This window comes from Aquila chrysaetos, chromosome 22, assembly GCF_900496995.4.
Source record: "Aquila chrysaetos chrysaetos chromosome 22, bAquChr1.4, whole genome shotgun sequence".
NCBI lineage: Eukaryota > Metazoa > Chordata > Aves > Accipitriformes > Accipitridae > Aquila > Aquila chrysaetos.
The window spans coordinates 18335861-18407949 of NC_044025.1; the positions used below are offsets into that span (position 1 = coordinate 18335861).

The 72089-nt window shown below is 39.9% G+C and overlaps 1 protein-coding gene across 14 annotated transcripts; it reads left to right on the forward strand.

The window, feature by feature from the left end:
- The first annotated feature begins 11026 nt into the window (after positions 1-11026).
- LOC115334028 (core histone macro-H2A.1) lies at positions 11027-58697 on the forward strand. 14 transcript variants are annotated; one of them, XM_029997741.2, is made up of 10 exons: positions 11037-11164; positions 11540-11794; positions 19552-19752; positions 33369-33475; positions 34995-35192; positions 37790-37900; positions 44347-44446; positions 49924-50013; positions 53205-53379; positions 57958-58697. In XM_029997741.2, exons 3-10 carry the CDS (start codon positions 19581-19583, stop codon positions 58121-58123), a joined length of 1119 nt encoding a protein of 372 aa, XP_029853601.1. In that variant the 5' UTR covers positions 11037-11164; positions 11540-11794; positions 19552-19580; the 3' UTR covers positions 58124-58697. The 14 variants fall into 14 exon arrangements, 9 of the variants coding, with proteins under 9 accessions (XP_040975210.1, XP_040975209.1, XP_029853602.1 ...); XM_029997742.2 differs by lacking the exon at positions 11540-11794 and having other exon boundaries at positions 11035-11164; positions 37793-37900; XM_029997744.2 differs by lacking the exons at positions 11540-11794; positions 44347-44446 and adding an exon at positions 45947-46037 and having other exon boundaries at positions 11035-11164; positions 37793-37900.
- Positions 58698-72089: the final 13392 nt, after the last annotated feature.

Genomic DNA, 72089 nt, shown 5'->3' on the forward strand with positions numbered 1-72089 from the left:
CCAAACACTCCTCACCCCTGGCAAATGTAAAATCCCCAAACTTAGCTTGACCCTCACTGAAAAACATTACAGTAGAGCCAGTTTTGCAATACTCTGAGAGTAAATTCTCTCCCAGCAGCTGCTATGCTGGCAGCAAAGGACAAGATCACACAGAATATACTCATGCAAACCCAAGTAAAACTGGAGTTCATGGCAGAATTGATTGACGGAGGTTCAGATGCAACTCGAAAGGTAAAATCATGTGTTACCTCATCATCCCTTCTTTTATCTTACATAGCAAATCACCATCCTTGACTTTGAATTCCTTCCCTCTTCTCTTTTTTTTAATGCCTGTTCATTTCTTTTGATGTCTGAAATAAAAATCAGTGTGCTGGTAATATTGCAGTTAATATGTGGGAATCCAAATGTTGCATTACTAGTGGGATCCCATCTGATTTCAGGTGCAACCCATTGACCTCATACCGCATACATTAGCAGCTAGATTTTATTTAGAAGCTGAAGAAAATAATATGAGGAAAGTTTATTTAATTAAAAAAAAAGAAATAGCCTGATCTTGGCAGAATTTCCCACTTATAGTTTAGGGAGGTTTATAGCTTGCCAGTAGTTGCAGCCTTCATCCTTTGCACATTTTTCTTCCTTTATGTCTGCAACTCCTTTCCATACTGGCAGGTATAATAATGTTGGGACTGTAAGAACCGAAGTACACAAGTATGCTGACATCAGGCATGAAGCATTGCACCAGGAGACTGGAAAGGCAGTTTATAGCATATCGTTTCAGGAGTGGAACACCATATATTTTCTTTGCTTTTTGTAGCTTTCTTTAAGAAGTCTTCGTGGAGTGAGCTGCTGATTCAGCATTACCTCCTGGCAAGCTATGAGAGAGTGATGATGTGAAACTGAAACACTAGACCTGGGACTGGAACAGATCCTTAGATCAGCAAAGCCAATCTTTTGCTACGGCAGAAAGCACATCACCCAGGCCTTTAGATTATTGAGGTTTTCTAAGGCGGCAAACAAAATGCTGTTAATTTCTGCAGCCAGCAAGACGGCAGGAATAAACCGGGGCTCACTGTCTGAGACCACCCAGGCAGGGATGGCCTGCCTTCTGAAATGCTTCCCAGCATTATTTATGACAGCCTCCGTGGCCACGGCGGCTCTCCTTCTCCAGCATCAGTCGCCAACTTTCCTTTTTTTGGCGCTTAATATGGAGAAAATTCTCCTTTTTGCCAGGTGAAATGTATTCACTGAACTGAGGGTATTTGGTAGTAAATTCTTGCTAGGGCTTTGTTTAATGTTACTTGGGTCTAGTGCAGTTTGTCCATCTGCTTTCTAGCTGCTGCATCCCTTATGGGTGCTGAGATGCTCATTTTATAGCTCCTGTTACTTCCCCTTCTCTCTTCTAAGGCATTCTGCTGAGCAGGTGCCTGACCGATTTGAGTATACGAGCGTGTTTTCAGATGCAAGGATCTGAAAGATATTTCAATTCCTCCGAACGCCTGGGCATTTTCCAGCAGTTTTTCTGCAGCCTGTGTCATCTGCTTTGAACATGCTTTTTGTGGTGCTTCACATCTCGCCTTTGAGTCCTTTGTCACAGGTTTATTATCACCAGTTCTGGAACAGTCCTGGTTTAGATTAAAGCGGTAGTTTTTCTGTAGCCGCTACAACTGAAATTTCAGCCTGTATATTTTTCTTCAATGTTTTGCCTGTAATCTGCATTGACTCTGCAGCAATCAGGTTGTGTCATCATGTGCTTGTAAGGGCTGCCAATTCTCTTTCTTCTCCTGCATAGCTTGGAGGAAGTCAGGGTAACCTGGCAGGCCCTGATCTGCCCGTCTCGTTCGCCTTCCCTTTCCTCTTTGCATGCTTCTGCCTGTTTTTGTGTCCAGTATGACTTTAGATTTCATAGACTGCATCTTCGTGAGGTTCTGCAAGCCATTCCTGTCAGGAAGGTGCAAAATTTCACCCTTCAAATCACCACAGCATGATGTAACATTTTATTTTTCTTTTTTTTTCCCCTGAAAACTGTGACATAAGGAGTTCCCCAGATGCTTACATCTCTATTAGCCAAAGCAAATCCCACCATTGTTTTTCTTCGCAGTCTTACATACTTCTTACACTGATTTCTGGAAAACAGCAGAAACTGCCTCCAGAACAGAATAGCTTATCATAGCAGCATTTATAAATCAGGTCTTGTCTTTAACCTTAAGCCAGAACTCATAGTGTAAGATAAAGTGGTGCCAGACCACACAGTTTATCTCTAAGATGGAGGTATAATCCTTGGAGCCTGGCTTCAGTCCCAGGCAGATGCCAGCCATAGCCATATCCTGCTCAGAAGAGTCGGCCAGCTCCAGTTTCTCTTGCTTTGGCTGTTGTTCAGCACTAGATTCATAATAAAGCTTAGTGACAGATGCAATAAACCCTTCTCTCATCTACCTCCCATTGCTCCCAATGCAGCATTATGATTTTTGTCAGATATTTCTTGACCCTCTCATCTCTTTCAGTGCTTAATGCAGCTTCTAGTGAAGCACTGCCATCAAATCCTAACCTAATCCTATCCTAATCCTATTTTTTGCCATCAAGGCAAAAAATAAAAAAGCTTAAATTGGGAATTCAGTTCATCTGAGGGCTCCTTCTCCCCTCATGTCTGTTCAGGTATATACAAAATGGACAGCTGACTTTTTATTATTATTATTATTATCATTATTAATTTATACATAGTGACAATTATTTAGCACTCCTCCACATTACTCCAAATTCAACGTGAGCAAGTTAATAAACCGAACGTGCCATCGTTGCACTAGCGATGTGGCCTACATATAAATGGTCTGACAGCCGATGGAAGCTTTAACGACTCAACGCTATTCCAGAACTGTCAGTAAGAGGCATTTCCAGTAGCACAGCTCCAGCTAAGCCTTAATCAGGGTCTAAAGCTCTGCTGTTTAAATGCAATTTAAACTCCACCTGCTGGCTGAGCTCCTTAATGGCATCATGTCTTCAAATACAGATGGTAAAGGTGCTTAAGGATGCTCCCCTTTCAGCGGCAAGGGGCTTAAGAAAGATCTCGTGATACATCCCATTAAGAAAAATACTAGGCAAGACTTTCTAAAGTGGTTAATGATCTATAGCTCTGTTTAATAGATACATGTCTAAAGGATCTGATTTGCAAAATCACTAATCACATTTGAAAACGTTGGCCAACACAGCCCAGAAATATTCTGAAATGCAAATAGGTCTAAGGAGAAGCAACAAATGTCCTCTTAGTACAAAAAAAAGGACTATATTTCATGAATAAGGCTTGAGATGGTGGTTTGAATGACCAGATGTTGCTTTGTTTGCCAAATCCAGTTTCTACAGATATATTTCAAATAATTGTATAACAATGGACTTAATGAATCGTACATATTGTACGTACACGTGCAGGACACAATGCATATGCACCATAACAAGGGTTATAGGATTGGTGCAGAAAGTTGACATTTGCTTCTGTTGGGATTCCTGCATGCCTATGTTTTTACAAAACCATATATTGAAAGAAAATTAGGATTTTGTTTTTTCTTCTTGATTTTAGTACCTAAAAAGCAACTTCAGTGGAAAAACAATCTATAGAGCAGTTTAAGAATATGAGGTGGATTCAGGAGAAATGCTGTGCACGAGTAAATGCTTCCATGTGTGATAAGGGTAATTTAGCATAAAACTACACATCGTTTATTTTCTCAAAACTGGCCAGACCTTAGAAAAATGTTATGATACTAATGAGACAGAAACCTCTGAGAATTCGGTTCATAGCATAAAGGGAAATCAAAAATTAATTTAAGAGGCATATTCCCAAGCTATGGGAGTACTGCTTAACAATCAGTACAATCAGGAAGTCACCAAACACTAACTATTTTCGTCTCAAAGTAGTACATAGAAAGATTTAGATTTTCATTTTGTTCCATATTCATATTTTGTATTCATTTATTATCCAATAAACAGTTTATGTGACCGTATTTCTATTGTACGAAATGTTTGGAAAGTATTCACCGTAACTATCACCCAGAGAATGCTTTACCTTCCATAGTTCAATTTGTGGCACAGGTCAACTGACATGTGAGACTAATTCTGCTTGCCTGGTTGATCCACAAGCTTCAGAATGACCCTCTAAGCCCTTCCAAACAAATATCCTGGCGTATTTCTCACTGATATTCACCCCAGTGCTTTCCATAAGCCATTTTGTATGGACAAAAATGTCATCAGATGAATTAGCAAGAAGCAAGTAGAAGGGAATAAGGGAATAACATAACCCAAAATGAACTGTAGGGCTTTATGTGAATAAAGCAACAAGGAATATTTTTCTGAAAAAAAAAAAAAAAAAAAGTGATTTTATGTTACAGGCACCTGCTTATTCTCATTGTGTCTACTGACATAATCTGAAGATGACAGAAAAAAGTCTGTCTCACATCTCTAGACTTTTGCTTGGGTTCAGCATAGTGACGTTTTCCTCCCTCTCTAATGGGTAAAACAATGTGGTTCCTTTTTCTTCCAGGGACTATGCAGAAGGGTTGGACTGTCAAAGCACAGAAGGATGGACCTGTTTGCCTGGTCATATAGAGTTAGTTGCATGCTGGTTACCCCATCAGAAGCAGCACATGTAAGCACAATCATATTGCAAAGCCCGTTAGGAAAAAAAAAAGCAAAACCCAGCAATAATCATCGGGTTTCTCATTAAAATGTAAACTCTTCAAAGGCACAAGTTCTTAGTAGTTGTCAAGAAACCAAGACTTTAGTTAGAAATAATTAGTTATGGTTCATACCCTCAGCATCTGTTCACTGTCAGCCCACACAGCCTAGCTGGAATTAGGAGGAGCAGCTGCAGAGGCTTGGCCCACCGGACAGGTAGTCAGCGCTGCAGGAGATCTCAGCTGCCAAGAGCCTGGGGGTGCAATACAGGTGACTCCCGTAGAGGGAGATGTTGCTTTGTTTCTTCCTTATTTTAAAGTTTTTATCTGTCCATGCCCTGGAAAAAACTTCACGTGCTCCAGTGATAGCGCAGGCACTTCCCAACATGTAGATTTTTTAAGATGAGCAAAGCATGCACTAGAACTTGTCATTCGTGTCTATTACTGAATTAAATTTTTTCCATTGTCCTGACATAGAGCTTTTCTTCAGACTTTGACTCCACAAAGAGCTAAAGATAGACTGTTACAGAGTAACAGTAGTGACTTGGCAATTGTTGAGCCAGCATTACTAAATTTACAATTAATGACTGTTTTCTTAACCTACCCTTATAATATTTCCCAAAGAGGGACGGAGACGGAAACTGTTCTTATGAATCAACAGGGCAGCTACTGCATTCCCAGTGCTCTTGGATCCTTCAGCAAAGCCCAGGGTGACCATGTCACCTGGGACTACGTTTGACAGGAACATGTAGGCACAATTTGCCCTTCTGCATCTATCACAAACAAACATCCAGCACCATCATGCCTTCATTCTGTACCTCTCTCTCCGCAGAGAACATACTGCAAAATAAGCAGAAGAAATAATGCTCTCTCTGATATGAATGAATTTATGAAGTTCAGTTCAAACTGAGGACATTAGCAAACTTTTGTTTGCTATGACAGTGATCTCCATATCTGCAAGAGAAGTTTTGTTTAATTTAAAGGGTAGGGTTTGTCTCATGAGATGGATATGAAAGCCCTTGAATTCATTGCTGCCTGGTATTATGGTGGACTCTAATTCTCTCGACTCCTTCATGAATGATATTCTATATAATGTCTGTTGTCCAGCACAGGAGCTTTTTTAATTAATACTCCTCAGAGAGGTGATCTGATTTTGCTTTTGCAGGCAAAGAAATGGGTCCACCTTAAAAATAACCTCTTATTTGAAATGATGTATCATAGTGCTCTCATGCAGAGCAGCAGTTAGTAAAGTATTCCATAGCAACGGCCACATCGTAATAGAAGATCATCTCCTGGACATCTCCCTCTGCATTTCTGCAATTACCAACTATGTCTCCTACCATCTGCAATTATATAAAATCCCTCTGGCAACTATAGCTATTGCTTACATGGAAAATTAATGTTGGGGAAGCAATGGGATTTAATAACTAAAAATAAGAAATATGAGTTATTACTACATGACTATCCGCCAAGCTTTTCACCAGCTACCAGGAACCATTGAGCAGATCATCATGGGATGTAATTTTGAATCCTCTGACTTAATGATATAAATCATAGCTCTTAGTTTAATACTTTCTTTGCACAATAACACAGAACTTTCCCCAGCCACCTGACATTAAAAATGCAGTCACGCAAGATGCTGTTTTGAATACCAGAAGAGAATGAACTGCTTTGCTTAATGCACAACCTGGAACCAGGTTATGCTCAGAGCAGAAGGCTGACTACACAAGAGGCAGACAAGGGCGCCTGTTCTCTGTGTGCTCCAGGGTGCTTCAGTCTTATTTTTGAGCTCACTTCTTCCATATTGCTGGGAAACAAGCATTTATGTTTCCTGACATCACTGTGTCATATTGCTGTTGGACTACCAATTTTGTAACTCAAAACAGCATTTAGCTTTTATTTGGAAGAAGCAGGTTTTGAAATGCATTATATCGGAGGTTAATATTATCCTAATCTACGGATTAATTACAATTTTACAGACTTTGGCATTTTTTTGAGTCACAGCATCCATTAGCTGTATGAGTGACTTCACATGTGGGTTAAAAAGTGCAGTTATCATAGCGGCTCCATTTTCCAGATTTAAAATGGAAAAAGGTTGCCGCCTTTTTTTAAAAAAGTGACACTTTATTCAAAATATTTTCAAAGCAATTGAGCATTTTTTTGATAGGGGGTGTAAGCACTGATAAAAATTTCCATAAGTTGATATTTTTCTAGAAGAAAGAAATTACTAAAATGGCATACATAGTTGAAAAAGTTGGTTGGCACAAATTTCATTTTGGGAAAATAATAAGTAGTAGCCTGCCTACAAAAGTTTGGAACAAAAGAAGCAAATTATCTGTACTAACTTATCTCTGTCTACCAGCCTGGGAAATGAATCCCAGACATCCACTTCTTGTGCCCTGGAATTATTAATCTCATCATAACATATTAGCACCAGTTGGCACTTCTGCTACAGAACAACACGCCTGGCAATTAATATAGAGTTCACAGTGCCTTGAGAACATCGAGGCAGGAACAAATAATTGTTTTCCATGTTCAGAAGAGGGGGAATATCGTCACAATTGTCATGACTTGAATGACAAAGCAAAGAGTGACTATCTGAAAATGGAATTAATTCTGTTCACCTGTGGTAGATAAAGGCTGAGTGTAAAACAGCAGCTCACTTCAACAAAGTCAGCCGTCAGTATTTGAAGTGTGCTGGAAACCAAACTGCAGTTCTCTGTTTGTCTAGATAATAAAGATAAAAAGGCATCATTAAGATCAATGGCTTCAACCCTGCACAAAACAGGTATCAAAACACACCGTGGTTCCAGCATCAGTTTGTGGTCGATCTCTCTCACAGAAGCTCCTGATCTTGATGGGCTAATTTTGAATAACAGGGAAGCTGCAGATCTTTATGGTGGCTGGAAACCAGAGCGAAGTGAAAGAAAAGTAAGAGACCTGTCCCACACACATTCAAGTACTGTAGTGCCTAATTTCTCAATACAGTAACAACCACGGTAGATTACAGCAATCTGCTGGAAGTGTCAGCCCTCTGGAAATCACAGTTAATACTCTGCTGGGACAGATACTAGGTCTGTGGGTTGCATTAAGTGTGTGATGAGCACTGACTGGATTTGGTATAGGTCACTGTGCCCATCTGACGGAGATCACAAGAATGTCAATAGCATTACGCACATTACAGGTACATATATGTGATTGTAAGCTGACTATAAGGAGTTAACTGAAGCGTGGGTTAGTCATATAGTCTGCAAAAAGAGAGGAGACTAAGCAGCTGAAGGAGGTTCAGATAGCTCCTTCAGAGAAGTAGGTCGTGCCTGAGGAATCTGTACTTTCTTTTGACCATGTGAAGGTGGTAGGAAAACAGCAGGGATCTGCTGGCTGGGCACACTATATCCTGAAGAGATATTTCAGCAAACTGAAGTAACCTAGGACATGCATTCTCAATATCCAATAAACGCACAATGACAAATAAACACCAATGACAAATGAGGCGATGCATTCAGAATTAAGATAGCTACCCCAAAGTGAAAACGCTTATCTAAGTTTAAGAGGATTACCATCAGCCACAACCCTTCCCACACTGCTCTGCCCCCTCCCAAGTAATATTTTCTTCTCCGCCACCTATGCTGCATAAACAAATTAGGTGTTTATATTCTCAGTCACTCAGAACTATCTTCTGCAAATAGTCCCTTGAGGTTGCTAAAATTGATTAGAGTCGGGGTGTCAAAATGAAGAATACAAGAATGTAAGAATATGAACTGTTTATATTAATCATAAAGACAGCAGAGCTCTGGAAAGGTGCTTTTTATCATTCTATATATAAATAAATACATCACTAAACTGGCAAAGGGAATAAAAACTAAGGCAAGGTTTGTTTTAATGAGGTAGTTTATGTAGTATAGTTTCACAGACTTTTGTAAGCAACACACCCTTTTAGACATTTGTGATACACTGTGTGCTCTCAAAATGGGTGCTCTTTGCAGACCTAGTAGATGTGAACTATGATAAATCTGTGCTTTGGTGGGAGGTGAGCCAGTCAATATTAACATTAAAGTGATCAACAGCAGACTCCATGCTAGCATCCTATTCCATGGACAAATTGTTCAGGCCCTCTGCAAACTCAGGCAGCTCTCACTCCAGAAATCCTCACCAATTGTGTTTTGAAGGCTTTCTTCAAAAGCAAAAAATCCAGAGACTCCCCTTAAAAAACAGACAAAATGAACGATGATAGTAGAAGAGCATAGAAAGCGACCTACGCTGGTTTCCCAGATAACCCCTTCTATCTGTCATTGTAGGTCAGCTCCCTTCACCTTGTAGCCTTGTGTCAACGCCATTAGACAATGTTATGGGTTCTTTAAATTCCACATGGGCCTTTGCAGCTCATCATGTCAACAGAGATATTTGGGGGTTGGTTGGGGTTTTTTTTTTGTTAATAAAACTTGTGTGGGTGGCAGCAAAACGGAGTGGGAACAGCCAAGCATTGGAGGACCAGCTCTGTTCAGTACTCTGCACAGCACATGGGAAGGGTTACTGTGTGGGTAGCACTCCCAGCAAGGAAAAAGGGAGCGGAGCTCCGCTGTGCTGTGAACACGGAGGAGGAAGAGGTGGGAGGGAGATGGTGTGTGTGGATGGGAACACAGGGAAAGTAGAGTGTGTCCTCAGCTGTGTAAGAGGAGCCATGGCAGATGGCCTAATAAGTACTGTATCCATATCCTTGGGTTAAGGGCAATCAGGGACTATAGGGTACTTTACTTAGCAGGGAGTCTTTGTTAGGCAAAACTGCGTGTCTGAATAGCATTCAGGTCACAATTAGCACTTGGGGAGCACAGTCAGGCCAAGGTTGCATTTGACCGTATGCTGCACAAAAACGTAATGAGAGATGTCTTGGGAGACGCAAAGTTTAGCTGCATTAAAAAACAGACCAAGCCTGGCCATTTATATGCATGAGACCACCACAATTATAATGCCCGAGCTCGTCTACTGGAATTGAACACGACATTCCTTTTGTAGGCCGCATGCACTGCATGCAGCCCTGTGCATACTACGTCTTCTGGCCCCTTATTTCAGAAACACTTTTTGAAGGGATGTTTCTCAGACCAGCCCCACACGTTTTACACAGGCTGTTCCCAGTTCCCGGTTTTTCATTGTCCCTTTAAACCATTTTCTTCCTTTCTGCTTTCTGTTTCATATGACAAAGGTACTGTGAAAGGTACTGAGCAAAATAAGGAGAGCTGGAGCTGAGGGTGGTTGATGAGAAGAGCGGGATGGAGAGAAACTCCTTGCCTCTACTAGCTGTTGGTAGTTGCAATATTATGCCACTGTGCCACTGCCACCTGTCATAGCTCTAGCCATGAAAAACCATCAAGGGATGCTGGGGAAGAGGCTATGGGCTGGCATCCCGCTTTGGGCACTGAAGAAAGGGGATGCTCCACTCGGATAGGAGCCGCCAAAGTGGGAGCTGTAGCAAGCCCAGAGTCTTCCATGACATTCAAAACTCCAGCTGCCTCTAGTCCCACCATTGTAAGCCCAGAGGCAATCTGTTACGGCTTGTCTGTCCTGCAGCCAAGACCCCGCTGTAGCAGCTACCCTCTTCCACCGGCAGCCGGTGGGCAAGGCAACTGGAAGAAAGCTGGAAAGGGGATGGCGGTGAGGGGGTGCACCCTCCATTTGTCAGCTGGGTGTGCGGGTGTGGGGGCAGAAGCAACCCACCTCTCCCAACCCAGCAAGGCACGGTCAAGGACATCCGCGTCTCCCATGCGGAAACTCCTCCGATAGCTCCATCTGGGGCTCCTACGAAATGGCAGCAAGCCATTTTTGTACAGCACGAGGAAAGCAGAAAGAGCGCGTTAATGCCTCGCGCCAGCGCTAACCATCCAGTCCCTCGCTCCCTTCCCGAACCAAAAACTTCCTTTCAGGAGGAATGTGGCATTAACCTCCCCCCCCCCAACCCCCGTCCCCGCCCCGGCCTTGTCCTCGCCGCTGAAGATTTAGGAGCCAACACGTTTGTACACAATGGCCCGGCTAGGAGCAGCTGTGGAGGACGCGGTGCCAAGGCCCAGCCCCACACAGCCAAGCCGGTCGCCCGCATGGCAGCCAGCTGCCACGGGGGCCGGAGGGCCTCGCTCCCCGCCTTAAGGGGGGGGGGGGGGGCAGCCGAGGGCCTGTACCGGCGAAGCGGGAGACCTCGTACCGCTGCCAGAGGCGAACGGCTCCCCGCGGCCCCGGGGCTCCGTGAGGGGACGGCGAACCGCCCGCCCCGCCAACGGCCGCCGTGAGGGGAGAGGGGCGGGGCCGCGCGGGGAGGGAAGGGAGGGATGTGACGCGGGGGGCGCGCGAGGCATTGTGGGAGTTCGCCGCCAGCCCGTCGAGCCGTTCCCGTTGGCCCCGCGGGCGGAGCGGAGCGGAGGCAGCGGCGGCGGAGGAGGAGGAGGAGGAGGAGGAGGGCAGCGGGAGCGGGGCCGCCGCCGGCCGACGGGAGACATCTTGCCGCCGGAGGCCGCGCTGTAAGTCACTGGTGTGGTTCGCCCGCCGGCCCGGCGCGAAAGGGTTCGCCCGCCTTACGTACGGCCGCCCGCCGTGTGGGGAAGGAGGAGGGGGGGGGGGTACGCGGACGGACGACGACGACACTGAGGGGGCTTTTCCGCGGCGGGGTGGCGGCCGGGCCGGGGTGCCAGGGTCCCCGAGCCGAGCGGGGGTGGTCTGTGAGGAAGGTGGGGTCCTGGCCCCCTTTCCCCGCCCTTCCCTGAGGAAAAGCGGGGGCCCGGGCCGCGCCGGGCGGTGTGTCGGTTCTTGCCTCTTCTCGTCGTGCCTCGGGTGAAGCCGGGAAGATCCACCCCGCTCCCAGCGAAATGGTGGCAGCGGGGTTTTTATTTCTGTAGAAGCTGCAGCTGGGTTACGGTACGGAGGCTGGAAGGAGTCCAGCGGACACCCCGCAGACGTTCGCTCGCCCACCCTGCGGGGAGGTTTCAAGGAACGGCTCGGGGGGGTCGAGCCGCCGTTCCTCACGTCTCGCTGCCTTTATACGCACGCACGGACTCCTTCTTCGTTTTTCTCACCTCGGGTCATCGGGCAGGAGAAGATAATCTGGAGAGACCGCAAAAAGCGCAAGTGAAAGGCAGCTGAACGTGTTTTCAGTGTGTTTCGCTTTGGGAGGAAGAAACCGTGGCATAAAAGTTACCCGCCGCATGTGAATGACTTAATAAAAAAAAGGCCGAATGACATTTTTAAAACCGTAAGCAAGGGCTTCCGAGAGTGGTAAAAATTAATGTTCGGTTAGAAGCAGGGCCCCATATTCTTTTAGAACTGTCACTTCTCGTATAGCCTGCAATATGTCTGCCTGCAGGATTTGAGCAACCTATACGGACTGTCTCTGGGTGTGGGTGTTTCTCATAGGGGACTGCAAGTACTGCAAGACGCAGGTGAATGCAGGTTCCTAAGACTTGGCACAAGGTATATCACAGAAGCGCCTGGATTTAGACCAAAGATTGACATAATCATGCATGTAGAAGACAGTAAGGGGAACAAACTGTTTCTGTAACTCATATCTTCCTATTATCCCTTTGTTTTCTCTGTAAGCTTTAGAAGTAAGTTGCAGAAGGCCCATGAATTTGCATCTGAAGCTGGCAGTTGGAACCAGCTCATATGCACATAGGGTGGTGTAAAACTGAGGTTGCTTCATTTACAGTGATGGAAGGAGACTGGTTGTTGAAATATATCTGGATGAGGCTTGTTATTTATCTCTTGACCATACAGAGGAACGACCATTTTTTTTTTTTTTCCCCAGGACTGTGTGTGGCTGTCACTTAGCAACAGGTCTGTAGGGAACTTTGCAGATCCACTGCCTCCCCCATTCCTAAGAGTAGAAAAAATAAATGAGCTAAGGAGCAAGTGAGCAATTAATAAAAACGGAACCTGGGTTCTTAGGCACAACCCAGAGTTAAAAGATTTAGGCGGGAACAAGACAATTACAGTTGCTTTGAAAAATACATTTTAATGTAATTGGGCATGAGACATTTTGTATCAAGTGGTCCTAGAAAACTTCCCAATGTGTTGTGTGGTTTGGTTTTTTGAAGTGTTCTGAAAGAAAGGAATTATATTGTTGTTTACTTAGTAATGGTTGCCGGTTGGTTTGCTGTGTTATGTATCATAATCTTTCACACTGAAATCTTCTAGGCTTTCTGGGTTCTTAAAGAGTAACTTTATTTGTTGTGTGTAAGGCATACCCTTCTAATAGCCAGTAAAGCCAAATGTTGACAGTGTGGATTAAGCCATAACTGATCTAAAAACTAGTAGTAAGCCTAGAATTTGGCCTAATGACAGTAATATAGGAAGAGTGCTTGAGCACTGCTTATTTTATAGATCAGCATTAGCAAAAAGAAAAATCCACCATTGCAAACTTAGTCTTAAAATAAATCAGCATGTTTAAAATTGTCCTTAGGAGTTGCCTGGTTCTGCAGGTAAAATTTCAATACACAGCAATGAGCTTTGATAAAAGATATTCTCATGATAAGATAGGTGATATAGTCACATTCCTGAAGAACGGTCAAAATCTTGCTTTCCCAAAGAAATTCAGAAGTCTTTTTGTACAACTCTGTCAGCCAGGATCAAGGCCTGTTGTCTGTTCTGCATAAATGGTAGTCCTGCCCCAACAAGGTTATGAAGTAGGGGTAAAGGAGCAGGAATCTGGAACTGGTGCCAGAAGAGGAAAAAAGGAGCCTCTGGAGAGCGCCTCCCTTGGGAGGGGGAATATCGACCCAGTGGGCAGTGCAGTGAGCATTAGGTTTTGTCAGCGCAGTGCTTCCTAGAGGTAAATTGGAAAAGAAACGTGCAGTGTTTGTGAGAAGAGTGCAGTGCTTGCTCACTTGTCAGGGAAAGAGGCTATAGACATGTAAAGAAGCTATAGTTCCTTACCCAGACCCCCTCCTTAAAGAGTATGGGCAGGATTCAGCTCGTGGTCCTTGCTCCAAAAGAAGTGGTGCTAGAATCACACCATTCATGGCCTTCTCAGTGGGTCAAGTTTTTGCACTCCCTTCCCTCAGCAGCGTGGCGTCTATCTTAAATTTCATTCTACATCTGGATTTTGCCTTGGAAGCATCCATGTGAATTCTTTATTGCGTTTTTGCTTTCTTCCAAAAATGTCAAGGGGCAAAGAAGTTTTCAAAATGTTCTTTAAAACAGTTTTTCTGAACATTGAATTCATAAATGGTGCAGTGATTTAACATCCTGTATCAAATTTTATGCTTCCTCCCTAGTATACAACAAGCTATAATGCACAAATGGGCTTGATTTCATGCTAGTACTCCCAGCAGTGGTCAGTGAAGACAATTGTATTTACGTTTTCCTGACTATTGGTGGCAGGATGCCCAGCTAAAACTGTTGTCATTCTCCCAGTACTGTTCATAGTGGGGGTTTGCGCATTAAGGGGATATTTGTTTCGGGGTTTCAGACCCATTGTGGGAGGGAGGGACTTTTGCCAGTTGAATACAATTGTGCAAGAATATTTTGTTTTGCACACGGATTTTGTGAAAATGTTATTCCTCTTTTTCCCATCCTTTACGTTATCACTATGGGAATTTTAGTCTTACTAATCTTCAACAGAAAGTACACCTATTGGGCATTCCTAGATGAGGAATGTTCTCTTGGTTTTCCAAGTGAAATTAAATGTATGTATGGTGTTACCTTTTCAGATGAGAAATTAATGTAGTGGTGGAAATGCTCTATCACAACCGGTTTCACTCCTCTGTCTGTTTCAGACCACAAAGAGTTATTGCTTTGATAAAGCACTTAAGCTAAAATTTGAAATCACATCAGATCAAACAATAACTGAGTGATTAGCTCTTCTTTTATTACTGTCGTACCTAGAAGCCACAGTCACAGACTGAGACACTGTTGTGCTAGGCGAGCATTATTAGAGACCATTTTATACCGACTATGAGCAGTGCATTTTATAAATATGCCAGACTAGCTTCTGATTAGCCAAGAACAGAGCAAGTTAGTTGTCAAAGCAAATTCAAATGCACCTTTTCAAAAAGAGTACAGCGAGCAGCTATTATTATAGTACATAAATAGATTTAAGAGAGAATGGCAGCACTTACATTGTTAATCTTTTGAAACAATGGAAAGAAAATAGCATTGCAGTTAATCTCTTGTGATACAAAAATGAACTTTCTGGCTTAGTCTTTGTACTGGAAAGAAGAAAAAAAAATTACTAAATCTTAGTATTTTTCCCATTGTAGCAATAGTCTCCTGGATTCCACAACATTTACTGATGTGATCACGTAGATCTAAATTTAATCATCTGTTTGCTGAGTGCAGTTAATACACCAATGTAAGCCCATGATCAGAACAGTCCCTGCCTGACAGCAGTAGCATTCTTAGTAATTTGTCAAGTCATTAAGAACCAGTACCTGAAAACTATTAATAGCAGGTGTTTTTTATTACTACTGTTTGATGAAAGCATCAAATTGACTGAGCTAATGAAGTACTGGTACTTGGAAATTAGGTATCACTTTACCAGGATGTGCAGGCTGTACTTTCAGAATTATGTGATGTTAAAGCTTTCAGAAAAACAGATGCCTATGTGCATTTTAGGAAGATGGTATTTGAAAGTGTGGTTTAGTGGAGTGTTGATCTTCACACAGAAAAATATGGCCAACAAGAGTTACTACAGCCAATTTCAAACAGAAAAATTTTAATAATGCTGATTTCATCGCTACACCTTGATATTGTTTTGTTTCTTAGAAAATTTATATCTGACTCACAAAGATGTGACAGTAGAGGAGCCTTGTAGCTTGAATCTTTGCTTTGTGAGCCAAATTAATAGACTGTCAGATTCTCATTTCTGTGAATTTTGAGATCTTAGAAAGCAGTATGAATCTCGCTGCAGTCTTTAAGAGGTTTTCAAAAGGCTATGAATCTGGTGCTAAATTCTGCAACTAGGGCAATCTGTGTCCAAGCACAGCAGAGCCACTGAAGAATATAGCATTAAATTTGATTTGAAGTCAAAGGTGGTCTTGGATAAGTTGACTCCTTGGTGATATCCCCCAATTATCACAGTGATAATTTTGTGAACTGTCACATTGAAACAAAATCACTTTATTGTGAACTCTTTGAAGATGCTATGTATATGGCAAAGTTGCTCAGTAAATGCATTGGAAAGGCAAGAGAGAGGGAAGAAGAGAAAGGACCAGTCTACTGACTGTCATTGACTGTGATTTTTTAAAAATTTTTTTTTTTTTTTTTTAAACTGTAAATGATCCTGTTCAAATCTTGTCTGAACTATGGCACGTGTGATAAGGTTCCCTTTGGTTGCCTCCCTCATCTGCTGGCTAGCAGTGACTCAGCAAACAGCTCTGGTTCATTAATGTTGGCAGCATTCCAGAGTTTCTGGTGTTACAAAGATAAACCATTTGAGAACATGTAAGGCACAGAGTTTTCTTTGGTTTTTGATCTGTTGCCATGCTCTTTACATTTAACTTCAATACATTTTTTGGTGGCTGTTGCAAGTGAAATCTCTTTCCCTTTTCTTTTGCTGTGGAGAACTGGAACTAGAGAAGAAACTTTGAGAGCTCATTGGGCCATCCCTCAGGTCAAAGGCAGGACAAACAGGTTCTGCAAAGTAATGATCCTGAATCCATACGTAAGCCCGGAAAAGGTCTTCCATGCCAGGCTCTCTTTTTCCCCTTCTAAATTGCATGGTTGGCAAAATTAAAAGTGGTACTTGAAACTTAATTGGAATTTCCCTCCCTCCACCCCCAACATCTAAAGATACAGTGATTCACCACATGTTGTAGGAATGGGATCCTTGAGACAGGAAGATCTGAAACTCATCTTTATTGCATTTCACCTTTGATACTAAAAGTTCCAGAAGTTCTTGCTTTTTTCAGTATGCAAGTCTCCCACCTTTCTGGTTCAGGCAAATTTTTTCCTCACAAATAAACTTACAGCTAGAAGGCTCTTTAATGTACAGTATGAGAGAATCCAGTTAATTGCCAAGAGAGTTCCAGGGTTATCCTGAATATTAACAAGAGAAATGTCACCAGGAGTATAAAATAAAGGGGGGAATTAACTTCTAGAGTTTGCAGAAGTTTGCAGAAATAAGCTTATTATGAAAGAAAAAAAATACACCATTTTATATACGGGTAGGCATTAGCTGCAGATGACAGGAGGCTTGGAGGTATTAAGTAGAAAATAGTACGTTAAAGGGAAGAACATCTTCTGAAGACCAGATGAAAGAGGTTGGAAGCTAACAGCAAAGTGTTTTGCTCAAGGGTGGTATAGGGGAGGTTGGTTTAGCATGACCGATGACAATTGACAGTATGTTAACAACAAACTTAGCATCACTTTGAATAGATGGTATGTATCCAGAGGCAGTGATACACAGTACCTATTTGTTTTGACATATGAAGAAACCACTTCCATTATTTGTCTGTGAATAGTCATTTTCTTGGAACTAAAAATGAAAGGGCAGTGCTCTTTCATCTCTTTCTGTTACCAGCTACAGCATGGCCGTCCATGTGTGTCTTTCATTTGGATTTTTAGATTGGGTGAGCTGTATTTACTCCAGCTCCTTCAAAGCCTCTTTGGCAGTAATTCTGTGTTGCTGCATTACTCATACTTTGATCCAAATGCAGCTGATGGCTAGATGACACTCTCCCAAAGAAAAAAAAACCAACATCAGGAAGTAAGGGTTTCCATATTATCTTCCAGCTATTCTGACTCTCCCATAAACTCATAAGCCAAATGGTTAATAGAATTTTACTGCTCAAGGTTTGCAGGTTTTCCCTGGAAAAACTATGTTTTTCATCATTCACCTATCAGTTACAAACTAAAGTAATTATGGGGGAAGCTAGAAGCACAGGTAATTCTCATGCAGCTTTCCCTGGTGTTTGATTCAATGAACTTCTCAACATTTGTGAGATTAAACATCTGTAGTATTGATGAAAATAGATTTTGAACTATGAAAATAATTTCTGGCAGAAAGTCCATAACCAACTCAAAGCCACACCCAGCCTTTCTGCTAACAAAGACAGAGCTAACTAGATGAGAAAATGCAATTAAATGGAAGGGTTTTGAAACCAGTTGTGAGCTCCAGTTAGGCAGTTTCTCAAGGCAAGAAAATTGGCTTTTGTCCTCTTCTTCACAGAATAATAGTTGTTACAGAGCTGAGTTCACAGCAGAGGAAAGGGGAAGGAGCCCTTTCGATGGCTTCCCTCCTCCAAAGTTTCCTGTCTGTGTTTTGACATCAGTTTCATAAATGTAGTGTGACTTTCATCTGAGCTAATAAGATGGGATTATTTCCTTTACCTTTAACAAGCAGTGAGCCCGTTGCATTTATTTTACTTAATGTGCTGTGCAGGTATAGGCTCTGATGAATGGAGTGTGGAAGTGGAAGGGAAAAGAAATGTTTGATACTCACATTTCTTTAGTTATCCTGAGTGGTCTTCATTTGGTAGTTATGTAGTCTGAATCTCAGTGACTCATGGAGATTTAAAAGACTGCAGGACATGTCAGCACAGAGCAGAAGTTGCAAAACTTAGAAGTGGGGTTGGTGAACCTGTTTTGCCTAAGTCTGAGCTCAGTCAATCGTTGTGGATTCAGACCTATGGCAAATACAGTTAAGTTTATAAGGACAAGGACAGAATTCAGAATAAATGAGAGAAAAACAAAAAGACAAGTGGAGAACTGGTGTGATGGGAAAGCAGGCTTAAAGGGGTTTCATTGTGGAGTATATAAACACACCAGCGAATTTGCATTTGTATTAGGTAGGATTTGTGCAGCAAGGAAAGAAGTAGGATGTACAGAGGTATGTGTATCACTGATGGATACTGCTGGTTTCCCTAGAGTTCAGACACACAGGAGGGAGGGAGGGGGAGATGGGGACTGTCTCCTTTCCTCTGAGTTAATTTCAAAACCCAGTGCATCGTCTAAACCTTCAAAGGTACCTTGAAAGCCTGCAAACTGTCCACCTCTTCAGATTTGTCAGCTTCTATTTACAGCCTGAGCAGAAATCAAAGAGAAAAAAAAATGTTTGACAGCTGTATCAGCAGTAGGTTTCTTCACCGACATAAACTGAGATACAGTTGTCAGATATCTGCTGGGTGTTTAGACCACTGTTAATGTTAAGGAAAGGTGGCAGATTGAAGTTCATCAGATTCCTAGAGGGCATGTTGAAGCAGTACAGTCTTCGATATGGAGATAGCTGGTTTCCATTTGGTTCAAATCTCAAGGGGTTCATTTCAGATCTTTCTAAAAATAGAACATTTAGTGTACAGGAGATGTATTTTGCCATGCATAGGCCTTTGTTCTGTAAATTCACACATGCTTGAAAATCTAGTTCTTTAAGAAAGGTGAATACACTTTACGAAATCTTTAGTGGATGCAGTTTTTTCCTAGTTAGGAACATAGTTATTCATGAGTGTAACAGTCCCACCACAGTTGTTCAAATGCACAATCAAGAGTTTTTCCCAAAGAGCAGAGGGTTGTGTCAGTCTCCTTGCAGAAAGCATCCTCAGCTTTAATGCAGAAGCTCTGTTTTACGTTAGGTAGTTAACACACTTTGCTCCATTAATGGTACCCGGTTTAATCTGTTAAGAATTTCAGAAAAGTAATTCCAAAGCAGATTTAAATGAAATAATTTCTCTGGCTTATATATTTACTGTATAAAATTATGCCAAGATGACAATGGCAAGTAAACATTCTGTGTACATTTTTTTTAGGTTCTTTTTGTATATACTCTGAAAAGGCAACTTGTGTGTATGTTTTAGGCACCCTAATGCATTGCCTACCCCAAAATACTGATCTGTCTTCAAAATTCAGTATATGGTATTACAGCATCAGTCCATATTGATAACTTTTTTGTTTGTTTGTTTTTCCCCTTCCTTATGTATAGAGTGCTGTTCCAGACCCAATACAGACAAAATGTCCAGCAGGGGTGGAAAGAAGAAGTCAACCAAGACTTCCCGCTCCGCAAAGGCTGGGGTCATATTCCCTGTTGGAAGAATGCTACGTTACATTAAGAAAGGCCACCCGAAGTACAGAATTGGTGTTGGTGCTCCAGTGTACATGGCTGCTGTACTGGAATATCTGACTGGTAGGTTTTGCTGAACAATGTGAAATAGCAGCAGTGAAAGTAATAATACAAACTGAATTTGCACAGAAAAAAACCCCAGAAGATCCTCTGATTTATAGATGACTGAAAAAGTTATAGCTGAAGTAAGTGCTGTGCTGATCACACATCTAAGCCAAAATCAGGGTACCCCCACCCCTGCATCAGAGCTTTGATGGCTTTTGTGCATTCCAGCACTGGATTTGCTTTGACCTGTTGTAAACACTCTTCTTCCACATAGGCAGTCAGAAGAATTCCTACTAACATCAATGCGTATGGACTGGACCTACAGTGTTGCAGTCCTTCCTGCTCCAGTTTTGTGCCTGATGGTTTTGTTTGGGTTGTAATTGTCTGTTAAGCACATACATTCCTGTTAAATAGAGAGCTTCTCGGTGTTTACACAGGGCTGAGATTGCTTACAGCATTGTTTAAACGTTTTTGTTCAATTTACAGATTATTTTAGAGACTACATATGCTATAAGCAATTTGTTTGGTTGAGTCTGTATATAAATGCACACTCTGTTCATCTGCCCCAGATCAACGTAGCTTATTTGCTTATAATTGCAGTCCTTTCTCTGTTCCTCTCATCACATCAGAATGAGAACACCTTAAATAATTATCTCATCCTCACAGCACCTTCTTGGAGGATGAAAGTATTATTTTTGCTCCATTTAGCAAGAAGCTTCAAAGGAAGAAAATGCTTTCCCCAAAGACATACACAACTAGACATGCAAGTAAAGATGTTTATATAGCAGTTCTCCTCTCAAATGAGACTTAAAACATTGCAAATTTACCCCACAAACAACATTACAAAAGTAGTCTTCTAAACAGAATATTAACCCCACTGTAACAGCATCAACATATGGGCTTTTTGCAATATTGGTTTGCTTAAAAAAAAAAAAAAAAAAAAATTAAAAATGGGTAAGAATAAACCACCAGTTCAGTCACATTCGCGTGGCTGGATTGACTTACAAACATATACCTGCAGGCTAGGGATCTAGCAAAAAGCACAAGTGCTAGATGGATCAGTGTTCGGAGACAGATTCTATTAGCACAACTAAGGAAAAGCTTGAATCGGATCTCATTTCTCACAGCAGTGTTTCTTTTTACAGTGTATCTACTTATGTCAGTGTTCTGGTTGCAGCAGATTCAAGTGTTTCAAGGGACAGTGGTCTTTAAGCTATAATGGGTGTGCTGAGCCTCTGAGGAAGTTCATTCTTTCTTTGACTTAAACCACATGTTTTGCTACTTTGTGCTTAACTTTGCTGGGAGTAAAACTGAAGTGACCTGACCCTTAAGACAATTTTAGGTACACCTTATAATGGGTATTGACATTGAAGAACACAAATAGGCTGATATTTTTTCCATAAAGTTTCTTCTTCCCCTAAAGATGAAGATTGGTAACATTGGAAAATAATTAATAGAGTGCTTGTTTTCTGTAAGGTGTTCATATTACATTATCGAATTTTTTCTCAGCCATCAAATATCCTTTTTTTTTTTTTTTCCTTCACTTGTTCATGTTCATAGTTTTCTTTATTTGGGCCTTTTCTTTAAAAGAATGCTTTTAAACTTCATAGATGGCCTTAAAAAATTAACATTTCCTTCAGCTAAGTTCCTGCTTACAGCAATAACAACTCAAATAAAATGCTTCTTAGGGTGAAGGGTGCTTTGAATGCTGCCCTTTTAAAGAAACAGAACAATACAGGTGAGCTTAAGGCACTGCTAATGATCAGCACATGTTATTGGTTAACTGTTTGATTTAAAGTGTTTACTGAGGCAGTGATGGTTTAGGCAGCTAAGAATAGGCTGGGGAAATAAAGGTGTTTCTTTAACTGCTGTGCATCCTCGGAAACTGTCTGAGGAGATTAACAACAACAAAAAGTAAAAAAAAAGTTGCACACATCACTTCTTTAGGAAAAAGAAAAAAGGGAGGTGGCAAGAGCTAAGGGGAAAAGTACCTTCTTTTTTCTCCCTGTAAATATTTTTAAGCTTTTTTTTTTCCTCTCCTCTGAAGGCTAGGTAGATAGTCCTAGTATCCTGTATCTCAGGGGTTTCTTTCATTCTTATACATAGATGCATCTCAAAAGCACAGATACTCTTTTCTTTCCTTACTGAGTTAGTAATAGTTTTATGTTTTATGACTGTTTCAGTCTGGTGGGGTTTGGGGTTTTTTTTCCCCTTCTCTTTCTGTAAGTTTTTCACACTCTGATGTAGTGCAATTTTTTAGCCTTTAATGCTCAGTATGTTTTCTGAACTTCAGGTCATTCTTCTTTTTCAGTATAATTCAGAAACACTCCCTTGAAATGGGATGCTTGGAGATTTTTGGTTTGTGTTCTTTTTACCTCTTGGCAGTTACTACTTCACAAAACCAGAGAAATCCTGACTTCTCTCCAGGAGAGTTTTTAAAGATGCTCATGTCAGCACATGATCTGAGACTAAATCAAAGCATTTCAACCATTTCAAAATAAAGGCAGGAACGTGACATAATAGGAAGGAGACCATGTGAAGTGGCATGCTAATAAATTGGCTAAATCAAAAAAGCGATCCTGTGCATCCAGGAAGGAGAGGAAGAACGTAAAATATCAAAAGCAGTTGTAGGAAAGAAGAACTTCAGAAAAGACTAGGAGGGGAAATGACAGAGACGTGACCTAATAGAAAGGAACCTACTAAGGTTTGAAAACTAGTTCATGTGTGTGCAGAATATGGCACTGACTTTAATCCTTTAGAAGATGAGGTGCTAAATTTTGCTGGCCTTTGCTAAAGTTTAACTCTGATGTAAACGTGAAATTAGCCCATAATGTGCTCAGATCTGGATTTTGGTTTGGTTCAGTTTGAGATTTGAACTTCCATAATGCTTCCAGCTGTTCAGACTTGGAGTTCTGTTCTGGATCCATCTGTAGTTATGACTTTCTCTGCTTTGTATTTTGAAGGTAACTTACTGTTACCGTATATGTACGGCTACTCCTCAGAAAGTAAAAATACACATCTATAATTTCTTGTAGTGTATGGGCCCATTTGTAATTTAAGCCCTTCTTTAGTCTGTGCCCAACAAAGTGCTTTTCAAACTACATTTATGTTGTTCTCGTACTTTTGTATTAGCATGTTTATACACAGTACAGCTCTGCTAGCAGGAACATGCGCTGTTTTAGCACACAGGAATTAGTCTGGCTGCTTCAGTTGCTGTGAACTAAAAACTGTGTGTCTTTGCTGTGCTGCTTTTCAGTCTCTTGGCTTCTGACAGCTTCTTCTACAGGGGCTGACTGGAGTACATCTTCCCTGTGTTGTCTGTTATAGTAACTTTAAAAATAATAACAAAAAACTACTATAATATTAGATGTACAATTTGACATCTGGTCTTCAGCTAATAAAGTGTTTTTCCTTATCTCACATACTTGACATATAAGCAGGTTGCACAGTGAGTATTCTCCTTCCCTTACTTATCCCCTAAAGGTTCTTGTTACCTACAAGTAATACTACAAAATAATCCTCTCATCAGCACACCCAGTGTATGCAGTCTGGTTTCTTAAGCATACCACCTGTTTATTCTTTCCTGCTTTTCATCTAAGGAAATAATGTGTGATTTTCACTCTGAATAGGACGCAAGTATGTGTTTGTGGGTGAACGTGCTGAAAGTACCTTTGAATTTTACTGATATTGAAGCAAGTGTATATACTTCCTTTCTTTACTCTGAAGGAATAGCATGCATGCTGAAGAACTATAATGCATGGTCCTTATTTCTTTTTCTTCTTTGCAGCAGCAGTTCATGCAGGGCTGCCTATCTTGCTGGGAGTAGTCAGAATATTTGATTGATTTCTGTTTGTGCTGCAGAACTAATTCTAAGCATTATCAACTGCTTTAAGCTGGTGAGAAGTTCAGCATTAGCAATTCCTTTTGTCTTTACTTATTGTGGCACTTGTTTTACAATGATTCATTGCCTATTTACTTTCTCTAACATGTACTTTGGAAAACTGCAATCCACTCCTTATTTTCTCTGCAAAGTAGAGCATCAGTATCGGTTTATGTAAAAAAAAAAAAAAAACAAAAAAAAACAAACCCCAAAAAACCAACAAAAAAAACCCTACGTCAGTCAAGAGGGTGTCCACAGACTTCATCTGGGGCATTACAGCCACTCAGGTGAAGTTGTATGGTTTGTATTTGTCAGAACCTGTCCAGCCATACAGGTAATCAGGTATGTTCCCTTCAGATGTATAGCTTGCACAAGTTACAATATAGTCCAAACTTTCTTATTGACTGAAAAAGATACTCCTTTGCCCTTAAAAAATAGAAATCTCTTGAGCATATTTAAAAGCAGCAAGAACCAGGCCTGCAAGTGATTTCTGCTCCCCCTGCCCCCCATCGTCTTCTCTACACTGTAAATAATTTTCAATTGCCAAAATGTCATAGCAAATGAGGAGAAGTAGTTTATAAAACAGCAGGAGAACAGGAATACAGAAGAAATGAAACTTTGATTTATATTTGTTCTGTACATACTGAAGTAAGGTAGGAGAAAATGTTAAATGTCTGTTTTCTCCATTAGAATTTTTTCACAAGTGGATTTTTATTGCCCATTGTGTACTGTTGATTGTGTATTTTGTTAAAATGTAAAATAAGCACCTTTCGAATCCCATGGTTAGAATTGCATCTGAGGCGTTCTGGTGCTTACCTGAGTTTTTGTTTTCAGGCTTTCTGATGTCACCCCTTAATGGAGGTTCATGTGCTGGAGCTCAGTTCGTTGCATTTTCATCTTGATTAATTTTCGATGTGGAAAACTTTCTTAAGCCAGCTGCTGATTGGCTGCAAAATGAAAGTCCTTCCTGAATGCAGTAAGTTTAACTGCTCACTTCAGATGCTCACTTTCCGATGTGCAAGCTGATCAACTTGAACTGCTGTTCACCTCTTGTGTTCTGCTTGCTGCTGAAAATTTTTACAGGGTCACAGAGGAAAACAATGATTTGCCCTGTTTGTCAAAGCAGATGTACTACTGAACTTCTGCTTGGAAGCAGAGGGGAGCTCAGAGGTCCACAGTAAAAAAGCATTAGGTTAAAAGCAGATTCAAGTTCCAGGCATTCTGAGACTACCATAAATAATGGTCCTTAGGGAGTAATGAAATTTAAGAAGAGAATTAATTGACAGTATCTTTTTGATACTGTTGGAACGTGCATTCACTACCAAGATACATTTCTTCTATTTAAACAGGCAGCTTTAGAAACACTAATCCCTATTATGGTGTTGTGCCACAAACTGTGTCCCAAAAGAGGTTTAAAATAAATTAGGGGTTTGTGCCTTAACTTGAGCAAGCATGAAACTACCTCTTCAGATCTAGTGTGTTTTTTTAATACGGATTAATACTGGACCTAAAATACAGCAGGGTTGTTTATGGCAATAGCCTCACAAGCAGAGACCTTTCAAAAATGTCAGCATAGCAAAGCTCCTTTGTAACATGCCTCTTTTACGTAAGACTTGTGTCATGCTCTTAAGAGAAGTGAGATTGTCATAATTCAAAGTTGCTGTACTTGTAAGTGCCTCTTTAGATATAAAACTTTGTTGCCAGTTGAATGACCAACTTTCTGAACTTAGAAATGTACAAAAATGTAGAGTTTTCTTTCACTGATAAGCCCTTCCTTGGCTCCAACCCTGTAAACACTTACTGTATGTGCCTATCTTCTCTTGTAGTCCCATAAACTTCAGTGGATCTCCAAGTCACAAAAGCTAAGTCGATACAAAATTACTTAACCGATTAGGGTCCTAATGTATTCTCCAAGCTACACAGATCAGGTTTGATGAAAAACAATAAAAGCCAAAGCATTTTCTCATAATAAAAGCCCTAACAGTGCATACTGATATGTAAATATAGACACTTATCTCAGAGGGGTAAATATGCATCAGAATTTGTGTTGTGACATGTCATATTGCGATAATGTACAAAATGCTGGGCTGGGTTGGTTTGTTTTTTACATCATGGTCACTGAATTATTTTCTTCCTTTAAAATGTTAAATCTTAGTTATATTTTAATATCCTTAGAACTAGAATTAAATACTTTTTATTCTAGTAACAGTCATTACATCTATTTATTTGGCTAAGTTGCAACAAAGTAATGACTACTACTATAAATTGCTGTTCAATTTAATATTGGTATCGCCCTTTGTTTTGAAGAATGGAGTTTAAGTGAAGAGTAAAAAAAAAATGTGGCTGATTTTGCTACACAGTTTTTTCCTACCCCTTGTCTTGTATCTCTTGTTGAGAAGAACAAAAGAATCTATAAAGCTTAAGTCTTTTCTTCTTTGGCCCTTTATTCCTGGGACTGACAGTTGTACCACAAATAGCTAGAAAGCAGGAAGACATCCTACCTTTCTAGAGTAGCATGCAGTATTTAGCAAGCAGTTTCTTTCCTCGGATTTTCTCAAACTTCAGAAGTTCTTACATCAAGTATTGTAAGCATGACTTTTTTCCCCTTTTCTTTTTTCCTTAAGGATTAGTTAAGAATACCTGAGTTCAGATCATGCTATGTGTTTGGTCTTCAGTCTTTTTTCCACAGTGCATTTATCCCTGAATTTCTTTTAGGGATGAAATTCTATGTGGATTCTTAGGTGCAGTCAGATGAGATTCTCCATCCCCAATATAAACTCCATTGGGGAAAAATAAATTTAGGGGGTATACAGTGAAATACAGTATTTTTAAAACAAACAGGAGGTACTTTTCCTCCAAACTGCAAAAATGTCTGTGGTATAGTGATCCTTGTTACTGTAAGATGTTATGGATACCAAAAATGGATACCAAACCATTCTGAATGGTTTCAGAAAACAGTTAGACATATCCATAGAAACAAAATCCATCGGGGGACTAAACACAAAGATGGCATTTCTAAGTTGGGAAACCACTCAGCTGCACATGGCCGAAATCAGAGGGAATGTTCTGGAAAAATAGCATTTTAAGTTTGCCTGTTCCTTTAAAGCTCTTGAGCATCTGCTCTTGGGCACTAGCTAGGGACAGGATGTCAGGCTAGATGTACTTTTTGCTCCAGTGAAGTTATAGCTAGTCCATACGTTCACCTACCACAGAACACCCAAAGTAATAGATTTTTTTTTTACATGCTTTGTTCTCAAGACATAGATTTTTCCAAAAAAAGGTGTTGAACATGCTATATAGTCACTCCTATACTGCTTCTGTAAAGTAATGGGGAAAAAGATATGTAAATATTTTTCTTCTAAATAATAACAGTTGTATTTGTCTACCGGTACTTGTATTGATTATGGCTTCCATTGCTATCTTGGTACAAAAAGACTTGATGTGGCGGAAAGACTTTGAGACAACAGCAATTTAATGAGTCATAATATTTTCAGTAATAAACACCGAATCCCACTTCACTGTCAGAGGCAGTATCTAACAAAACCATTATCACCATCTGCCAGATCACGTTGAAATGAGTACACTATAAAAATGAGAGCACAGCATATATGGATTACATCAGCTTTGGTCATTGTTTAGTAAAGCCTTTGACACTGACTTGTATATCTTGCTCCTCTTTGTAGGGGCATGGGTATGCACACCCTTGATACACATATCCATTTCCTCTTTCAAGCCCAGGGTTTGGCGTCACTTCTATAAAATCCCAAATTGCAATATGAAGTCCTTTCCTCTTTTTCTTTTGTTAATAATGTTATTTATGTTCATTGGCATCTGCCACTTGACTTCTTTAAAGTTTGGAAATGCAAGTTCCTAACACGTGCCTGCAAAGGTGAAAGACTAAGCTAGGACCAAGTCTTAAGACATGAGTAGTCTCCTGTACTCTCTAACAGCCAGACCAAAGTGTACATGCAGCACTTGATCAAGTAACATCTGGCAGCAGTTATATTAATCATGTTTGAGTGCATTTCTAAAACACACGTAAACTGTTAGGAGTAACAGCAAAGTGTAAACTGCTAGGTAGAGGAAGCTCCATTCAAAAAGAAAAAAGGTTAATTTGAGTTAGATCAGGATTCTTGAAGTCAGTGGAGAAGAAATAGGCTATGTCTTTTTATATTAGTACTTGGGGTGTGACTGTTGTAAAGAACAACACTTGAGACGAAATTTACTTTCAGGTTTCCCTGAAAAGTGAACTCTCATACCTTTTACAGATCAATAGTAAAACAAAAAACTTTAAAAATTAGGAAGTTAAATAACATTGGATGTCTTACCAAAAAAAAAAAAAAAAAAAAAAGATGGTATTAAAGTGTAGAAAAGAGGTGTGAGTCAGATCAGAAGGCTCTAAGTGGGAGTGGCTTTTGTGGCCTGAACTTGAGTTTTATGTAAACAGCAGTCTGTCATCTGCCTCATAGAAATACAAAACTTACAATAACTTGGCAAAGTTAACAGTTTCTCCTTTAAGGGGCCTAGTTTTGATACAGCTCAGACACTAAAGACTGAAGGGTTTGGGGGTTTTTATCGCATCCTAAGAGAATGATTGCCCTATTGAGAGTTGAGGTTTCATCAAGGCTTGTTCAAAGCAGTAAAATTTCTTGAATTGATTTTCACTGCATCAAATTTCCATGACTTTGAACCAGGGCTAAGAACTGTTTTACTGGAATGCATGAGAGGGAAAGTGTTAAATGATTCTGCCTTCGCTCTTGCAACTGCAGATTCCAGGGGGATTGGGTGGAATACACAGAGAGAAGAATGCAGGAAACTCTTAACAGTCTTGGTTGATTGGGGTTGATTGGGTTAAAACCTTCCGGAATCATGTAAAATGATTCTGAAGTCAATAAAATGCTGATGGAAGGATGATTAATTTAAAATACAATAAACAGACTCCTTGTCATGTAGTTGGCTTTGTAGCAAATACGTATTTTCTCAGTGGAATTGTATCAACATTCATTTTTCTTTGATTTCTGGATATTGGTTTCAATTTTCTTTTGAGGAGAGGCTTCAAAATTTTTTAGAAACCCCTGACTTGTTCCTGTTGGAACTTGCGTGTTCAGAAATTGGCCTTGTGTCAACACATCACCTGTTAGTTGTTAAGAGTTTAATTTTCAAAGCTATGATTTCATCTCCCAGAAGAGAAGGTGGACAAAGGGATTCAATGCAACAGCAGTGTTTTAGCTTGAGATGTAAACCAAAAAACATTTTGGAGATGAACTCAGACCAGATTGAGTTGAGTATTTACATTTAGAAAGTATTATGGCCTGGAATGCATGATAAGCTAAAGGCCTTGTCATTTAGGCTTTAAAGAAGTTTTATTCACTAATGACCAGTAATATTTTGTTTGAAAATTAAGGTAAGTGAACAAGAGCATTTTCCAGGAGCGGGAGAAGAATGCATTTGCTTTTGTTTCCCTCCAGGTCTGCAGTTGCTACTGGGCCTGCTTTGTTTAGGTCTAATAGTAATTTGTTTCATTTTAACCTTGTATTGAGTTCTTGTTCCAATATTTGTAAGTGTTGTGAACTACCAAAGCAACAGTATTCAACGCAGAGCAGTACCACTGTGAAACAGGGAAATGCAAATAATGAAATTGAGAACTTAGTAGGGTGTCCAGTAGATGACCAGAGATCAGAGTCTCTGCAAGTAAAGGATGAGGAACTCGCTCTGAAAACTTGCTTCAGGATGAGGTTTCTGTTGAGACTTCTAACACTTTTTGGTTGTGTTTGAGTAGGAAATGCCTTGAGAACAGCTTTTCCTGTGGTCTTATCTCAGGCTTAAGTACAAAGATATACAACCTGTTTTCTTTTCTCCTTTAAAAATATTTAACTGAACTTTAAAAAACCTCAGCAGAAGAAAAGCAGTTTTGGTTCAAGTGCTGAGAACAGGCTTATACCAGTTTTCACTACCTGTATCCATTTGCCTAGTTCTAAATATTGCAAAGGATTTTTTCAACTGATATAAATAAGAACTACCTTTAAGTTAAAATTTAAGAGAAAATTTCTTCACTTTTAGGACTTTCTTTTCCCACTTTAACCTTCTACTTTAATGATGACTGAAAAGAACAAAAATATTAATCATAACTGTCTTTTAAATCAAATCGATTTGTTCACGTCAGATTTCTAAGGCATCCATCCCTTTTCTTTCTACATAACAGCTGTCCATACATGAATATATCACATGCTGACATGGCATTCCTACTTAATTTTTTTCTTTCCTAATTATATACTTCTCACAGCACTTTTGCTGGATTGTTTTATATCTGCAGTTAAAGCAATATATGTTGGTTTGCTTTTTTTGTTTGTAATTATTCAAAAGCACGAGAAAAAGCCACTTGTGCAAATATAAAGGGTGTCTCTTCATATTACCCTAAGATTTCAATATGTGGTAATTGAAGAATTATACCTTCAAAAGCTGATAATATTGAATAACTTGTATATTTTCCATGTTTAAAAAAAAATAGAGATTTTGTTGTTCATTACTTTTGTAAAGTGTGTCTTTTGCCTGAGTGGTGGTGGTGTAATTATTCTCTAGGGGGGAAATGCCCTGAGTAAATACATGAAAGGAATGGAATAGACATTATGCAACTTACATCCTTTTTGTAAGGCCTCATTTTTGTAAAATGTTCTTGTTTTGGTCTTCTGGCTGGATAAATACAAGCTGAGTGAATCCTGATGTCATGGAAGCTCTTAGCACTTTCTTTTCCCTCAAGACTTACAAGCAAAGCTTTCTCTCTTGACCTTGTTCAGTTGCAGGAGTTGATTTTTGAATGTATATTTTTTTTTCCCACTTTTGGAAGATTAACTTTAATGAAACGGAGCTCTTCAATGACTCCAACCTTTGAACCTGGTAGATTGGCACTTCCAAAGATGGGTCTGACCTAAGAATTCAAATCCAATCTCAATTTTAAATACCTTTTCCCACCTACTACTCTTTCCAGCTCCACACCTAAATCCAGAGTGATTATTCTGGAAATTTGAGGCAGCTCCCTTAAAGAGAACGCTAGATTTTCATCTGGTTTAAAACATGGATGAAACGCCATTTAAATCTTTAGAATTAAAGCAGCCTAAAACAGATGTGAAAGTAAAGCTGTCTGCAAGCAAAATCCAGGCAAGTAGTCAGGATCCCGTCCAGATCCCATCCGGATCCAGAAAGTCTTCATTTCTAGCATTTCTAAGTGCTCTGATCTGTTGGGTTTGGATTAGGTTTGTCTCTGTCAGTACTAAATCAAAAAATTGTTGCCTATATTGGCTTCAGCTGGAATACCTCCTAATCTTCTGTTTTTAAATAGGGGAGAGTCCCTCCCCCTTTAACCAGACTTGTGTGCATAGCTGTGTTTTGCTGTTCTCTGTGCTGTGGGTCTCTCTGCATGCACGAGCAATGCTTGATTATTACTGGAGAGCTGAGGAGAAGGCCAGAAGAAAAATTCCACACTCCATGCCCTCCTCCTCCTCTCTCCCTCTCCCTAAGCTCCTCTTTTGTGGTCCTCAACGCCAGTGCAAAGCGCTCTGTTCCTGAAAAGGAAGTGGGGTACCTCAACTTCCCTAAAGGACCATTAGAAAACTGTAATTTCAAAATGAGTTTCCTGTCCAAGGAAGAGGGCTTAGCACTTACAAGAACAGTTCTCCACTGTACAAGGCAGACATTTTAGTTTTATGAGGAACAAATAAAACATTCCTCTGTGCTTTACAGGCATAACACTTTCTTAGACTCTTTAGTTACGAAATGACCTGTCTGCATAGTTATGCTGATCAGTTGCAGAGAATAACACGGCCCAACTGTTTAGCAGTGCCTGATGCAGTAAAGAAGTGGAGGTGGGGGAAGCAGAGGCAAACTGAAAAGTAGTCTGCTGTTTGCAGCAAATCCTTCCCATGCTTTTCAGCCGGTAATAAAGTCTGCGATACAAACAGAACAATTCCTGATCTAGAGAGGTGGAGATGCTGGTGTTATTACAGTGACACAGAATCTTACTGAGGTCAGTGGGGATGCACGGGGTGTAACCGAGAGCACAGCTTGTCCGGTGGAAGGTGATACAGGTCTTCTGTCACAACAGGCGGCTGTATGCAGTGCTGAATGCAAGCTAAACCTCACATGTCTGAGCTGTGGCTTTTGAGAAGTATGTGAAAAGGATTATGCCAGCTTAATTGAGTTCTTTGGAGGTGTGGAAAGCATAGTCAGGTTGACCTTACCTTGCTAATCCTTCTTTAAAAATAAATTAAAGTGATTGTTGTCAGCATGAAATGTTGTTAGTTTTGGGGGCTTAGACTTAATATTCCGTCTCCCCCTATAATAAAGTTAATTGTTCACTTTGAAAACACAAAAGTAGTGAAAGCCTACCAAAAGTTCTCGATGAAGTTTAACTGTAGAACATCCAGAAGCAGCTGTAAGTTTTCCAGTAGGTGTCATAACTAGCTTATTACAGGACTTACGATGAAAAATAATTGGAGAATCATGTTGAATTCAGTCTAATGAAAAGCCATAGCCTGTGCTATATAGTATTACTTAAGATTTACTGTGTCTTATGGTAAAGGCATGTGGTTGTGTGGGCTTTGATTTTAGTCTTTTTCATTTCCAGATTAATGTCTTAATTCAGTTCTATTTGCCTCTGAAGCAAGCTTATGGGAGAGATTTCATGGTATAGTCAGTTGTTAAATGTGAAATCAATTTCGTGCCCTATACTAATGTTAAATTTTAATATATTAGTGTGTAATAGGTATAAAAAAGACTTTTTCGTTTTCTTTTTTCTCTTTTTCTCCAAACGTTACCACGCTTGCAAAAGAAAATATACCAAAAGCAATAGTGAAACACAGTCTCTACAGAGGGAGATGAAAGGTTATGTATAATGGAGACAGCAGTAGCACATAATTGCAAAGTCAGATAAACACATTATGTCATTTTTTTAATTGTTCTTGTAATTAATTGCATTCTTTGCCTAGGGCTTGTTGAGTTGAAGTCAGATAAGTTAGCGGGTAACGCTCTAGCCTTTCGCTTCATAGATCCTTGCAGGGGAGCAAGTTAATCTTTCCTAATTCCAATAAAAGCCATTATATGCACAGCTGTTAAACGTATTTTGTCAGGACTGGAAATTTCATCTAAGGAGATAATTTACTAGGAGCAAATAAACATGATTCATCAATTACTTTTTCTGGACAGAAACGTCGTCTTGGACAGAGAAAAAAAAATCATTAAGTCAGCGTAGCAGCAGAGTTTGTATTTTTAGTGTCCTAACTTGGATGTGTGCTTACATGCTTCCATAATGTTAAAAATGAGAAACTGAGAATAGCATCTTTTCCAGTAAAAAAGTAGAAGCAATGCAAGCCAGAACTCACATTTATGACAGCTTTGAGAAAAAAAAATATAGCATTTGTACATCTAGTACTCTGTCACCTGATAGGAGAGGGATCCTAGAAGATGAACACACAGTAGCCTTGAGAAAAACGCTGAAAAAATCAGGAATCTAGGGGAACTGCTTTAAAAGGACAAAAACATAAATATAGTTTAGACCACAGGACTTCAAGTGTGCATTCACCCTTCAGTGATTAGACACATGAAAAGAAAATTATCATTTTAGAGTTAGATATCTATTGAGGGTATTCTACAGCAGTTAGGAATAACATGATATAATCAGATATCTTTTTGCATGGATGCTAACACATTGCTTTTTCTTAATGATCACAATGTAATTAAGAGGGGCTTACTTTTTCCCCAGCGGAAATTCTTGAATTGGCTGGAAATGCAGCAAGGGACAACAAGAAGGGTCGAGTCACTCCTAGACACATCCTGTTGGCTGTAGCAAATGATGAAGAATTAAATCAGGTAAGAAAAAACTCCGCCGTGTGAGGGTCAGGATTTCCTTTAGAGCTTTTTAAGTTGTCTTTCCATATAGCTGAATTGTAACTCAAGACCTCTGCTTATTGAGTAGCCCACCAGGAAACAGCTCATTCACTCACTAGCACACTGCCTGTGTAACTGACTACAGCATTCAGCTTAATTATGTATTTCAGAACTCTTAAAATGTGTAAAAATGCAATGGAGATGTGATATGACATTTGCTCGGACTATTACAACCACTTCCGTTAGAGTGGGACATTGTCATAAACTCTACAGAGACATGGAGGAAATCTTGTAGATGTTTTTGTTTGTTTTTGTTTCCCCCCTTACGCAGCTTAGGACTCGGTGGGACCTATGCTGTTCCCATTGAAGTCTGTCATTGTGACCACAGAATTAAGAGCTTTGGAACTCTTGCAAGTCTGTGTCCTTTGCAGATTTCAAGATGCCTTTAACTTAGCCAAAAAAAATTTGGGCATTATTATTACAGTGTTGTGGTGTCAGCCAAAGACACAGGCTAGGATTAATGTACCTTTGTGTGAGGCGCTGTAAAAACACATCTGAAAAGGTACTTTTTCCAAACCTATGTATCATGATGGGGCAGGAAAAAAAAAATAATATCCCCAAACCAACCTCCTTCTGGCTTTGTCTGAAATTTGGTAATACTTTCCATTCATCATCCCTTTGTAAGCTTGGAGCCTCACTGAGTTGTGGTTGGGGAGCAGTAAACACCAATCAGAAGGTGGGAGTACCTGAGGGACTTTGATGTCACTCTTTCTATCCTCCCGAATAGTGAGTTAGTCCCAGTTAGATGTATAAAAAAAATGGGTTAAAGTGGTTTTAAATACATAACATGATATATTTCACCTCTGCTTTTAAAGGCTTGAATAAACTGCACAGTTTTGAATATTGATCTGCTTTTCTTCAACTACATAAAGATTTTTTTGAAGAAAGACTTGCAGGTATAGAGATTTGTATAAATGTTACCCTCCATTTGAAGTTTCTTTTTCTAAGAAAAAAATTCTGTTTTAAAAATGCGCTTTCAAGAAAATTCAGCAATTGGGACATATATTGGGTTCTCTACAGCGTGGTACCCATTGCAGTCCCATACCATGGACTTTGGGGTCCCATCTCTCTCCCACAAGCTGCCCTGCAAAGCCCTCGTGTCTGTGGCTGGGGCTGTCCTATTTTCTAGTAGCTGGGTAACAGTCCTCATTGCACAGCTTCACAGAAACAGATCTTGTGTGAGCCCAAGAGATACTGACAGTAACAAGCATATGTGCAAGAAGAATACATATTCCCTTTATAGTTAAAATCTAGTACGTGATCAGCTTCATTTCATACATTTCATGTTTCTCTTCTTCAAGGATAATGTGTTGAGAAACGTACAAGAACCAGTTAGAACTCAAGGCAATGTACAAAGTTTGCTGTAAATGCCAGTTTGTATTTATTGGTGATTAAATGCTGGAATTTGTCATCTACAACTTTTTTTTTTTTTTTTTATTAGCTATTGAAAGGGGTCACCATAGCCAGTGGCGGAGTGTTACCCAATATTCACCCAGAGCTGTTGGCAAAGAAGAGGGGATCAAAAGGAAAACTGGAAGCCATCATCACTCCACCTCCAGCAAAGAAGGCAAAGTCTCCATCACAGAAAAAAACTGTATCGAAGAAAACAGGCGGCAAGAAAGGGGCAAGGAAATCCAAGGTAGAGTAATCTGTTTATTTAAAACCCAAACAAGCTTGCTAGTAGTAGCTGTAGGGAGCATCATGTAGGGTAGACTTTCTGTTCCGTGTTTTGTTAACAATAGGGATTTCAGTAGCAGTGTAAGCAAATGCTGAAGGAGGAGTGCTGCCCTCTCCCTAGTGCGGCTGGAAGTCTGAAAACCCTCAGAAGTGGCACAGGTCTGCAGGACAGGCAGGCAAGCTGTAAATACTCTGTTCTTTGTACGAAACAGTCATTAGGTTGGCGCAGGCTGGAGGCACCAAGAGGCAGAAGAAGAGAGTGTATTAGAGGCTATACTAGTCATGCCTTACTGGTGAGCAAACAAGATCTTACATAGCAACTGTATGGGTAGCTTTGCTGTGACTGCGCAGGTGCCTGCATTGGGCTAGGCAGAATAAACTTGCTTGGACTTTGTTCAAGTATTGATATGTGTCTGCAAGAAACAGGGATTCTGGGTGTTTTTTTCAAAAGTCACACTAAAGCAGCATTTTGCAATTTTAAATATTGAAGAAAAACAACAGCCTAAGTCACTTGCGTTGTAATAATGTCCTTAGCTGTTAGCATGTCAGAGTCCTGTTTTCAAGTGTTGTATTTTTCTGTTGTTTGTTGTGGTTTTTAACGGGTTTTGCTTTGTTCCAGCTTAGTGTAAGATTCCTCTTGTTTAGTTGATTTGATGAAATCCAAGGAGCATGAAATACTCCTGAAGTAGGATGCAATTCTGCTAGATCAGGTAGCTGAGTCTCTTGCAGCATCAGAGAAACTGTATTGTGGCTACACAGAATTTCTTTGGCTGAGCTAAAGATTTATAAATGTTCTCCTCTGTTATTAGTATGTTATAGGTGAGACTCTTCCATGTTTAGACTTGTTGGGTGGTTTTAATTCCTAGTAATTAATTAAACTCATTCAAAATGAAGTGTGGAGGTGAGGGGAAGAACAGGAGGACCAAAATGTGATTTTTCTTATGCTAGGAAACTAAGAATAACATCTTTTTTTTAAGCTAAGGAGAACATTCCTTCATTCCTTTTTTTAGTTTCAGTTTGTAGAAGTAGGAAATCTTTCTAATGTGTGTGTGTGTGTAACCAAATTTAGATTTTTTTTTTTTTTTTTTTCCCCCCCCAAAACTACTGTCAAGCAATAGGTTATGAAAGTAGGAAGAAAAGTATAGGAATTTCCCATGAAATGGACAATGCATGTGAAAAGTTGCCTTCTGGGTCAAACAAAGCTTCTGTATTCATCCTGTATGTCTCTCTTGTTTACTTGGTTACTCTTCTGGTTGTTTCACCACTTTGTTTTTCAAACTGTTGGAATTGAGTTTTCTGTCTTAGAACACCTAGTAGCTGACACTGAAGTGCAGTGCTTCTAATAACCATGCACTAATAATTTCCCTAAATCTGGAATTTTTTTCTCTACTTGATTACAAAAGCAGGAAGTCTGTTGTGGGGTTCTGTTTTTCTTCCACACAATAAACTGTATTGTCTGCTTACTATATTGGTTTTTGGCTAACAGTAAACTCCTGGGGATTTGAAATAGGACCCATGAAAATCTAATTTTCAAAACATTTGTGTAAAGTAAAGCATGGTTACAGCTTCTAGAAGCACCAATATACCCTTGCATCAAAGTCATTTTGGTTGCTCAGAGACAGATTTAGTTTATATACTTTGGAAAAGGACAGTAGAAGAACAGTGGCTTGCTTATTATTCAGGTGCGCTTTTTAGCTTCAGCAGATATTGCTGAGGCACCAAATATTTACATGAAATAATAAGTAGTAATTTTTTTGAAAATATGAAATTATTTTTGGCACCAATTGAGTTTATAGCCACAGCAGTCAATTCACTGTCTTCATGAAACATCCTTTTCAAAATGTTCCTAATTCTTATTTTTATTCATTAAATCAATTCATTCCTGAAACCTATAATTTTACTTCAGTAATACAGTTAAAAAAAGGAATGGCGGTTGAGGGGAACTCCTTCTTCCTCTACATTTTTACTGGAGATAAAGGAAGGTGATGATGTTAAACAAGACAGAGAAAATTGTTCAGCCCATTTCCTAGTACTAGGCAGGTAGAAAGTAGATGTATTCTTCTGACACTGGCTCTAAGGAAGGCCAGATTTCAAAGCAGTATTTCTAAAAATAACTTTGTGAAATCTGGGAGTACCTCTCTTCACAGAGAGATAAAATCTGCACTCTGAGAAGTCAGTTTTTACCTTAGAATGAATGTATGCCCACACATATAAATAGATACATTATCTTTTTCCACACAAGTCATTAGAAAGCTTTTAAAAGTTTGGGGCTGTTTATGTGTTTTCCTGCAATATTTGAGACAACTGTCATCTGAATTGTGCGCTGTTGTAGGCAAGAAAAGGCTTACATAGATCTGCAGACGTTGAGGTCATTTTTCCTATTGATTCCTTCAGCTGTAATCAGTCACTTTAGTTAGACTAAAGGATAAAATCCAAACACCAGTGTTTGTACTGGCATTTTATTGCCTGGTAAGCATTTATGGCATGTCATATATCTTAGTGTTATTAAACGGTTTTTCTCTCAGTCTTGAGTTAACTAATTAACTATATTTTCGGAAGAAGAAGCAGGGAGAAGTGAGCAAATCAGCCAGTGCTGACAGTACAACAGAGGGAACTCCTGCAGATGGTTTCACAGTCCTGTCCACCAAAAGTCTGTTTCTTGGCCAGAAGGTATGCTCCTGCATTTTTATAAATGAATATCTATGTTCAGTGCTGCTTAGGGAATACCCCCTCCCACCGCTCCCCTTTCCCCAAAACATCTAGGTACAATGGACATTTCCCCACTGAGCACTTGAGGAGGTGTGTGATACTAGTTTTTGAACAAAGAAATTCTCTGAAACAACTTTTAGAGCATTTTAAAAATACAGAAATGAGTCTTCATATGGCTACATAATTAAATACTCAGAAGGAAAGCCTGTGTGCTTGTAATCTGTCTCACCTTATTCATAAACAGCATAATTGTTACAGCTAAGCTTCTGCTAAAGATGAGATTATTCTAAGAATAAAATGTCTTTTTCCAATGGGCAGCCCACTTCATTGCTGATGTAAATGATTTACAGGTTTTTATCAAAACCTATTTTAGAAGTTTGTTTATAATAGTGGTTTTATGTTTTGTTCTGCTTTGTTATTTGCAAAAGTTAATGCTGTGTAATAATGAATGATACTTTTATGAAAAGCTAGAAGTCAACAATCCTTTTTTCCCTGTGAATGTGCTTTGGGACATGGGGTGGTTTAATACAAATACATATCTGCTTAAAGAGAGGATCCATTTAAAGAGAGAATTCATTAAATTAATTTGGTCTTTTATCTTGAAACCTGCCTTTAGTTCATGATACAAAATTTTGTTAAGTAAAACTGCATCTTTCTTCTATCATTCAGTAATCAGATCATTGTGTTGTAAGTCATAAAAGATGAGCCATTGTCCATTGTGGAATGTATCTCCTCTGACTCATTTTTATTTCATACTGAGGTTGTTCTCCATTTATCCTTCCACAGTTTGTTTGCAAAGTTTAACATGCATGAGAGTAATGTTATTTTTTGCAAGACTTCTGATTTTCCACATTTAATTTTACAGCTAGAGCTAGATTGCTGGTTTGGTAGGGTTTTTTTGTTATTTGACTACTACTAGGGGGGTGGTTTTGAACATATTTTTAAAAACATTTTGATGACTAAATTGGAACCCAGAATTTATAAACTACATTACTGTTTCAAGAAAGCAAGTAACGTCAGACTTTTGGGCCTGATTTTGAACTCTTTTAGTCACCACAGGAAACCTGTAATAAGACTTAGCGTTATGTTCCAGCAAGACTGACCCAGAAAATCAATGGGGCTTTGCTGTTGGCTCAGTGGAGGAGAATCATGAACTCCAGGACTGCTTTAAGCTGTGGTGAGCAAAGCCAGTGTCTGTTGTAGAGCTTTCCAGTGAGTACCTTGTACTGGGAAGTGGACTTTCTGGCTTTCTCATTCACTTGGAGTGCAGCCCCCTGAAAAAAATTACTGGTATGACATGTCCATCCCCATATCAGTTCGTTGTCAGTTAGTTCTGCACATAAGAGGGGCCAGGTGTTAGCCTTTATTTGTAACACAGTACACATAATGAAAAGAAAAATGAAAACCCGTTTGTCTCCTGTGACGAACACTCCAAATGAAATGGATTATTTTCTGAGGGGTAGAGAACACATAGGCACTGTTGAGATGTCTCTAGCACAGATTATATTTTGCTTTTGATTCCCTGTGAGAAACTCTTCACAGGCAGTAAATGGTTAGTGTAAAAATCAAAGAAAAGTAGGCTATGCCTAACAAATACAGGAATTTTCTGTATCCTATTATGTGTGAGTTAAAAATGAAATTCTTACCTTGTTTGAGATGATAAATAATGTATTAATGTCTTTGTTCTGATTTTACCCCCAAAATAGCACATTTAGACCAACCTAAATTCTTTTAAGACTGAAAATGTGGAAAGCTTAAAATGCAAAAAAAAATTTGCACTGTAGTGATCAAAGAGATTTTTATTTGGCATAAAAACAACAAAAAAATTTATGTTGGTTTATTCCTAGAAATATTTTCAGACTATTCCCCAAAAATTATTTTCAAAAAGTGCATTTTCAAAATTATCAAAATAATTTTTATTTTCTTATGATAAAAAAGGTAAAGATAAAACTTTCAATTATGGAATCGGTGGCAGCTGAATGCTTCCTCTCTCCTAAACTTGAGGTGTATTTTGCATGGGCCAGGAGGCTCCTGGGTGTGACAGGATGTCTGCTGCTATATGCAGGTTTAGCAGACTGCGATCTCATAGGTGGTGGTGGTGGTTGTTAATTATTTGAGTGACACATGGCAGTCTTAAATAATTGCTATTTATTTTGGAAATTTACAAATTAAATGTAAAAATTATCTATAAAAACTAGTGACTTTGAATCAGTTAAATGCTTCTGGTTAGCCATTTCTACATGCAATTGCTGTTTAAAAAGATAATATTGATTTTTAAAATATTTAAGTTTTAAGTCTGATGCTTAACATAAATAGGTTTTGTTATAGTTGTCTTAAATTAGTGCCACATGGTATTCATAAATACAGGGAACTAACAGTAGTGATTCTGGACAGTACTGTTGCAGTTCTATTACTTAGACTTGTGCATGTTGCTTTTTTTCAACACGTGTGAGGGCAGAAGGTGTTTGCCTTTTTGGAGGAGGACCTTTATCCTATTGAGCATAGCCTCACCCTCCTTAAACAGCATTTTGAGGGAAGGAAAAATCTGCTAGTCTCTTGGGTAGGGAGGCCAGTGTGTTTACATGGTTCAGCTGGAGGCCTGGAAACCATGACTCCTGGCTCCTGGTTTTGGCTGATTCAGAGATACTGTAAATCACCTCTTCTTTTTCTGTTGCCTTCCCCATTTGCGAAATGGAGATACAATTACACTCTTCGCATGGATGGTAGGAAGGCTAAATATGTTAAAGCGTTTTGAGCTTTTCCATTTGAAAAGCAAAAATATTCATATTAATCACAGTTATTTGATTTTTCTTGAATTTGTACATACGGCTTTTCAGTATACTTTCATATTCTGTGTGTTCTTAATAAACTACAGTGCAAACACAGAAACCTGAAACTGAAGAACCCAAACAAACAATTGTTATCTTTCGAACCTCTTGTGACATCCTTGAACACCTCTACAGCATGTCTCTTTGGTCTGCAAAACCACTATCTGCCAAATCAGGAAATAATTTACTAGATGCAGAGAAGGAAGAAGATAATTGTGTTCTTAGCGTCACATCATTCATAAGTGTTTAATGGGAAGAATCTTTTTTCTTGGCTCCGTGTTTACAGAAGGGAAAGGGAAGGGGTTTATTTGCAAGAGCAGCTCTTCATCCTTCTAATACCCCCAGATTTAATTACTGAAAACACAAATGAGAATGTTGCAAACCTGGGTATTGTTTAGTTTTTTAAAAGTACTGTTATTGCATTAAATCTTCAGGTAACTGCTGACATTCAGCTAGAAATTCTTAGAGGTCAGGAAATGGCAAAGAACCCTTCAGTTATACCTGTAGAAATGTATTAGTGCTACACTAATTAAGTATTAAAATCTAGTTAATAGGTAAATGATTGCACATCCTACGAGTGACATCCCAATGGAAATGTGGTATTCTGCACATTAACTAGTTTGTTTTTCCTGAGACAATTACGGAGTAGAGGCAGAGTTGTAAGACCTCAAGCCTAAGCGGTAGGGTTTGGACTTTCAGAGAGACGTCAGCTTGTTGTCTGCAACAGGCATCTTCAGTTTTCTGTTTGAAACTCATACCAGAAAAAGTTCCAAGGCTTTAAAGGTAATTTTGTCTGAAATACGAAATGCAAGTCTTGGTTCAGAAAATACTCATGGATGTGCTAAGTGCCGTCTGCATTTTATCTAACTAACATTTAATTTAAATGTTACCTAAAGTTGTGTCCATTCTTTGTTGCACATGTGTATGCAAGTTGTGCCTTTTTTTTTTTTTAAAGTGGCCCTTTAGGGGATCACTTCTTCTATCTAATACATGCTTCATGCTATTGCATAGCAAAATTGAGCAATTGCTCATTGGAGGATTTAATTCTATGGGGAAACTTCTGATTTTTTTTTTATTGTTTTTGGCAATCAGATAGCTAACAGTGCATTGAACAGTAAATACAAAATTTAGCAAAATAATACTTAGCTGCCAACACATGCTATCAGTGATGGGCAGCTTTTTAAACATTTTGTTGTTGCTGTTAAATTGAAACTTGAATTACCAGCTGGTTGCTATGTAAATCCCATATATGAGTAGGCACAGAGATAGATTAAAAGTCTGAAACTAAAATGGTCTGCAGCCAATAGATCTGGGGCAAAAACTTGTAGAACACAGAACTAGGGACCAAAGAGAATCACCTGTAAAATAAACAATATATTTTTAGGAACATACTAAGATCTCCACAAAACAGTCTTTTGGTGTGTGCATGTGTTTTGTTGTTGTTTTTTTATTTCAAAATTCATAAAGTTTCTTTTAACATTTTGGTTTGATTTGATTTGATTTGACTTTTTTTTTTTTTAAACAGCAGTTGCTTGTAGTCAAACTCAAGACTCAAACTCAAGTATGAATAACTTGCCACGTGTGAAGTATTAAAGGATTCTAAGCTATTTGGAAAGCAAGCTTTCTTAGATTTTATTACAAATTCCCGGACAGACCTGTACTTAAAACAGGGCTGAATTACACTCATTTTTAGCCAAAATCACCCTATTTTGAGGGAACATAGTTTACTCAAGCAACATATGCAAATTATATGAAATTGCAGCCTTTTAAAAAGAGAAAGAAGGTCAATTCATATAATCACATGAATAAAATGGAAATAATTTTTTCATAAAACTTAAAATATATGGATGTTGGCCTCTGTAAATGACCCATTCACTTGTATTGGTTACATGAATTGGGCTCATATTCCCTACTAATAAACTGACATACACAAGGAGGAGATTTGAAGAGTTAAGTTTACAGAATGTGGATTACAAACCAAGAGACAAAATTCAGTTATTGTTGAGATTAATTGCTGTGCCTGAATGTATATGTTATGCTTCATAGGCTGAACCCAGCAGGCTTTGGATTAGAAGGAAAGCCTCGCTTAACTGCAGCTAGCTTCAGAACTTGCATAAATGAATGAGAACTTTATCTTTCATAGTTGCTTTCCATATTGCCTAATCAGCTACTGAAACCATCATTTTAAATGCGTGTGTAGATATAAACATAATTTATGATGTAGATAGTGTATTTCCCCATATGAAAGACTGTGGAAAATTTTTTGCACTTTAAAGTGTTTTAAGTTTTGGCTGTAGTAAACCTGGTGTGTGTGAAATCAGACTTCCCAACACTGGCTCTGAAGCAGCATCACAAACCCCTGGTTATAAGCTTCTTCACATACCTGTCAGTGTACTGCAGTTTTGACTTTTGCCAAGTTTGGCATTTGCATCAAATTGCCTCAAATTACAGAGTCGTTTCTGTGGTGTGGGTCATGTACTCGGATGAGATACCCAAACTGTCAGTAGTAAGCAAAATGCTATCACTTTACACCTCTAAGCACTTCCAAAAAAACATCCTTACTAGTATGACATGGCAGGATCAGCTTGTTACCATTGCTGGTCTGATTTTTTTTCATTGACTTCTTATTTTATATAATAGTTTGTAACTCCTGCTCAAAACGTGTTGCTAGAACTTGAAATCTGCACTTCCTTGTATTTTGTTAATTCTTTTTATTCTTTTAAGAGCACGTAGTGCGGATGTGAGGTTAATCTCTAAGTATCTGTGCTGACTTCCTCAGTTTACTGTGTGCCCATGAGAAATCCTTCTGATTCTGTAACAATTAAGACAGAAATTGAGAGGCATGCTTGGAATACATGGGTGTTAATGAGAGGAGTTAATGCGCATTGGTGGGTGGGGTTAAAAATGTCTATTTTCATAAATAACAAAAGGAAGTAAAGCAAATAAAATAAAAACTAGAAGCAATAAGCACATAATAGTGCCTGCTTACAGTATGTGACCAGCCATTCACAAAGGCTGCAGAACTGTGCAAATAAAAACTGAAGTGCCTGCAATACAGACTATGGTGACCACTAAGAAGGAAAGGAAAAGAAACATGTCCTCTTGTTAGGATGGAGGAATCGCTGGAGAGAAGTGTGTGCTTTCACAAAGATATGCTCATGTTTGCTAGCTTGAAGAAGGAGGAGCAGCATCTTTTATCCAGTTTCAGTGCTGAACTGTCATGGCTCATCCCTGTAATTGATGCTTAAGAAATTATTAGGGTGTCCTTCATCTATACTTTGAGGAGAAACAAATATCCTCTTATAATGTCAAAATAAGAATCCCAAATAGTGGTGAGCATAAAGCCAAAATAGAGCTTGTTAGTAGGTACATTCATGTCCTCCCAGTGTGAACAGTGTTTGAGTCTTGTGTTTGAATTTTTTTTTTGGATAATAACCCTCCTTTATGACCTGCCTTTTATTTTGCATATTTGTTTGCAGTGATGCTATCTCCATCTGTGTTGCAAAGCTCACTTTTCTGCAGCTTCTCTGTGATTTCCCAGCTGTCCTGTTATTTCCCACCTCATGCTTTTCTTTTCAGCTGAACCTTATTCACAGTGAAATCAGTAATTTAGCCGGCTTCGAGGTGGAGGCCATTATCAATCCTACCAATGCTGACATTGACCTTAAAGATGACCTAGGTAAATGGGGCATGGGTTGACACAACTAACGGTCACATGGAAATTATGGAACCCAGAATTTACTCTCTAGGGCTTCATACATTTAATAAGAGCAGAAATTGAAATCTTGCAGGTTCTGTTTTGTTGAAGAACTATATTCAAAAGACTTTTTCACCAAATCTGAATACTTGCAGCTATTGCTAGTCTTCAAGTTGATTGCAGTTAAAACAAATCATTTAAATTCTTTTCCATAATGATCATATGTGACTGTTAGCTATTTTGGGGGGTTTCTTATTTGGATACTTTGAGGACTAAAATACTTTTTTGTCAGGTTGTTTTCAAAATAAGCAGTTTCTCCATTCTAACTGCAATCTCGGGTGTTTTTCTGATACTCAGAGTAGGCATAACATTTTTAAAGAGGAATGATTAAATAATTAACTATCCCCCAATCTTTCTTACCTTGATTTCATGTTTAATTCAGTCAAATAATTTGTTTCGATTATGCTTCAATTACTCCCTGTCACTTTCACATTCAGCTGAAAACAAATACTGATAGTATACCAACAATGAACTTGTAGACACTATCATAGATGGTGTATCGCTTTTAAAGCTTCTATCTTGTTCCAGATTGGAATAAAAAAAAAAAAAATTAAAAAATTCTTCTTCAGCAGAAGTCTGTTCTTCAGCAAAAGTAAAACAATTAACTTTCATGCATTATGTACTGCATTCCCTTATTATTTGATTACACCTGCTACTGTCTTTTTTTTAAACTTCCTTAATGGATACAACCCATAATTCTTCTACTACTGCATTTCCTATGGGAATGTACACAAGTAATTTAACAAGAAAAAGATTTAAGAAGCCTAATTTTTAAATCAGCCTTTCTCAGAAATATATTCTTACAAGTGTCTCAGCCATTCCAACACATAAGTAGAAAATATGCCTTACTTTTAAAATATAAGATCATTCATTTATGTTTTTTAAAGCAAATTCACTACAATCCTGTCTGCAAATACATGGTTTCCTCCATATGAAGGAGACTGTCATTTTTAGAAACAAAATGATGAATCGCCATACATATGAAGATTAGTGCATGTCAGCTTATTGATGCTGGCAAAATGGAGAAACTAGTTATTTTGTTTGGCTTGATGATCCTGAATTTCTTTTTTTAAACAGATTCCATATTTTAGTGTCATGCTCTGTGGGGAACTGGTTGTTCTAGGTTTCTGCAAAGTGAAATGGGGTATTAGCTGATTTTAAAATTTTGGAAATGATCTCATGTGATTGCTCTGACCTGTCATTTTAACATTTATTTGATCATGTCATACTCAATATTCCTCCTCCTGTTCCCTACACCCCTTTCTCTACACACACCTGCACACACAACTCAGCATACTCCTTTGGCGCAAGGTTTGGAGATGTAAAGGTAGGAAAATATGGACGTTGGTACATGTGTAAATGTAGAGCCTGTGCTGGGTCTCTGTCCAACGTGGTTGATATACATCTGTTTACCTGTTGTAGTTGCAAGTTGTACAGGCTGACATTGCCACGATCGACAGTGATGCTGTCGTTCACCCGACAAACTCTGACTTCTACACCGGTGGTGAAGTAGGTAATGGAAAGTTCAGTGCTGCGGAGTTTGTATGTGTGTGCATGGTCAATCAGCAGCCACAAGCTTGTTGTAGCTATGCAGATTTGCATTCATTTCTCGCTTCCAGCAGTCCTGACCGATAATAAAAAGAAATGAATAATTGCAAACTCAGTAGGCATTTTTGATTTTTATCACCAAATCAGACTTTCAGAAGTAACAATAGAATGCACCGCCAAAATTTAAAGCGCAGGAACAGTACGTTCAATGCAGGCATGTGACCAAGGAAAATGAATTACCGCATTGTTTGTTTGACATGTTAAATGCCTGTTCTGAATATGGTTTGAGTCTTGATCTTTAGATTTCTAACGAGTTCCAGTACACCCTCTCCATGCCAAGTTTCAGATGTTCACATCTGACATGCTGGATCTAGCCCATCTGTATTTTCTGAACTCTTAAGATTGGTTAGTTTTTTCGTGTTTTACCTTACGGACCTATTACCTTTGTAGCCCTGCTCAACGGTCCTCACTTCCACAAGCACACGGCTAGTGACGCTACATATGTTTTTCAGGCGGTCGGTCATCTAAGCTACACCGATGAGAGAAAGCATGATAGAAAACATGACAGACATCTTAATTCTGTATCTTAAGGGTCACCTGAGTAACTCTTACCTTAGTAATACCCCCCTCTGCGTACAGTATTTTGAAGGATTTTGTAAAAGGGTAGCAGTACTTTAACTGAACTGCCTTGGTAATTTGAGAAGGCAAATCAGAACTTGGGCTGGACACAGAAGTTGCTGGTAAGGGTGATGACCCACCACGCTTGAAAAAAGTCACCTGATCCCAGCCTCTGTTCTACATCTCGTCTTAACCTCATCATCGCTGTGCACGTGGTCTCCCTCCACGCCTGAGGCCCTGTTTCGGTACTGGCTTGGAGGGACACGCGTCCTGCTGCAGAGCTGGCATGTCCTACAACACCTGCTTTGTCTGAAGGGGCTACTTTCTGAGTAACGTGCAGACAAGCGTAGCTCTGTGTAGCCTGTTGGGCAGGAACAGCTGTGACTTGGCTGGCTAAAAGTTATGCAGAGACATTAAAATAAAAGTGTCATAATACCCTGTATCTGAAGAATATGCTTCTAAAGTCTGTCAGACCCATTTAGCTAATGTGCTTGTCTCCTACCCTTTGACAAAGAAATGCTTTGCTACCCTACAAAGAAATTGTCTCTCGAAGCTGTACTGCTCATTCCTTAGAGTAGGTTCCTGTTGCCTCTGACTGCTGTAAGAAAGAATAGAAGTGCACAAATGCTTAGCTTCCAATGATTAACTTTTACCCATCTAAATTTTTATTTTTTTTTTAATTTTTGTTGTTTTTCTCCCTAACAATTTAAATGTACTGGGGGCTTATCCTGAGAATTTTAGAGCCTAAATTTCTGCTAACGCTGTTTTCAACACTGATACCAATGCCTGCTTGGAAAGCATGAGATAATGATCTTATTCTCATGGGAGTGACACATATTTATGCCTGTGAGCAAATAAGCTACTAACCTTGAAGCTGTGAAGCAAGACTTCCATCAAGAAACTTGCTAATGTAGTGGAAAATGGTTAAATACAGTATGTCCTTTCCCAGATAAAGCTAATTTACAACATAGTTCTGAAATACAATTTCAATATAAACCCTCACTATTAATCAGAAGAACATAATTGAGGAGTAAATGCAGAAAACCTCACTGATTCATACCAAATACTACTTTTGCTCTTCTTTGTACCAATCTGCAAGAGGAGAGCTCAGTGAAATAAACTGACAGGGTTGTTCATTGCTTTTAATTATAAATTAATTCCCAGTAGAAGGGAAAAAGCTGATCCTTCTGGATTGAATTAAACCAAACTAGGCTAAATTCCATTAAATGTACAACAGCTTTGCAATGGCAAAGAAATGACCTACTTAATAGATCTTTTCTGTTCCTAGGTTCTGCATGAGGCTTAATTATGTTTCCCCTTGAAATGAGAAATTAAGGATTATGAATGTTGTGGCGTTTAGGACTGATCTGAGTTCACGGACTCAGGGGGAGTATAACTGGAATATATACAAATATAAATAGGAATGATATGGAAATACATATAACAAGAGCATAACTAGAATGGAAGACTGTTTCTTTCCCTCCCCGTCCCTTCTTTGTCAGAGTGATTTTATAAGACCCTGGTATCAGCCATGTCTGCTAGACTGGTTCAGCAAAGGGCACTGCGTGTCGTGCCGTCTGGCACATCGCTGCCTTTGAAGGGCAGCACATTTCCAAGCACCTCGGTTCTGGTGTGGATCTCCTTTCTAGCACACTCCCCTAAGACACCTTGCTGCTACAAATAAAGCCATTGCTGTCTTTTCTAAGAGATTTCTAAGGTGGTGCCTTCCACTCAGTCGCACAGCGATTGGTAATGTTGAGTTTCAGAAAATTCTTAGTGAGGAGTTTGAATAAACTTAGACCGAAGTATTTCTAGAAAAAAGGTAAAAGGAGCGCAAAGAGCAAATTACACTCTGACCTACGCAGTCTGACCTTGCAGTCCAGCTTTTGGCAAACACCCATTGTGAATTGGTTATGAATAAAGCAAAGGAAAAGGCATACATTTTTTAATTGTCCTCGGCTTTTGTACCCCAAAAGCTGCCAATAGGAAAATAGAGGCAGTGTCACAGAGTCAGTTTTTGAATGAATAAACAAATGCATTGTTTTCGACCTCAGTCTTCATTTTGGAAGAAATTTAGCAATGGTGTCAAAACAAAAGCATCTTGCAGTCCTCTTAGTTTTTGGAGCTATAACCCTATTTAGTGAACTGAATCTTGGAGGAGGGGCTCTGCTTCCTTGAGCATATAGTATGTGCACTTCCATCAGAAAATGCGTTTTTTCTTTATTCATCAGTGAAAGTAAGGGGTTTCACCAAATAAATGTCTAGATCTTTAGAGATCCTAGTTCTGAATTTTTGGAAATCAGTTTTCAAAGTAATATCTCAAATCAGAGCCTTTGTGATATCACTGCTTTTTACTTATCTACCTTTATAATTAATATGCACAGTGCAAAATTATGTGGGATGCTTATGTAGTTAGGAAAATGCTTTCTTGGGCTGTTTTATTTTGTGTTAATATTTAAAACTAGAGCTGCAAAATAAGATCTAAACCATTTAGTGATGGACTGCCTTTGTAAACAGCATACCTTTTGGTTGCTCTGAAACACTGCACAGCTCTTCTCCTCCCAGAACGACTTTGTCCAGCTCCTTAGCTGTAGTTAGAGAAGTTCATTGGAGGAATATGTTCCTTAGAGATTCTCCTTATTTCTGAGGCTCTTCCTCTTGGTTAAAGGTGGCTCAACAAGCTGGGCAGTTACCAAGTAAAGCAGCCCGCTGCACTCACGAGACTGTTTCATTCCTGGTGCCACCTGTTGGGGTCAGGGACCAAGATCAGGTGAGTTTCAAATTCTTATTGTGGCAAATGGCTCTTTAAAACAATTTGTAAGAGAGAGGGGAAATGAATCTTAGGGGAAGGAATTATGAACCTTCAACTACTCTTGAGCTAGCATGTTCTTCTGGAACATTTCACACTAACAGATGCTCGTGATAAGGAAGGAGGTAGGGATGTCATGTCAGATGTTTTGACATTAAAATTGGAGAATGTTAGCAAGGGATACCGATGTGAGGTTTTTTGGGTTGTTAGGGTTGTCTTTTTGGTTTTTTCTTTCTGTTGTTGTTGTTGTTGTTTTTAATGACTAGCTAATTCTGAAGTCCCAAAAGGTTTAGATCTTACTTTGCAGTCCCCAAAAAATGTTTGGGCAGAAAACTCTAGACTGATGTAATAAAAAATAATGATGAGTCACATGTCTGCTGTGGAAACCTGGCATCAGAGGAGTAAAATAACATTCTCTGTTCAGGGAGCACTTTGGAAAAGAAAGGCGGCAAGGAGTTTGTGGAAGCTGTCATTGAGCTTCGCAAAAAGAACGGGCCGTTGGACATAGCTGGAGGTGAGGTTCTGCGCTTCGGAAACCTGCAAACAAAACACTGCGGGCGCTGGCTTCGCTGTCTGCGGCAGTCTTCGTTGCAGTCAGACAGCCAAGCTCCTTCTGGTACAACGCTTGGGTTCATGCTGTCTGCAGACAACTTTTATGGGTTATGTGATATTTGTATTTTCCAAAGTTAAAATACACACTTCTCATCTTAAGTAACATTTACCAAAGCATCTGGGAAATGGTGTAGTGATGTAATATTGCAAGTAAAAGCAGGCTATTCACAGGTACACGCGTACACAATGAGTGTTGATTATTAAGGGCACAGTTCAGAAAAGCAATTAATGAGATGCTTATTTTTCAGAACAGTTGAGTCCAACTCTGTTAAACATCTGCTTTGCTGAAATGCCGCTGACTTTCACTGAACTTAAGCATGTGCTTAAAGTTAAGCATCTGCTTGGGTACTTTGTTTAATCAGTGCCAAAATCATCACTATAAAAGCTTATGACTTTTTGATGCCTAGTTATCAAAATTGATGTAATATCTGAGAAAAATCTACTATATGAGTAATAAAGTTTGGTAATGGCGATACATAATTTTACACCATCTGTGAAATTGCTGATACATGTTGTTCATATAGAAGGATGATTCTGCCATCTGTGTTTATGCTATGAAAATAAATACAGTGTGCGCAGTTTTGTAAACGAATTCTGACTAAAGCTGAAGGGGAGATGTAAGACTTCAGCTCTGACAGGAACAATTACAACTGTTTACTTCTGGTGCTTAATACAGGGGGTTTTTCTCCTTTTTAAAATTTTTAATGAGTTTTTCTTGGAATTCTTGTTCTGCAAAAATACGTAGAATCACTTACTTTTTGGTTTTGCTTACTTCAGTACAGTATTCCTTATCAGCCCAGACCAAACTGCTCACAAATAGGTTGCGAGTTGGAGAGAAAAGATTTTTTTCTCAGCCATCAGTGCATCCCTCAAATCTGAGGGCTGCTTGGCAGTCTTAGCCTGTGGGGAGCTCTACGCTACACCGGGAGAAACTGTCTGTTAGGGACTTGTTGGAGGGGGACTCTAGAGAAGAATTGGTACACATCAATTTCTCAACCATAAGGATATCCAGTTTTCAGATTTCTCAATTATATGGGTATCCCTGTAATGTACCAATAACCAGGATCCTTACCTGGAATATAACTGTAACCAGCACAGAATGCGTCCATGGTTTTCTCTCTCCGTTTCTACAGCAAAAGCTTAAGTTACTTCCCCTTTCAGAGCATTTGCATTTGAAGTAAGGGACAACTGCTCTTGGTAATTAACAGTTGTCCTCAACAGAATCCTAATGAGTTAATTAATGACTACCCTGGAAAACACTCCCTGAGAAATATTAAAGTTGGTGATGCGTATCAATACAGTATTTTAGGCTTTCAGGATGAAGATATTATCCACATTTCACATCTGACTAGAGATATGTCAGCTGCTTTTAATAGATTTTTCTTGGATTTATGATGTATTCTGAATCTGCCAACGTTTTAGTTGCACAGTATGACAAATTAACGTTGCCTAACACTGAGGCTATTCAACATGTTGAGAATCTGCAAACCCATAAGAACATGAAGGCTTGTGCTTCCATTGTCCTTCAAAATATACTCTTCTGATTAACCTCCGGTCAGAATGCCATATGGCAAAGTCTATTTTTTCTTTCCTGCAGCAGCTACAGGATAGTATCCATATGTGATGATTATGCTCCAAGAGTTATTTCTACTATACTTAAATAACAAAATGCCTCATAAACATTCCAGAATGGAGTAGAGGATTTCTGGCCTCTAAGCACCTTTACAAACCTGATTTTTTGAATTTATTGGTATTTTTATTATTGTTTTTGAAGACATAAGCTGCCATTTTATACCTACAGTTTTGTGGCCACGTATGTTTATATCCCAAAGACTGTGTTTTAAGGGGGCTGAGTCTTTTTGAAGGTTCAGTGTATGCTCGCTTGAGATTTCAGCTAGGTATTTTTCTTCCCTCAGCTTGTGATTAGGGTGTTTTTCTTTCCTCTCTCTTTTTACTTTTTTTTTTAAGGAAACCAAAGTTGCAAGTTTTTAATTGCAACCACGGACCTGTGAGTTCAGAAATGGCAGTGATCCTCTTATTCTGTTTCCTGGCAGGCAGAGCACAGTCTTCTGTTGCTCTGTGATGGGATGTGGTGAACCCAGAATGTGTTCTTCTGCTGAGAGAAGGCCTCTTGTCTAGCGAATCCCTGACTGTCGGTAGTTTGTAGGCAGGCTGTGCTGTATCCTCTTAGTCCCCCCACGTCCATGGTAGGGTCATGGTGATAATACATGATTAGCATGGTAAAAATTGTTCTCCGTTTCTTTGTACATACGAGGCCTTGCCTGTTAGTATATAAACAGTGTGAATCAAACATTGTGAATCTATAAATGCATCCAGTCCAACCGTCTGTCAAGAATGTGATGAAAGAGGTAAAGTAAAACCAGAATTGTTTAAGTGGTCTTGGATGACCCATACACAAAAAAGCTTGGATAAGACCAGGTCCAAAGTCTTGAAATCACACAAAATGTCTCCTTTACATTTACTCAGAAACAAAACTGGAAATATAGCAAAAATCTTAATTCACCTCTTTTCCAGCCTTCCTTAACAGTTTGCAGAGCATTAATAGCTCTGAACTGATTCAGTTTGGGCTGCAGCGTGATCAGAAGCTCGCTAAACAAACTGTGTGTTTAGCAGGAGTAGCTGAAGGTCACACAAGTCATAACTCTGTGCGACTGTCCAGCGTGCTGGTATGTACTGTAGCTCTGCAATAAAGGGAACCAAAGCAAGATCATCCCTTGAACAGCTTTACGTTCTAACAGATTGCTGCCTTTTTCCTTATACGTTACACAAGTTTGCACAATCCCCAATATAAATGTGTTTCCTTTGCTGTCAGCCATGAATTCTTGCTCTCTGTAAAATAAGCTTGATTATAGCTATGATTTCTAAATTACCACAGCAAAGTACAGCTGGAAATGGAAAACACAAAGTCTCTGTAATCATGTTGTTATATTTTAAGGCTGTGTGATTTGTAATCTAAAACGTTCACAGGGGCTAAAGGAATGTCTGTCAATTGTTTGCTCTTTTAATCACATATGCACTCTTTTAATCCTAAGGAGAGGATAGCAATTATGTTTCACTTTCGTTTCTTACTAGCTGTTGTCAGTGCTGGCCATGGATTGCCTGCGAAATTTGTGATCCACTGTAATAGCCCAGGTTGGGGCTCAGACAAATGCGAAGAGCTGCTGGAAAAGACAGTGAAGAACTGCTTGGCTCTGGCTGATGAAAAGAAGCTGAAATCAATTGCATTTCCTTCAATTGGCAGTGGCAGGTAAGGCTGTTACACAAACCCAATGCCAAATAGGTCACATTTTATAAGTGCCATCTCATATGTTCCAGTCCCTTCTCATGTACAAAACCTATTGCTATAATGCCGACTTTATTCTTCTTTGTTTAAATCCGTTCCCTAAATGAAACGTTTCTTCTAGGTTTGTTAAAGCTGTGCATGGAGCCTGCAGTATTGTCCTGAATACTAGTTCAGCTTTCGCAGGTCTTGGAGTGATCCCTGCAGAATCTTAAAGCATGCGAATAGGTTAAAGAGCATGAAATGAACTTTTTAAAAGGATATTAGAAGACTTTTTTCAGACTATCAGTTTGTTCCTATAAATTGGGGATGTGGAGAACATGAAGAAAAGGGGTCTGTTTTACCTAGCTTTAGTGCATAATTAAACTTACTGCAATATATGTCTTAAGAAGGCCAGAAAACATGGCTTAATGTTTGTTTAAGCAGCAAACCTGAAGTGCCTTGATTCTCAGGATTTGCAGAGTCACTTCAAGCTTTCACTCAAAATTCATAAGCTCAATTCCATGCAGTTTACATGATAGGACTCTTTCAGAAAAAAAAAAGGCCTTAGAAGCCTTTGCCAAGGTTTTTGAAGGCCAAAGTCTAAAGTTAAGGTCCTCTGGCTTTGTACAGGATGCTCAGTGCCTTTGAAAGTTGGATCATGTTCTTAAGGGTCTGAATACAGACTATGCTTTTAATCTGAGGCTTTTGGGTTTGGGCTGGGGATGGAGGTTTGGAAGGCTTGGCCCATAATGATGGCTCAGTATGAAGACCAAGGGCCAAATCTAGGCTGAATTACACAGTTGTGTATTTAACCCTGAACAACTGCCCCTTTTAAATTTGCCCTGAAAGAAGTTGGCTGATGTACAGCAAGAATATTCTTCCCATTGTGCTGTGTTGCAACACTGGATTAATTCCTGCATATTCTGTGGGTTAGGGCAGGAAGTGTCATTTGGGTGAATGACAATAAAGAAATAGAAGTTTCACTAGGATAATAAATTTAAGCGACTTGCATCAGACAAAGCTCCAAATATGGTTAATTTGCATGGGTGTCATTTTAAGGAGGTAACATGAGCTTACTTTGTAGAATGGCAGAGGAGTATAGTGGAGGGTGCATACTAACCCTCCTTGAATTAGCTGTCAGGTTCACAGGCTAGTCGGTACAAAGAGAAGCTCTGAATTGCTCTTTGGGAGAAACTGTATTCCTCCACAGACTGTAGAGTGACTATGGAATTGGTTATGTAGGTGCCTAAAGCAAGATTATGTAAAGTATCTTCCACAGAGCCCTTTCTTTTCTGGATAGCTCCCAGGGAAGAACCATTCACAACCCTTGTTGCAAAGTAGTTGGTTGGTGTTGGAAGATGATGAAACCCTGAACAATCATGAGATTCACATTCTGTTACGAAATCTGGTTACTGACAGGCAAGATCTGTGGCTAAGTTCTCAACTTGGCATGTGCACATCATTCTCACTCAAGGCAGTTGAAGTGGTGCTTTTAAAAGACAGAGAGGGATCAACAGGCCTTCAGAAATATATGAGGTTGTGTATTTTTTCTTTTTTCTCTTAATTGGAGATACTCAAGCATAAATTAATTCTGGAGAGAACAGAATATATTTTGACAATACTCTCTACTTGTTTTTATGAAGTCAGAAGCGTTAAAAAAAATAAAAGTAAAGCTTTTAAAGACAGCAAATGCCAAAGACACCACATGGATGCAGCTGTTCTAGTACAGACATCTGTCAAGCAGACATCACCCAATAAACCCACATAAACAGTTTCATTCTCTTTTATAGTTGAGGAATGGGATTACATGAGGGCAGTTCAAATAAATCACGGGGGGAAATAAAATAGCATACTTGTAGCATTCAGTGGGCCAGATGCTCAGCTACAGCCAACTTGTGGAAAGCACAAGTTGGGTGCTGTACAAAGGTAGCCTGGAGTTCAGTCTGGTAGGGCCAGCAGGAGAACAGGGAAAGGAGAGTTAGGGATTGAACATAAAATCATCCTCGGAGTAGGGATTTCATTCTGAGGCTCTGACTTTGATCTGAATTGACGCTAGCTTGACTAAAGTCTCAAACTGCCTTTTCACAAGAATTTAACTCAGACCAGTAGACTGTCGCAAGAGGCTTCTGTTTCTTGCAGCCCACACATGGCCATTGGGTCAGCACCTTTCTTCTGATTTTTCTGCTCTGTCTCTTTCCTTTCTTTTGGGAGAGTGGTCATAAACAATTTACTTTAATTGGCTTCCCTGTGTGCATCCCTCCCCTTGACCAGGCTGCTCTTCTCCCGTTTGCCCTGTTGTGACCACCCTGCTGGAGCACTACCGAAGTGGAAGTTGTATGACTTCAGAGCCCACTGTGAGCAATTCAGAAATGGTATACCTTGATTTTGATGCTGCCCAGCATGACAATTCCTGCTCAGGAGCAAAATTCCTTAAAGATCTGTTCAATATAAGCCAGGATGCAGCATTCATAAGTAACTAGCAAGTGATCAGATGTGGAGGCATGCTGAGTCTGTGTCTTTTTCTCTGTGTAAGCCAACAGTAGGAAGTAGCTCTGATGTCAAAACTATGCTCTCACTTGATTAACTTGTCACACAGCTGATTCTTCCTGACCAGCTCATTTGGCTTTGGAAGAGTACAAGGTTTTCTCACAATGCTTTTTTCCTTTTCTTCTTCAGTAAAAGAAAAAATCGGGCATTTTCAGAAAAGAAAGAAACAGCATGAGCTATTTCATGTCATCATTTTTGAAATATCGCAAGCATTATCTTCAGGCAGCATGTATAATATCACTTTACAGGCAGCACTACCACAGAATTGCTCTCGGAGTATACTTTATGGTAAGGTAATGTGCAGTAAGCGGGCCATGACACAGGCAGTTGCCTTTCTCATTTTGTGTCTTGCGGCATGTAATGAGAGGGAGAGTACAACAGTGTTTCATTATCAGAGTTTGGTGCTTCAGTGAGCAAATGCTAAGTGATGTTGCACCTGTTAGTGCCAGAGGTGAATTTAGCCCAGCTTCTTCGAATTGCTGAGGAAACTCTGAGAAACTCAGCCATCTGTGTAATCTGTAAATTATTAGTAGCATTAATAGTACGCACTCTACAACGGGCAGTATTGACCATCATATATCTGTAAGTGCATGTCAAGGAACCAGGTGACCTTCAGTGGGGTCTTTCAAATTCTGTTTGGGTCCTACTCATAACGGAGTGATCATATCCCATCACCTTCAGACTGATTACTGCAGAACACTTCGCTGCAGCTCAGAGAGTGCTCAGACTTTGGCTGGGGTGAAACCACAGTCTGGGTGGGTAGCAGTACTTCATGAGTAATACAGTGGCAAAGCTTAGGCCACAAAGTAGCTACCAGGTGTAATTTCAGGAGTTTGCTATGACCTGTAAAACTTACAGTTCAGATCATGGCTTTGTTCAGACCATTCTACTTGTGCTTGACCTGTTTTAAGATTAGATGAAACCTTCAGATGTGGGCTGCTAGATAAAAACGTGAAAAAGCTTGTAAGAAGGGTTCCCAGGTTAGACAGTGAAATTCAGTCATGCACAGTTTTGTCATCTGAGAAAGCAGCAAGGTTTGTTGTTTGTCTGTTCCTCCTCCAGAAGAAGGGGGCAGGAGCCTCTTCTTTAGGCATTGCTAGAGGAGTAGAAAGGCCTCTGGGTTTTAGATCTCTCCGGTTGATACCGAGCAGATCTCTTTCACGATATTTTTCTTAGGACTGTACTTATATTGAATCAGCCTGTAATTAAAAAGGGTGTAAGCAGTGTTGGAAGTGTTGCTGAGGTTGGCTTAGAAAAGCCATCCAGTCCCTTAAGTCTGTCCTCAGCCCTGACACAGCTACTTTGGCTTCCCAAGCCCAGTAAAGTTAGACTGACCCCATCTGGACAAGGCTCACTGTGACCCAGGAGAGCAGACTTGCTCACCTTCACTCAGCCTGCTTCGCTTTTTCTACCACATTTGAAATGGTAAGGGTGTTGCCAGTGTTGTTTCTCACTACCAAAGCTACTAGAACTCGTTCTCTCTTCCTTTTCAGTCTGCAGCAAGGCTGTGCAAGTAACTACTTTAATTTTCTGCTATATTATTAACCATTAATAATGGTAAAACCATGTTGTACTTTGTGTCTTTTCATGCTTCATTTTCTATATCAAGTTCTCTGTCCCTTTTTGTTTTTTTTTTTAACAGTTGGTTTGCTTTCAGGATGGGTTTCACTCTGCAATTCTTAACGTATATGCTGCTTTCCTGAACACTTCAGGCTGTTGGTTTACTTGTCTGTTAAATGAGGATAATTGACCCATCAGATATTGTAAGGTTCAACCCATTAATGTGTGTGAACTCTGTATTCATTTTTTGGGAATGCTTTTCTTCTGTTTGAACATTTTAAGTCTTGCCTAAACAAACAAGTTTGTAGCTTCTAATTCAGACTGTAAACACTGGCTTTGTAGCTTTATTTACTGTGCTGCGGTAGAGAAAAGATGGAGCATTCCCTGCAAGGTTATGCCATCAAAAAGTTGTTCAGCAAGTCTTGATTTTCTTCCTTTTTTTGTCTCTCCTTCCAGAAATGGCTTCCCAAAGCAAACGGCTGCTCAGCTGATCCTGAAAGCCATCTCCAGCTATTTTGTGTCAACAATGTCCTCTTCAATCAAGACGGTGTACTTCGTGCTCTTTGACAGCGAGAGTATAGGGATATACGTGCAGGAAATGGCCAAACTAGATGCCAACTAAGCCTAGAAAGCTACAGTACCAGCCCCTTCTTCTACCCATCGTCCTCCCCAAATCCTTAACTCATTGTGAAGCAGAGCATCCCTTATTTTAAATTTTGCTCACCTAGGGGAATAAAGGTGGTTCTTCTGTTGGTTTTTTTTTTTGTTTGGGGGTTTTTTTTTGTTTGTTTTGTTTTTACTTTCTAAAATGTTTTATGTTGGCACTGATAGTTGGCATTACTGCTGTTAATGCACTGTATACCAGGCATCGTCTGAACTTAGTGTAATCTAGGAGATTTTATAGTTTTATTTTAATGAAGTATGGATTGAAGCAGAAAGCTGTTAGGAGTATGTAGTCTTTTACTTGTGAAAGAAACAGGCCAACCCTATTTTGTAACTGTGTTGTGGTGCTTTATCAATACATCGAGTGGCGTTCCTTTCATTTTTTAAAAGAACAGATGCTATAAACCTAATTTGTGTTTGTTTATTGTCTTAATGATAAATCTGGAAGAAAAAATACAGAAACCCTGTTGTCCTTAATTATATTTACAATTTTGAAATTGTGTGAATTGATTTAGTAAAATGTTCGAACTGTTGCTGTTGGTGTACTTGAATTAATTTTTCCCTTAAGTCTTCATTTTCTAAATTCTGAGAAGTTATAGCTATGAGAGGGATGATAAAATACCAGATTTGAACCAGTGGCCTGGAAACATGCTTGGGGATGCTGAGCCTCTTAACCTGTGCTGCCTGGCTGGGTGCCTGCCCAGTGACACTCCCAGTTGGGTCTTTTTCCAGTGAGCATTCAGACTTTCCAGTTGGTCCTTCAGGTCCTCCTGTTCAGAATCTGACTTAATAGGCTGTTTAGTTTGGGAGGTTGAAGACTTTTAGATCAAGCAAGGCCTAGGGTTCTTTTTTTTTAACTAGTTCCAGTCATCTAATATTGGCCTGTTTGAAGCCGTTTTGTACTTTTTCCAAATATTTATGAGCCCTGTTTGTATTGGTTGCCATATCATTTGCACAGCTGAAATCCATACCAGCATAAACCTTCACGGAAGCCACTTGGTTTTGTACTTTGAGAAAGAAGAGGTTATGCTTTCAAAAGCTATTGCATACAAACATTCTCTCTGAAGAGGAAGCTCTTCCTTTGAAGTCTTCAGCCTGCTCTCTAGATAGTAGGCATACGTTTTCCATCGCTGTTGAAAACTTCATTTGCTGATGAAAGAGGGCTTCACATCCACTCTGGCTTGATCCAGAGCAGTGAGCAGGCCAACTCTGACTTGTCAGTAAGCTCAGGACTCACTATATGTATCCTGAATACCAAATAAATATTAAAAATGTGTAGCTTAAGCTCCTGCAAGAGTTTGGGGGTTTTGTGTAGGAGTCTAGATACTTGCAGCTTTCAAGGGGGCTGCTGTAGAGGAACAACAGCAGCAACACTAGAAGACAAAAATTTAATAACAGTGTTATTCTAAACACATACCCAAAGTTAAAAGGATCAAAGAGTAAATTAATTTTGTGCCTCTAATACATAAGGTGTTTGACCATACTAGGGGCTCAAATTCAAATTTTTTAAATAGCCAAAAACATATCTGGTATCATTCTTCAAAGACAGCAGTTCAAGTGGCAATAAATGAAATAAATAAGATGCAGTACTTCAGCATTTAATTGGGAAATGCACGTTACTGCAGTTACATTGATTCTTAAAACTGAAACTGCACTTTCCACAAATTTCACTAGGTGTCACTAAAAGGATTGAAAAATAGAAAAAAGCATGCATGGGCAGGTACCGCAGGAAACACTTGGTGCAAGAAGGGCCCTCCTTTTTCCAGCAGAGAAAGGGATTTTTAACACAGGAGTAATGTGCTCATCAAAATGAGCGTACAGATTAAAGCTTCTTGGTCTCATTGCACTGTAGAATATTAAAGTCTCATTTTCTTAAAGTAGCAAGATTTTAATGTCGAGTAACAGAAAAAAAGGTGTTTGTCAACAAGCATTTTCAAAGCAGTTAAAAGTACAGCCTCTAATGGCATTTAATAAATCTTTTACACTGTTGCACCATGCTGGGAAGGTCAACTAAGAAAATGCCGAAGCAAACTGTATTGTAATTTGAATCACATGGACTTTCTTCTGGCCTCACATCTCATCTGCTCCTTTAGCCACTGGCTCTATAAATAGCTCCATGGATTTCCTTGGGATTGCCTGTGATGTGCCATTTGCTTTGTTTGAATTCAGGTCCTTTTGCAAAAAAAGGGCCATGAAAAGGGCCAGAATCTCCCACCTGATGAGATTCTGAGCTCTCAGCACCACCTCCCAGTGTGACCAAAACCAGTTATCAAGGACTTTTTGCATTGCCTGGAACAAGGAAAATGCTCTGCCAGGCAGGGCCACAGCCCGAGAGCTTTCACAAAGCCCCTCTTCTCATTCTAACTCGTAACTATGGACCGTGTTTTGCTCCTGTGTAAAAATCATTTGCAGCATCGAAGCTGGTCCCAGGGGGGCATCGCTGTATTCTCCTACTGTACAAATACCAGAGCATCCTCTTCTTTCTCAGCATTCATTCAAAAGCCGGCAAACCCTCGGTGTGTTCAGAGAGTACCGTGATTCTATTGCTTCGACCCAGCCTGTTCCACAAGCGACCTTGAACCGCTGCACAGCTGCTCCCCACCACACATGTAGCCAGGCGGGTCTGCCCAGAGGAGGAGCAAGCCCGTCTCTGACATGGCTCTGCCTCTCAGGCAGTGTTACCCGGTCTCCCACAGCCTGAAGAATGCAGCTCTGAGGTCCTGAAATCCAGCAGGCTCTGTCAAGAAAGCCAGAGATCCCAGAACAAGCTTGAACTCGGCCGCATGGGGCAGCCCAAGTAGATTATGGCATATATTCAAGAACCTAAAAAGTAACATATCAGGTTACATGCATAACAAGAAAAACAGGAGAAGAAATTCCTGCTAACATGCACTGCGGCCAGGACATTACTTTGGGAATCTCCCTAGCATTTTGCTTTTCATAGCTAAATGTGCAATGTCCATTTTAAAAAAAAATAAATTAATCACACTCTGGGAAGGCCACATACGAAAAAATCTCAGTGAAAGTGCCTTTACAGCTTGTTGTCTTACTGGTAAGACCATTATGGATCTTACCTGAAAACAATGGTTAAAATAGACATTCTCTCTTTAACTGTTTGAATACTTTCAAAGCTTAAAAGCATTTTGTGGCCAATAGCATTTTCAATTCACCGTTTCAAATCCTGCTCTCTTACTACTTCTCTGCTTCTAGTCAACTTTTTCCACAGTAGAAAATTCATTGTAATACCGTCCTTAGGGTACCCCACATTGTCTAACTTCAGAATTTCCCTCTGATTTTACAGTCTATCATCCTCCTGAAGCTTTCCTTATTCAAAGTTGTCAGCCTATATGATGTGTTGAGCTGTTATAACTATCCTACCCTATTCACGGTCAGATTGCCAGGCTGGGTTATAGCTGCAATTAGCTGTTGAAAGAAGTGTTACCATGCCCCAGAGAGGAAGTAAGCAAAAATGCAAGTTTGGGGTCATTTCCCCCACCCCAAAGAAGAATTCATAACCACGCTGTAGCTCATCTGCCTTTTTGAATCCTTGTTTCCTGAAATCCATTTTTTTTAATCCGGAAAAATGGGAGCAATGAACAGCAACATTTATGTAACCTTTACTTTTCTAAAACAATTTGGGAAGGGCAGATTATTTGCTAACAGTAATGCAGATGTGTCTTCTGGATGGTTGCTGCGCTGATGGACAGGTTAGACTTTCAGTCTCATGTTACATTCCACTGAAATCAGCCCTCCGTACTTCACAATTAATTCAAGATTCAGTAACAAGTCCTGCTGCATTTCCTTCAGCTCCTTTCTGGATGTTGACTTTTTGGAAGTTTAGATTTAGCATTTGGCAAATTCAGAGGTACACCACCCTGCAGCAGAGCTGGGGGCATCAGTAAAAGTAAGGTGGCCAAGCAAGGACCTCAGGAGCTCCGGAAATACAGTGGAGATTTTCCCCTGTTCTGATCCCTGTTTGCAGCCTGGGGACCCCACTGCCCCCCACTTTCATACAAGTGGGCAAGCAATAGGCAGGATCGCACCGCAGCCCTTGCATTTGGCACAGAGGTCTTGGGTCTTCTACTCTGTATTTTATCATCAATATTTAAGCTTCTAGAATAATTAAGAACCAAATATTTGTTCTAATTAAGACTAATAAATTATGATTTAAAAAATAATCTAGCTTTAGTTGAATAAATCTTAAGCCACCTGGAAACTGACCACTCATGCAGCTGCCTCTGTACCAAAACCGGTCCCTCCCCACTAGCGTATTTCTCCGTTGCCTTATGGAGAGTGCTCATTGCCAGTGGGTACTGAGTTCAAACCATTGCTTCCAAACAGTGTCCAAGAGCCTCAGCGTCTGCCCCACATCCCTGCTCTGAAGGTGGTGTCCATCCTTACACCTTGCTGTTACAACTGTGCTCTAAAACTCACACCCTGGGTAAAGCAAGCCCTGCTGGCAAGGTTGCACTGGAAGAGGTCCCATTTTCTGGCTATTAGGACATGCCAATGTTTTACAGCACTTTACAAAGAGAGGTCTGACATCTGGTGAGAGTGGTGGGTTTCCTCATAATGCTCCATTTAGCTGGTTATTTCCAGATTATGTTGGATTTCCATTTGCTACATGTACATTTTCAAAGAAATGCCTGCAGCCAGCATCTTTAAGTGGCATTATAACCTCAAACATCAGCTACAAGACACACAGTATGTTACTTTCCAAGCCCACATTCAGTTGCTCCTGCACTGTTGTTCCCCAGGTATTGATCATTCTTCCCACAGACTAATTAGCACTCCAATCATCTATTGAATGATATCTGTCCTCTGCTACAAATTGAGAGGGCATTGCACAGGCTCCCTCTTAACTATCATACTGCAGAAATACAATGTGCAGCATGGTAATGAATGCACTGATGGGACAGCGTCAGAACATGTTCCCCAGAGATTTGTCATGAACAAGTGCTTCCATGTGCAAGATTTCATCATAATCATAAAATGTCATTCAAGGGCTCATTAGGAGCAGCATCAATATAATTAAAAGCACAATATGAAAATATAAAAAGATAGGTATTAAGAGCTAGATAGGAGAGTTTGTAATCTTTTAGCCTCCAAATGTACTAACGAGAGTCAGTAAAATGGCTGTGGTTTTGTGCAAGCGTGAGAAAGACTGGAATCAGACTCATTAGGTGTGAGCAATGCACTTTTAGAAATGCTTTTTTCAGTAAAAAGGGGAATCAGGAACCTTTCTATTCGTAAACTCTCCAAAAAACCAGAGTACATACATCCAATAACCTGACAGCTTAAGAATTCAGAGAAAGTACTCCAAAAGGGAAAATAACAACACACAGACAAACACAGGTACCGTATGCAGACTGGAACAGCCTTAGCCAAACAGGCAAAAGTTTGCAGAAAAATAAGGCTCTGATTTTCCAGCATTCATTAACGCCAAGGTTTTGTGAGCTCCCTTCCCCTTGATCCTAGCTAAAATTGGGGTTTCTAGCCTGAAAAACGTTGACAGCAGCTGCAGGTGCCTGGGTACTTGAAGATCAGGTCTAGCCTGTGGTAACTAGTCACATACTCTGCTCTACAATGGTTTTACAGAGGACAGTAATACCTAAAGTTGTAACAGCAACTCAGAGGGAGCAGCATAATTGATAGGCCTGAAGAGTGCAGGTAAGTAGAAGGATTGTATTTATATCCCTGGTGTGAAACCCAATGGGAACTGGGCTATTGCACACTGGCTAAAGTGCTTGAAAATTGCCACCGATTCCTTTTTGTGTCGAGTTCTTCAGAGATTTAGTTCATTCCTCCATAGAATCCTACTTAATGCCTCCACAACTCATGTTTAACCATTATCACTAGCAACCCGCTCATAAATGCTTCTTCCTTGTCAGATTCCACAAACAGGAATCAAGGGGAGATGATACTGCTGTTTCCTAAGGAGCGACAACATTTCACAGCGTAGCCTACGAAATCCCAACTCTTCCACACTTTTTCCACCAGCCTGGTTAACGGAAGAAATCTGATATTTTTGTACCTTGAAATGACTAGCCTTCTTAGGCTTAAGAGAATAAATTAAAATTGAGCCAAAGTATGCCTCAGCTGCAGCGATGGGCAGATTGATTTGCTTTCCATCTGGGAGATTAAATTCCACTGCCAAAAAAATGGCACCAGCATAATTAGCTGTCAGTCAAGTTGCAAAGAGACAGACTATGTGGGATAATTGAAAGCCCTGCAGCTTCTCATTACATACTACAGTAGCCCTATTTGCAAATTTCCACCTTGAGGAGGTTCTCCGAACATGGTCAGGATTGTACTTATTCCTCCTGGCACATTCTTCTGAAGTGAAACAGAAGTATTGTGCAGGGATGGATTAATTTTAAGTAACTTTCACTTAACCTAAGTTGGTTATAATATATTTGTCAACAGCCCCTGACAGCTCCACCAGGCTTTAATTGCAAGCAAATCCAAACAGCTAGAAGGAAACTGTAGGTCTTCAACTCCGGTTATGCCCAGGAGACACCTTTCTAGGCATAAAAATCACCTCCTTCCTTTTTTCTTTCTTTTCTCTCCATGCACTATCCCTCCCTCATCAGTTCTCTTATTCAGCAAATTGTAATTCATAATGAACCTATCAGTATGTGATATTACAAACATGTATGTTTCATAAAACAACCAGCTCTTTTTCCTCCCCCATTTCATGAGGCTTGAGCATGCTTCAGCAACTGCTGAGTGCACAGGAAAGTTTAGGAGAGACAAGTGGCTCTGATGATCAGCCCAAGCCTTGCTGAAGGCTGTGGAGTCATCTTGGCAATGGGGCAAGAGGCAAAAAGGGCCCTAAGAGTAAAATACATTACAGCTTTCATCCTAAAACCATGGGGAATATGTAAAACAGATTTTTCTTCCGAGTATAGTGGGAGCCAGCACTGCCTGCAGTCTTGTTTTAGGGTGAGATGTACTTTCTGTTGCTCTTCCCCAGTAACTTTCTTACTTGCCAATAAACCAAAGAGAATTAGGTCCATCGCACTCGCCAATTCCCCAGTTTTTAAGCAAGAAACAATTACTACCAGCTCCGGCTGAACGCCTCAGCCATCCTTCGCTCCCCCGGGAAGGAGGCAACTGTGCCACTCGCCTTACAGCTGGGCGTTATCTGATCACATCTGCACTAATTGTGCTTTTATGTATCTGAGGTGGGAGGGGATGGGGGAGATTTTGTGGGCTTCGCCTGCTTTTGGCAGCTTCCAAGTTCTCCAAACCAGAAAAGTTACTGCTTCCCACAGAAGAGGGAGCCAGTGTCACACCTCCCACATGGCTCTGAAACCTCTGAGCTAATAAAGCCCAGCCTAATACACTAATAACTCTTCTTAAGCCAGAGCTTTCATTATAAAGTGTAATTTATGTTCACCTTTAAGAGCACCACAAACCTGAGCCCTCTTACAGGCAGAGATTTGCCTCTTGCCTCCCTGCAGCACTTCCTCGAAGCTGAGAGTGTTTCCAGACCTGATGGGACTCACTGGTGTGAACTGGGAGCCAAACTGGGAACAGAACAGGTGGTTCATAAAATTACTAAAGCTGAAGTAACTAACTTGCTGCTCTGATGTGGTAGAAGACTGGCTTGGCACAAAAGAGCAAGACAGAAACTGCAGAAAATGGTGTGAAACTATTTCTGATTATTCAGGCTCCATCAGAAATATAAACACGCCAATCTACTCCTATGCCTAGAGGGAGCAAGTCAGGATTTAGTACACAGCCAGGTCTCATGCTGGCTTATCCTCATGTATGTTAGGAAAGGGAAAATTGCCCCTCTTGTCTGTGCACAATGCCCCTTTATGATTTATTAGACAGTCCTCCTTTTTTGCCTCAATTACTCACTTCAAAAGGGGGTGGAAATGGGACATTCCTAGCCCTAATACTAAATGCATGTAGTCAATAAAAAAGAAAAAACGCTGAAAAATGTTTAAAGGGAGGGTGCTTAAGTTATTGCAGCCCTTGGGAGCATTAATGTATGTGCCAACAAGTTACTGTATGTGGCTTTAACATGCTTATTTATTCTGCTGTGCAATAAAACTCTGTCTTAAATAGTGCCAAAACCTGTTTGCCATGGCAACCCCTCATCACACATGTGTTCCAGTAGTACTTACAAGCACCTTCTTAAAGAGAAATACACAGCAGGATGAATGGCTTGTGACCTTCAGGGCATTTTACAAAGTTTTAAGCACCCAAGTAAATATTACTTTGGACTGAGATATTTCTTCCAGGTATTTTTTTTTTTCTTTTTGAGTAACTCTTTAAGCAGTGAAGCAAAGCTCACTTCTCTCCAAGTGGAGCTCTAATGACTTGGACAAAGCACAGAGCCTGGTTTTTACCTGGCAGGTCTCAGGTGTTGCCAGTTGGCTGGAGAAGCATGGTAGGAATCAGCTGGTCTTCTATAGTTTCAAGTGCACTGCAGCTGTTCCTGGTGTAATTAGTCATCCTTTGTACTGGCACAAGAAAATAGATGTTTTCCCTTCTCCCATCTGCACTAAATATTTGCTCAGTCTAGCCACTGGCCTTTAAATCCAAGCATGCACGTGTCCATAATAAAGCTACATAATGCTAATGTTACACTTAGCAGTTCTGCTAGTGCCCAGCCCAGGAAAGGGTTTGATTCTGCATTCTTTTTCCACTGCTTAATTTACTGCTGTGCTTAACAAAACTGGAGAGACAAGCTCATTTCCCACAGCATGGGGAGATACACCCATGCATCCTAGCAGCAAATTGCATTAAGTGGAGTAGGTACAAGTTAGCCTGCTAAGCCATCCTCCGAATGCAGGACTCTGCAGTGTGGAAATCCCTGTAGGAAACCAGGTTCCTTGGACTGCTCCCCTCTTAGCTGTCTGACCATATCTCAGCTAGACACAGCACTAAACAGAGGACCAGTTCCACAACCTTCCCAGATACAAATTCCCAGTAGCTCAACAAGCAAAGCCTGATCGATAGCGGCCATCTTTTTTTATCATCACTGGCTGTTTGTTCTGCCAACGCATCTGTGTGCACAAGCAGCAGCAGTGGAAGGAGCAGCCCAGGCAGGTTCTGCCCAGGGAGTGGGCTTGCCTCCAGGAAGGCTTAATTACCAGGAGTTACCCTTACCCCACCTGCCCTTCCCTCCTGCCTTCCTTCTCACCTACTTCCTTTTGCAAGGTTCACACTCCTTCCCTTCCCTTTTTATTTCAAAGGGTTATTTCAAGCTCTTCGCAGGTCTGTACCTTTACTTCCCAGGTTTGGAGAGGGCAGGGATGGGGCCACAGCCCAGCACTCCGCACGCTCAGGTGGCTGAGGTCATGAGATATTGCTGGAAGAGCCTCTCAAGCAGCTGCTCACCATCAGCTGCAAGGACCTCGCACACCAGCACAGCCTGAAAAGCACTCTCAGCCCCCAAGGAGGATTCCCAGGAGATCCCCACCATCACTGCCTAAGTGGAAGTCCCTGCTTGGGACATACCTGAGGGCATGCCCACCTTGCTGGACTCTACTGATAAGATTGCTGAGGGGAAATTAGAGGTGGTTTAGTTCTCTGGCATCGTATCATGAATTTCTCCGCAAGAAAGTTCAGTTTAATCCTTACAGATAGAAGTCTCTGAACATTAGCAGCCTCTCCTGGGCCATGTACTTCCATTAGAGCTGACAAACTCCCCACACTCCAACACCCACCAAAATCTCTGCCCCAGGCCCTGCTGCAGACTGCGGTGGGAAGGAGAGGGCTGGTCCCAGCAAGGCATGGGGAACATTACCAGTAATGGTTGTGGAGACATTCCTTCTTGTAGCCAGGTCTGGGGAAAAGATCTCTCCAGCACCCAGGAGAGAAATCCTAGAAAGCACCAAAACACAGTTGTTTTAAAAATAAATAGATGTATATGAAGCAAGAAAAGAAAACAGTGTATTCTTAATGCTCCATTATTAACGGTGCTCAGTAAGGGATTTTCTGCTTTGCTAGAGCATGTAACAGGCTTAAATAAGAATCCCTATCAGAATAAAACTTTGTAATTATGCAGATAACATTTTGTTCTTGTAATGACAACATAAATGCTCACAAACTGCATTGGTTACGCATTTCTATAAATAACAGAGATGTCTCTCAGCTTACACCTTAATAAAGACCACAAGCACGTCACCTTGACACACTACTAACCATTTAAGACTCCAGGCATTTTATAGTGTTGTCCTGTTGTTTTTAGTGAGGCATTCAGCTACTGGTTCCTGGCACAACTCCTGAAGCAGTTGTGCCAGGGATGAATGCTGATTTCCTAGCCCCATGCTCTTAATTAACCATTTCAGCATTAGCTCAGGTGCATCCTTTTGCTGCTCAGGGAAGCCTGTAGAAAGCTATCCTGGCAACACTTGAGCTTTGCTCTTCATCTCCCAAAACAGCAATACCACAATACCACTCCTAGAAAAACATGCAGATGAAATATCCTGCCTTTTTTTTTTTTTTTCCCCTCAGTGACCGACATGGAATATCAACACAGCACTTGCATGCCTGCAAATGTAAGTGACAGGACATAACTCAAAATTTCCAAATGTACAGAAATAAAACGTAACAGCTCTGTACAGTAAATGATTCCTTCTGGTAGACTGTGACCTGCTTCTGTGCTATTGCAGCAAATGTGTGTTTTACTACTCTGGCAGCGGGCTCGATCCCTTCCACAGTAAGTGCTGTAAAAAGATACATTCCTTGCTGGAGAGCTGATTTTGGATCAACTCCGTGCGAGTAAAAATTTTTGCTGAAATGTCCTATTATGAACACTTCTGTCATGTCTTACAGCTTCCTAAATCCCAACTGGAAAACATCTTGATATTATACTGGTGTCATCAGTTTAGAAGAACATAAAAAGTTAAGTTTATTGAGCTGCAATTTTGCAGTGCATTTGCAAAATTCAGAAAATATGTTAATGTGTTATTTCTGCTAAAAGCAGACCCTGAAAACACACTGATCTACTTGTGCATGTGTTTACAATTATTTCTGTACATTACTGTGTCCAAATAGCTGTTAGAAAATTTCCAAGCTAGAGTGTATATGTTTAGTTTTACTCAAATTCCCATAAATGCATAAGAAATCTCTGCTGCCTAGAGACTCTTGAAAACGTAGTTTTAACTGGAATCAAATATCATGAGTGATACCTATTACTGCATCCTCCTCGCCTATTCCATTATAACTTGGAGGCATCACAATATTTTGTGTCATTACATAGTGCTGGAGGCATGAAAACTCTCCAGGCTGATTAGCATCTTAAAATTTCTCACACTAAAGCACCTAATCCATCAGAAAGGACTGTTAGGTCTCGGCTGATCATTCATTTGTCTCATTGAAACCCTATGACTCCATTTTAAGAGCTTTTTTATAGACTCGTATAAAGGAGAAAGTGAACTTTTTAACATGTTTGCACTCCACTAAGTCAATACACATAAAAAGAAGTACAACTGGGGTTCCTACATGGATATATGGCCCAGAAGTGCTAAGCTGGTAAAGAGATACAGCTACTAGTTAGGCAAGAGATTAACTTTTTTATTTCCTTTTCTTCACTTTGCTAACTTCTTCCTAGAAGCAAAGGGCATCCAGGAACGTGACAGTAGGATGAGCCAGATCCCAGACTCCCCAGACAGATGTTTTTACCCACTAAACTCATATATGCATTTTTTTTTCCCTAAATTATTCTCTTGGAATAGTCCATCTTACTGTGGTTATTGTTTTGCTGTTGCTTATCTGTCCAAATCAAACCGCATTTAGTGGGATTCCCACAGCACTGTCATTACTGTCTCTATAGGACGTTATTGTTCAAGGAAATATGCAACTTAAGAATAACAAGTTGCCTCTGTCCCAACACATTGATGCTGGGTTACTTTGCCCCATTACCTCATAAGTTGGTCACAGAGCAGGGGTAAGGATTAAGGGTATATTTCTCGTACATGAAAGCCTGGTGCACTTGGCCATCCTGCTACCTACATATCTAACAATAGCTTGTAAAGCACAGTGGAGTGTTTGACCATCCCATCTACTCTGTGCATTACAGAGCAACTTCTCCCCAGCTTCTCTGGTACTCATCCAGATCCTTCCCACATCAATACAAAGAGCTGAGTCATGCAAGAGAGAATAAAATCAAGTTCTCTCCACTGGTGTTGAAGCACTTGGCCCCCTTCCCTGATGCCTGTGAGATGGTAAAAGAAACTTAGAGGAAGCAAGACAAAGAATCTCAGCAGCTGAAAGATGCAGCAAACGAAAGGAACATGTTTTTAAATAGAAACCATCAGTACCAATACAGCTGTCAACTGTGCTTTGCCCAAAAAGGGAATTTTTATTAAGCTCTGTAAAAGCTTCTAAATCTGAAACTTTAAAAGCATTTTTCTGTTTAAAATGAAAGTTTAAAATGGCAAAGCTTTATTGAAAGCTAATGTTAAAGCAAGAATTTTGCCAAGAGAATCACCGAGATGAATACTGTTATTAACTATCATTTAAACATCTACATCTTCAACAGTCTTTCAAAAACTGTCTGAATTAGTACAATCAAGATCTCCCAGCCAGATGGCTAATGAAATAGCGTCAGCCAGCCTTTCCCACAGACAATTACCTCCTCCATAGTCTGTAACTTCCAAAACATCCATAACACTGACAAAGTTTAAGAAAAAAGGTTTAATCTAAAGTTAACGACATTGGTATAGTACCATTGATTGCTCAGTTTGCAGGGACCTGAGAGGCATTTGGGAAGTAATGAAAGAATTACAGAAAAGCTCAAAGAACATCCTGAGGCGATTATCTCAGGCCGTATAAATCAATGCAGTTCTTCACTGTCTTTAAGTCTGAAGAACTTTTTGCTTTGTAGAAGTCCAAAGCTGAGCTATGCCACCAGGAAGCGGGGACTGAGGGGAGGTCACAGCACAGTCAAGTGATGGATTTGTCAAGAAGCATAATTTGGGCAGAAAAGGCAAAGAGGAAATCTCAGTACTTCAGTCATCCTTCACAACAGTTAATCCCACATCACTACAAGTAGTTCCTGGTCGTTCTTGTCATCCACTGGAACCACAGGGCCAGGCTTTGTGGGGTGTCCAGCAGGCAGGAGAGAAAGGATCTGACACAAGGAAGAAGCCTTCTCCATTTCCAGCTTCCTCAGCAAAACAGTAAGCTCATCCACAAGCCAGGGGGAATCAGCCAAAACCCTTCAGATACTCCTTGGTAAGGACCTCTCTGGTACTGCCTTCATAGGCCCAGTCACTTCCTCACCCCCAGCTGTGTTTTAAAAAAATTCAAGTAATAAAATCCAGGCCTTGAGTTGGTACATCCTACAAGCTCAAAGCATACAGACTCGTCTTCCGTTTCTAGAAGATTTGAGACGTTGTGCTGTGTTTGCTGCATGGTTTCTTCCAGCTCTTGTTCACACCTCATCATCCTCCTTTGGCTGTTGATAGCCCTGTGGAAATGAGCCTGAACTAAAGCAAGGGTCATGGGACTTTCCATGGCACACTCCAAGCTTCCCTGCTATCTTCTCTTCTCCAGCCTTTCTATAACATTGTCCCTTTTAAACTAGGCACATTTGAGATCAGATATGATCTCAACATTAGATCAAGAGCATAATTTGGCCTTGACAAGGAGCTGACTTTTGCCAGGACTGGTTGGAACAGTTCAAGACACGGTAATTTTGAACTGTAGAAGAACTGGGAAGTGAAGCAGCAAAATAGGAATAAACAGTGGGAAGAACACAGAGATAAATGAAAGAATGAATGAGCAACAAGGAGAAAAAAAAACAGAGGAAAGTATGAAGAATAAAGAAGGAAAGAAAAACTAGGAGTAGGTATACAGAGATTCAGAAATGTCAGTTATATTCAGAAAAAAAAAAAAAAAAGAAGAAAAACTCTCACATCAGCTAACACCATCAAAGGAAAAGTTGCGAGTTATCTTGG

What these genes read in the sequence shown, in the direction of transcription:
- LOC115334028 (XM_029997741.2), top strand. Translation starts at nt 19,581, where the DNA reads ATGTCCAGCAGGGGTGGAAAGAAGAAGTCAACCAAGACTTCCCGCTCC. An exon ending in AAGGGGCAAGGAAATCCAAG is followed by an intron (nt 35,193 to 37,789) that starts GTAGAGTAATCT and finishes TATTTTCGGAAG; the next exon opens with AAGAAGCAGGGAGAAGTGAG. An exon ending in GCCGTTGGACATAGCTGGAG is followed by an intron (nt 50,014 to 53,204) that starts GTGAGGTTCTGC and finishes GTTTCTTACTAG; the next exon opens with CTGTTGTCAGTGCTGGCCAT.